General features: G+C 49.1%; 4 protein-coding genes across 11 annotated transcripts; 3 read left to right on the top strand and 1 right to left on the bottom strand.

Moving 5' to 3' along the window:
- The first annotated feature begins 11,335 nt into the window (after positions 1-11,335).
- KCNG1 (potassium voltage-gated channel modifier subfamily G member 1) lies at positions 11,336-20,247 on the top strand. 7 transcript variants are annotated; one of them, XM_039719427.1, is made up of 5 exons: positions 11,336-11,502; positions 12,010-13,652; positions 13,744-14,629; positions 15,857-16,661; positions 17,146-20,247. In XM_039719427.1, the coding sequence occupies exons 3-5, from the start codon at positions 14,454-14,456 to the stop codon at positions 17,914-17,916; spliced, it is 1,752 nt and encodes a 583-aa protein (XP_039575361.1). In that variant the 5' UTR covers positions 11,336-11,502; positions 12,010-13,652; positions 13,744-14,453; the 3' UTR covers positions 17,917-20,247. The 7 variants fall into 7 exon arrangements, with proteins under 7 accessions (XP_039575361.1, XP_039575366.1, XP_039575365.1 ...); XM_039719432.1 differs by lacking the exon at positions 12,010-13,652 and having other exon boundaries at positions 14,516-14,629; positions 15,860-16,661; XM_039719431.1 differs by lacking the exon at positions 12,010-13,652 and having other exon boundaries at positions 14,516-14,629.
- An 8,947-nt stretch (positions 20,248-29,194) lies between these two features.
- On the bottom strand, positions 29,195-31,156 carry MOCS3 (molybdenum cofactor synthesis 3). The gene has a single exon (XM_039719337.1). The coding sequence runs from the start codon at positions 31,065-31,067 to the stop codon at positions 29,601-29,603; it is 1,467 nt and encodes a 488-aa protein (XP_039575271.1). The 5' UTR covers positions 31,068-31,156; the 3' UTR covers positions 29,195-29,600.
- Positions 31,046-36,356, top strand: DPM1 (dolichyl-phosphate mannosyltransferase subunit 1, catalytic). Its single transcript, XM_039719339.1, has 9 exons — positions 31,046-31,224; positions 31,714-31,813; positions 32,477-32,510; positions 32,841-32,917; positions 33,031-33,056; positions 33,361-33,456; positions 33,948-34,016; positions 34,303-34,417; positions 35,897-36,356. Exons 1-9 carry the CDS (start codon positions 31,118-31,120, stop codon positions 35,999-36,001), a joined length of 729 nt encoding a protein of 242 aa, XP_039575273.1. The 5' UTR covers positions 31,046-31,117; the 3' UTR covers positions 36,002-36,356.
- Positions 36,357-50,479: 14,123 nt separating this feature from the next.
- Positions 50,480-60,357, top strand: LOC120507002 (activity dependent neuroprotector homeobox). 2 transcript variants are annotated; one of them, XM_039719164.1, is made up of 5 exons: positions 50,480-50,875; positions 53,274-53,580; positions 54,224-54,336; positions 55,216-55,308; positions 56,248-60,357. In XM_039719164.1, the coding sequence occupies exons 2-5, from the start codon at positions 53,289-53,291 to the stop codon at positions 59,371-59,373; spliced, it is 3,624 nt and encodes a 1,207-aa protein (XP_039575098.1). In that variant the 5' UTR covers positions 50,480-50,875; positions 53,274-53,288; the 3' UTR covers positions 59,374-60,357. The 2 variants fall into 2 exon arrangements, with proteins under 2 accessions (XP_039575098.1, XP_039575097.1); XM_039719163.1 differs by lacking the exon at positions 50,480-50,875 and adding an exon at positions 52,121-52,166.
- The last annotated feature ends 8,983 nt before the right edge of the window (positions 60,358-69,340 follow it).

Here is a 69,340-nt window from a genome sequence, read left to right as displayed (position 1 = left end):
CTTTATTTACTGCAAGGGATTTCAGGAGGGATGAGGAGTTGGTTAAAAGTGCAATAAACTGCTCAGGGCAGCACTCTGGGAAGCTGGGCTAGAGGAGAGCAGGAAGAACTCAGGTCCAGAGCTCTCACAGGGAGTGCAACACATCTGGATTTCAGGAGGGATGAGGAGTTGGTTAAAAGTGCAATAAACTGCTCAGGGCAGCACTCTGGGAAGCTGGGCTAGAGGAGAGCAGGAAGACTCAGCCCCAGAGCTCTCACAGGGAGCATCAGCAGCAGCTGGACTATCCAGGCAGCACTGAAAAAACGGGGAAGCTTTTCCTGCACAAAAAGCAGAAACAGCAAAACAGCAAGAATTAGCATTTGTGGTAGAATGCTGCAAGATTTTAGCATCACTGGAGGGTTCATGTCAAAGCCTGGGAGGAACAGAGCAGGTGGGAATGGCTGTGGGATGGACAGACAGCAGGGATGGCTGTGGGATGGACACCGGGAATGGCTGTGGGATGGACACCAGGAATGGCTGTGGGATGGACAAGGAAGGAATTCTGCTCCTCCAGAGAGGCTGGCCAGGCCCCAGCCCTGCAGGGACATTGGGCTGCAGCTCCCCACGCACACAAAGCCATTGCATCAGCTCTTGAGGAATAACTGTGGCTCACAGCAGGGCACAGAAGCATTTTCCAGGAATTGGAAAAGTTATCCATTGACTCAGAACAAAGTCATACCCTGAGTGCAGCAAATAATTATTGCTGCCCACAGTGCAGCATCGGGGAAGATTTTAACGAGTCATTATGTGGTGAATTTCAGAGGGAGCTAATTGGATGTCTCCAGGTCAGTGCCTGAGTACTGTTACTCACAGCGAGAGAGGAGCAGACCAGCAGTAATCTGTGTAATTAAAACGGAATGGTGTGTGCTCAGCCCCTCCCGAGAGAGCCAGCCCAGCCCCGGGAGCTGTGCCCTGCACCTCTGCCACTGCCCCTGCATCCAGGCCCAGGGCAGGCTGCCAGCATCCCCTGCAGCTCAGCCTGCCTCAGCCCTGCTGGCAGACAGCTGTGTCCCTGTGTCCCTGTTTGTGTTCCTGTTTGTGTCCCTGTCCCATCCCTGTCCCTGTCCTGTTCCTGTCCCTGTCCTGTCCCTGTCCCATCCCTGTCCCTCTCTCCTTATCCCAGTCCCATCCCTGTCCCTGTCCCAGTCCCATCTCTATCCCTGTCCCCATCCCTGTCCCTGTCCCTGTCCTGTCCCTGTCCCATCCCTGTCCCTCTCTCCTTATCCCAGTCCCATCCCTGTCCCTGTCCCAGTCCCATCTCTATCCCTGTCCCCATCCCTGTCCCTGTCCCTGTCCTGTCCCTGTCCCTGTCTGTGTCCCTGTCCCATCCCTGTCCCTGTCCCTGTCCCACCCAGCTCCCAGCACAGACCCCCCAGTGCACCCTGAGCTGGCCCAGCCAGGCCATGCAGTGGCCCAGGGCAGAGCAGGCTGGGCAGAGGGGAGGGGGATCCCTGCTGGGCCAGGGAACCTCTCAGGGTGCCAGGGCAGCTCTCCCCAGCCCTCCTCAGCACTGAGATTTACTAATTAACAGATCCCCATTAGCCAGAGCAGCCCCTCAGCTCCGGTGTCCAGGGAGCCACGGACACCCTGGAACCTTGCTCCTCTGTTTTTCTTGGCAGGTGAGCTTAACAACGTGCCAGGGATGAGAAATAACAGCCTGAGCTTCCCTTTGCTGGGGACAGCGAGCTTCAGTCTCACTGCCCCGTGGCTCAAAGGCAAGCAGCTCTGACAAGACCCTCTCCCTGCTGCTCGTCCTGCAGAGCTGGGCTGGCCCCTGCAATCCTCGCAGGATGCCACTGCAGCCTGAGTGATTTATTCCATTTCCTCTTGCTCTGTCGGGAGTGCTGCAGAGAGAGCTGGGCAATGCTAACGCTGCTCCAATTTTCCAAGGTACCAGCGGCTGGAAAACCATAAACCAGGAGGAATGAGACTGAAAAACAAACACAGACAGAACTCAGTACAAAACACCCCAAAGCACACCCATAAAAACAACTGCCCGAATTAATTATTAAAGTAATTTTGTACACTCTGCACTACAAATTGCAAAACTACCTGAGTGACTCCCAGATATCCCCAGTGAAAATCCCACCCTGCAGTAGCTCTGCATCTCCTGGCCACGGCTCTCTCCAGGAGGACAGCTCAGTCACCTTCCCAAAGGCAGGGGATGGGATCTGTCCCCACATGCTGTGCTGCTGCCCCAGTGCCCATTCCCCAATTAAACTGGTCCAGTTTCTCTTCCTGGCTGACAGAAAAAAGAGCAGCAGCCAAGAGCTCATTAATATCTTTCTGTCAGAGCACTGCTAAGCTAAGATTTGATCAGCAGAGCAATCAGACCTTGTTGTAGCTGTGACATGGCATTGCAGGGATTATTCAAAGACTGGAAATATGGAGATTTTCCTTAAATGTGTACAAAATCAAATGAATCTTTACCTTTTCTGTCCTAGAACGCCTGCAGATGCAGGGGAGCAGAGTGACCTCAGAGAGTGTTTGTTCCTGCAGAGGAACCATCCATTTGTGAGTTATTTCCACAGATTTGTCACGACAGTGCTGGTTTATCTATTTTATGAGAGAAACAACAAATGCTAACGTTGTTCTTCAGTTCCCAGCAGCCATGGGATCCACATTTCACAGTGCAGCCCCCCAGCTCCCCTCCTTGGCCAGAGTAGACACAGAAGTGGCAAAAAGCACAGATTCATTGGGCTCATGCTGGAAAATCACTCTCCTTTATTTGTTTTGTGGCAGCTTCAGGAGCCACAGCAGCAGAGCCCATCCCTGCTGCACGAGGACAAACAACCCACAGTGCTAATTAAACCTCAATTTGCTCTTAATCTGAGCCCAAAAAGAGCCAGATGAAAAGAGCTGTGATCCTCTGTGAACCTCCCCTCTGCCCACACGGTGCCAACAGAGCAGGACGAGCTCTGGATGCCACGAGACCAGCAGGGCAGGAGGGACAGAAGAGCTCAGAGCTGCCAGAGCTGCCAGGATGGAGCTGGGACCCCCGGCAGCTCCCACTGGCTCCAAGGCACCCCTGGCAGGGATTGCCATGGCAAAACAAGCCCAAAGCTGCCGTGCCCGAGTTCCAAAGGTCTGCAGCTGCACCTGCTGCCAGGAGGGCTCAGGCAAACAGGAAAAGCCAAAAAGTACTGCTCATTTTTAGAGAAATCCATCCAAAGTGCAGTGAACGTGAATGGCCAAGCCACAGTAAACTGCCACTGAAGAACCTGACCTTATTCTGTTGGCTTCTACAAGAATTATCCTCAGAGCAATATTTCATAAACTCAATAAGAAGGGAAAGGATCTTATTAAGCAGAAAGCTGCTCTACATTTGGTGGTGATTTTGCTGTAAGCCAGTCCTAGAGCTGAGCAGTAATTAGGTATAATAACTGCATTGTGCAAGTCTTGCTTCTTGTATGTGTGGTTCCATTCTGGATTATAAGAATCACACCTAGGTTTAACTTTGAATTTATTTATATTGATTTTATCACACACTAGGAAAGCTGAACCTCTCCATGAGATAACTTACCTGGTCTACTGCATTTTATTTTATCAACTGTTAATAGTTTCAGCAGTTATTGAATCACAATAAGGTGAAATTAATAGTCTGGATTTAGCAAAATAGATGTTTAGGTCCACCATACAGCCATATGGAAGATTTATTTATTATTTTAGAAAGAAAACAATATAATGGAGCCATATACTTCCCAAAAAAGAGAGTAATCCACTGGGAAATTTTAGAAGCAGGATCAAAAGCATTTCTTTCAGAGCTGCATACTAAAAATTAAAGAGTTCCTGTATTATTTGTGCCCCCAGGTTTATCTGAGACAAACACATTACAAGTTCATGTATGTGAGAGTTTCACAGATCTGCATCTCCTTCACAAAGGAAAAAATGAAGAGATAGAAGGAAACTCCATCAAGGTCCCTTCAGCAAAGCACAGAGCTGGGAATTCCTGTGTGTGCTGTGCCCAGCCCCAGCTCAGAGCTGGGAATTCCTGTGTGTGCTGTGCCCAGCCTCAGCCCAGGCACAGAGCTGGGAATTGCTGTGTGTGCTGTGCCCAGCCCCAGCTCAGAGCTGGGAATTGCTGTGTGTGCTGTGCCCAGCCCCAGCCCAGAGCTGGGAATTCCTGTGTGTGCTGTGCCCAGTCCGGGCACAGAGCTGGGAATTACTGTGTGTGCTGTGCCCAGCCCCAGCTCAGAGCTGGGAATTGCTGTGTGTGCTGTGCCCAGCCCCAGCCCAGAGCTGGGAATCGCTGTGCCAGCAGCCCCAGAGCCTGCCTGGGATGTGGGGCTGTGATTCCAGCACTGACTCTGCTCACACTCAGCTTTCCACACCTCCCACCGAGCGGAGCTCTCCCTGGGCCCATTCCACCACCACTCTCCCTTTCCAAAGGGAAGCTCTCCAGCAGTGAACACGTGCAGTTTTTGCTGTTGGAAATGTTCTGCTTTGCAGACACAACAAACAGAGGGAAAACCAGCCCAGGCTGAGCAGGAATTTCCCCGGTGCCCAGAGGAGCTCAGATCTCTCTGTCCCATCTCCCCACATCCCATCCACTGCCTTATTTGCAGAAATACTGAGATAAAATCATTTCCATTCTACTGCATCCCCCCAGCTTTTAGTAACAGCAATTACAGGAGTCATGCACAATGGCTTTCGCCTAATAAATTTTTTCCTTTGTACTGTCAAAATCATTTTAAAAGCTGCAACACAATATATATTTTTGTGTGAATCAAAAGTATTATGACTAAGATAATTATTTCCCATCCACTGAATATAGCACTGGTATTAAAAACTGACTGAGCTAGAAAAAGAGATGTAATGGAAGTTGATCTCCTCTTACATATATTTCTGAACAGAAATAAATGACTGAAAATTGTGTGCCAGGCGACATTTGGCAGTTTGAGTGATCTATCATCAGGGAAGCAGTAGATTTAGTTTGGATTTAAGGACCCTCTTGGCCCTGAAGTGCTCCAGAGCACAGGTTCTGTTCAGGTTCCAGCCTGAGCAGTAATGCAGCATTTAGGGGCATGATCCATTCTCACTCACAAAGCTGAACAACGCTGCTGCTTTAGCACATGCTTGGGAAGGCATTTCTCAGATCCTTGCAAGGCTCTTTCAGTTCAGTAATCTGAAAAAATAAAAAAACATTATGTGTTTTTGGAGGCCTGCCAGAGTCATGATAAATAATCCACTGGTCCTGATAGTTCCAATACAGCAGTTCCCTGAAACTCATTTCACCCAAGAACCTCCCTCTCCTGTAAACATTTTCCACTGCTCCTGTTGATACACAATATAAATTAGTTATTTAAACACACTCGAAGTCCTGCATTTTACCAAACATTTTGGAATATGAACATTTTTAAAGCTGGTTCCTGGTTCAGAGGCACAGTTAAATCCCATTCCTCGGCTGCAAAGGGGCAAGCATCACCTGCAGACAGAAATTCTCCTTTGCCAGGGGGTTAATCACACCCAGAGCGGGCAGGAGCCGTGCTGAGCACACCAACACCAGCATGCAGAGGTTCCTCTCCTCACTCACACAGTGCCAGGGCTCTCCAGGCTGGATCCAGCCTGGATTGGAGCAGGGGCTGCCCACCAAGCACCTGAGATGCCCGTGAGGAGGAAAAGCTGCACAGCTGAAACCACCCCGGAGGCTGCCGAGCACACCCACACCTCTCTGCTTCAAATTCAATTCACTTCTCCAAATTAAAGACTTTTCTGCCCAGTTGAACACCTGACTCCTGCCTGGTTTCCAGTTCATCTCCTGCTCGTTTCCCAGTTTCTTGGCAGGGTGGGAGGTGGTGCTGGTGCCACAGGCAGCCCCTCCTGCCCAGCCCCCTGCAGCAGCCCAGGGCCAGCACACAGCAGCCAGCCAGGGCAGGATCCAGAGCACTTCCCCTGGGTCTGCAGGGGAACATGGGGGAGGCTGGCAGCACGAGGCACTGGAGTAAAATCTCAAGGGTTTGTAAATTAATTTTAGTCGCACCGGGCACCTTGCAAGCACAAACACAACACCCCAGAGCTGTGCTTGGAGGAGGGATGTGTTACTCCTCGCTCCCCCGGTGCCACTAACACGACACAGACGTGCAGGAGCTCCTCAGGAGCTCTCCTGGATGGTTTGCAGCAAGGACGAACAGAAGCAGAACGGGAGAAGAGCCTGGTGCTGCCTGTGCACAAACACAAAACTCCCAGCGAGCTGTACAAGGAACAGGGCTAAAGGAAAGCTTCTCTGCCAACACAAACCCCTGAGGAGCTGTTAAAGGACTACAGGTGAGAGGAAGATATCCCAGTGCAATCCCCTCTCTGCTGCAGACCTGTGAGCTAACCCGGGTGGCTGCAGGTGGGATCCTGCTGACCAGAGTGAGCATCAGTGCCAGAGCTCTGTGAAATGGGAATTGAGCCCTGAGTCACCCACTGGGACAGACACAGTTCATCCATGGTGGGCACCCACATTTCCTCCAAAGCACCTCAGCTGGCAATAAAGGGACCACAAGGGGATTAAATTCGTGTTCACCTCAAGCAGGGCAGGTGAGGAAACCTTCAGCATTCCTTGGCAAAAGGCACCAAACCCAAACACTCCTGGACCTGCTCCCTGTGCTGCCCTGGGAGCTCTGAGAGCCACCTGGGACAGCAGCTCTGAGGCCTTTGGGCAATTCCCTGTGGCTGGCAGAGCCCTCCCTTCCCTGGGCACTGCAGGGGCACAGCAGGGGCTGGCAGGGAAGGTGCCCAAGCAGGATCATGGTCTGCAGGCACAGAGGGGTCTGCTGAGGGCTGGTTCCAGTGGCAGGGGGAATGCAGGCTGAGGGGAGCAGGAAATGTGCCTTGCTGAGTGCAGCCCCTGCTGCTGAGCCCTGTGTGAAAACCCCTTTGGTTTGGAATATGAACATTTTTAGAGCTGGTTCTTCTCATCTCTGAGCTGCAGGCCTGGTAAACTGCAGGTTTGGCTGGGTTATTTGTAACTCAACTCAGGGACAGGTCTGGGAGCTCTCTCCATAGGAAGGCGCACTCCGGAGGCACTGCACTGAGAGTAATGCAGCTGCTCATGAGAACAGGCAGGAGAAGCAAGCAGAAATGCCTGCACAGGCCATAAATCAGCAAGGAGATGTGTCACCATGCAGTGACAGGAGGATTGGGTCCACTTGCAGGAAATCTGCTCCCCTTGAGGGGCCAGAGCTGCCCCCAGTGCAGTGTCCTTGCTGCAGGGGATGGCAGCAGTGCTGCAAACAGCAATTACCTCCCACCCAAAACCATTCAGGCTGGCACAGCCCTCTTGGAAAAGCTTTTTTTGGCGCTGGAAGCCATCAGGAGCCCCCAAAGCCGTCTCTTCTCCAGGCTGCACAAGTCCAAGTGTCCCAGCAGAGCAGGTGCTCCCTGCACTGCCCATCCTGGGGGCCCTTTTTGATCACACTCCAGCCTGGGGATGCTTTCCTGCCCTGAGTGCCCAAAATGAATGCAGTTCTTCAGCAGAAAGGAATTTAGCCTCCTGATTTGTATGGGAGGTGAGAGGTAAAAGGTGCTGTGAAGTTGAAGTTCCCTGTTTGGCTGGCAGCACTGCTCTGAGTGTGGAATCCACCTGAGTGCAGAACGATGCTGGAATTATCTTAAAAAGCCAGGAAAACTGATAGAACTGGATTTCAATGTCAGCAATCAAAGGAACAGAAGGAAAAGCAGCCACAGGCTATAAAAGTAATGAAAGTGGGATTAAATTTTTTTCTCTGCAGCACTGCCAGTTCCTCAAGGAGCACGAAGTAGTTGATTGACTGTGGGAATACTTGGCCAGTCCTCCATGAATAGCTGATCACTGCAGAAAAACTGCTGGGACTCTCCTGGCCACCATCTCTGGTTCCCCCAGGAATTCTGGGCTCTTGAAGGATGTGGGGAGGCAGCCCTGAAGAGGGATAACCCCATTTGCCAGGGCAGGTCTAACACTGGCCACAGCCACTGAGCTCACAGCCACTCTCACTCTGATGTCCACAAAGCCCTTGGCCTGCCCTGAGCCAAGGCAGAGTGCACAGGAGGGGGTGCAGTGGGCACCCAGCAGGCTGCAGGGCTTTCACATCAACACTGACCACAACAAGGACCATTTGCAGTCACTACTGCTCAAAACTGGACCTGAGAACTGCTTACTTGCACTGGAGAGCTCCACTCCTGTCCGTGTCCAGGTGGAAATGGGATCCTGATCCAAACACAGGCAGGGATGATTTACTGCATGGCAGAAAAACTCTGCATTCATCACACGGGGTGGCGGTGAGTTGTCCTTTTGTGCCTCCTCCTTTAGGATTGCTGTGACCCCATGGGCAAACAGAACCCACGGAAATCAGGGCTGGCAAGTGCTGGAAATCAGGGCTGGAGGATGATAGAAATCAGGGCTGGAGGGTGCTGGAAATCAGGGCTGGAGGGTGGTGGAAATCAGGGCTCAAGGGTGCTGGAAATCAGGACTGAAGGGTGCTGGAAATCAGGACTGAAGGGTGCTGGAAATCAGGACTGAAGGGTGCTGGAAATCAGGGCTGGAGGGTGCTGGAAATCAGGGCTGGAGGGTGATGGAAATCAGGGCTGGAGGGTGATGGAAATCAGGGCTGGAGGGTGCTGGAAATCAGGACTGAAGGATGATGGAAATCAGGGATGGAGTGTGATGGAAATCAGGGCTGGAGGGTGCTGGAAATCAGGGCTGGAGGGTGATGGATATCAGGACTGAAGGGTGCTGAAGGAAATCTGCCCTGCCCCAGGCATGGTCACAGCCAGTCCTGAGAGCTCTTCACCCAATCTTTTCTTTGCATCTCCACTGAGCAGATTTACAACCTCCTGAGATTCCAGCTACTCTCCATCTACTCGCAGGGCAATAGTGTTGTCTGGTTTGTTTGGTTTTTTTCCCTGATATCTACAGCAATCTCCCTAATTGCACTTCAGCAAATTGCTTTTTGTCCCATCGTTTGTGGTCAGAGGACAAGTGTTTACTGTCATCTTTGCAAATGTGTTTATGCATTTGAAGACAGGTGCTGAGTCCTTACATTGTGTTTTCTTTTCCAGCTCAAATAATGAATTCCAGCCTTGCACACAGCTTACATTTCCAAGCCTCCTGCAGTTGTGGTTGCTGCTGTCTCTGCTCTGCCTCCATCTCTGTGTCAGGGTGAGTGCAACGCCTGAGCCTGGCCGGGGTGCTGAGCCGAGCGTGGCCAGCGCTGACTGAGCACAAATAACAAATAACAATATAACAAATAAATAACAAATAACAAATAAATAACAAATAACAAATAGCAAATAACAAATAACAAATATAACAAATATAACAAATATAACAAATATAACAAATATAACAAATATAACAAATATAACAAATATAACAAATACCAAATACATAACAAATAACAAATAATAAATAACAAATAATAAATAACAAATAGTAAATAACAAATAACGCCCCCTGATGTCCCCCAGCTGCTCCTCCTGCTCCAGGCACCAGGAGCTGCTCTGCAGCACTGCCTGGGCTACAAGACTCCAGTCTGAGTCTCCTCTGCAGCCTGTGTCCCCCAGGGTGCCCATTTCACATGTGGTATTCCTCATTTGTGGCACACACATCGTTTTCTCCCCTTCAGCTTCGCTGTGTGGAGTTCAGACTCTGCAGTACCTCGGGGTCATTCGGAATCTCAGCCTGGCACTCCTTGCTGGAATCACTGCACGTGTTCTAAAACGAACTCCATGCTGTCACCCAAGTTTTTACAGCAAACACTGACCAGAACTGTCCCCAAGTTACTCCCAGGGAGACCCTACTTCATATGTCCTTCCTCTTTGACAGCAAAGACTTTTAAATACAGGCTTTTGTGAGCAAGATTATTCCAGACTATTGTGCAAAAGCCAAAACTCTCATACCTGTCACTGTGGCCAGTAAAACCAATCACCTCCCTGCTACAGACAAAGGCTGAGCTGCTCAGGAACCGTTCCAAAGTCAAACAAAAATCCTGTGCAATAGCAGGGAAAGGCAGCCCAAGCTGCCAGCCGAGTACACAACTGCTGTTCAGCAGCTCGGCTGAGGAATATCAGCACGACTGTTCTGAGTGCCCACACAGTCCTGAACCACGGCCCCATCTACCTCAGGGGGAGAAAAGAGGTGTTCTGCTAAAATTACCATAGTATCGATTTTTCATTTGTATTACCATAGCGACAAAGGACTCGGCTTGCACTGAGAGCCCGCATGCTCCGGGTGAAGGGCACGATGCCCACGGGACAGACAGCCCTTGTCCCTTTGCTGTCCCCATCCCGCAGGGCGGTGCGGGACACCGCCTGCAGGGAATTCCCTCCAAGAACAGGGAAGGGAAATCAGAGCCCAGAGGAGTCGCGATCCCTGCACCCACGGGGGGACAGCCGCGCACGGGATGGGAGCGTTCGCTCCGGAGTCCGGGACGGAGCTCGGGCTGCCGGTGGCTCCTTAACCCCGGCCCCGACATTCAGCTCGCTGCTTCCAAACGGAGATCCATCCACAGCGAGTAACTTCCACGCAGATGTCAAACACATGTCATTAAAAGTAGAGCCAGCAATGTTCTCCGAGCGTGCGACAATGACCCGGTGCGCTGATTCTTGCTGCCTGCGCCCAAGGGCGCCCCGGGAGCAAAGCACGGGCTCGGCTCTCCCCGAGCCTCTGCGCCGATCGGGGAGACACTCGGCATGGTATTTGTGCTTTTACTCGTGATCCCGCTGCTCCGTGCAGCGAGCGCCCGGTGCGCGGCAGGGGCAGGGCTGGGGGAGCTGCGGGCAGCCCGGGGTGGGAGCTGTGCCCGGGGCAGGGCTGGGGCAGCCGGGGCAGCCCGGGATGGTCCCGTGAGCAGCGCAGGGCTGAGGGCAGCCCGGGATGGGTCCCGTGAGAGGGATTCGGGGCAGCCCGGGATGGATCCTATGCCCGGGGTAGGGCTCGGGGCAGCCGGGGATGGATCCTGTGCCCCGGGCAGCCCGGGATGGGAGCTGTGCCCGGGGCAGGGCTGGGGCAGCCCGGGATGGATCCCGTGCCCGGGTCAGGGTTCAGGGCAGCCCGGGATGGGAGCTGTGCCCGGGGCAGGGCTCGGGCAGCCCGGGATGGGAGCTGTGCCCGGGGCAGGGCTGCGGGCAGCCGGGGCAGCCCGGGATGGGTCCCGTGCGCGGGGCAGGGCTGCGGGCCGGGCTCTGCGCTCCTCCTCGGCTGCGGGAGCTCCTCCTCCTCCTCCTGCCGCCGCCGCTCTCGTCCGGCGCGGGCGGTGCGGGGCAGGGCTGCCGGGCGCTGTTCGCTGCCGGTGCCGGTGCCGCACCATGCGCGGGGCCGGGGCTCGGCCGGGAGCGGCCGGCACTCCCCGGCGGAGCCCGGCCGGGAGCGGCTCGGCGCGCTGCGCCCCGGCCCCGGCGCGGAGGAGGCTGACGGCGCTGCCCCCGCGCTCCCCGGCCGGCTCCGCGCCCCGCGGGATGGAGCATCGCCCCTGCCGCCCTGCCGCCCTGCCTAACCTCAAGGTCCTTTCTGGCTTTTATTTTTACATGATTAAGGGGTGTCTCTTGTGTTGGTGGGTTTGCTGACTTCTGCTCGTTGGTGACTGACAGGCACATGGAGTGAGCTGTTCTTGATGGGCAATGTCTTTCCAGTAGATTTTTTTTTTTTCATTGGAAAAGACTTGGGGAGGGGTTGAGGACAGGACCAGCATGAAAGAACTCTTCCATGACTGCGTATCTTAATTTCGGTAGCACAATATTTATCAATACAAGTAAATGTCAAATCCTTTACTTTTTAAAATTATGTTTAAGAGATTGCTATGAATGTGACTTGCTCAAATTTGTTGACATAAATATGTCTCACAGCAGGAGAGTAACTGCAGTTGTTAATCCTGATGTATTTCAGAACATTCTCCTGAGGATATAAGTTATCTGCAAAGTTATTTCACTTTTGATTATTATCAGTAGAATAAGGCTCAGCTTTATAAAACCAAAGAGTGAGTAACATATTTGACATAATTCTCTTTGTAGGTTGTCATAAGATGCCACAACTGTCCAGCTCAGGGAGAGCAAGACAGAGCGTGTTTTTTTCAGCTTGTCTGCTTTTCAGGAGAGTTTTATTTCATGGTATTCATTGACCTTTCTGAGTTTTACTTTGATTTGGCTGGAAGTGCAGTTTTGCAAGCAGAGTTGAAGTTTGAGGTCTGCTCTTAGGCTGTAAGGAGCTGCAGGAGTGTGGCAGGAGGTACCTGGCAGTGAGGCACAGCACAGAAATCCTGTGCCAGGAGAGAGCTGAGAGTGGCACTGCTTGGAAATGCTGTCTGCTTAACTAAGGAAAGAGGAGAGATCAATGCATTGTTCCTTATGGAATTCCTTCCAAAAATTCACTATATTCATATTCAAGCTGCACTGAAATCTGAAACTTTTTTTAATGGCTTTTTAAACTTATTTTACAAATGGTGAAAAGCAACAGAGATGAGTTGCTGGCACTCGAATTGATAGAAGAGACGAGGGGGGAGTTCTGCATCTTCTTTGCAGGCTTGTTATCATCCAGGCACAACTTTGAATTGTCTGTGCCGTGGAGCAGGAGCAGGACTCCTTGCAGGAGCTCTGATTACATCAGAGATGCACTGCAGAATTCAAAATACTGCAGCGGACACGGGGGGGAGAACAACACTTGCAGTGGAATTTTATCATGTTTCTCATGAGTTCTATTTCCTTCTCTCAGAAGGGCATCTTTAATAATTCTTTTCCCTTTGCCTCGGAGTCTGGCATCCTTCCTGAATTTCGGCTGCGAGTAAGGGCAGCACGGATTTCTAATTTGATTTCTTCACCAGACATAATGGATATCATCTTGTGCAGGACAGGTTTTTGAAAATATGTCCTCTCTTACTTGCCATGCACAATCCACCCCTTGGAGTCACCCTTGCCCTAGGCTGGTTATTCCTGCAGGTTCTAAAAGCCAGAGCAGTCCCAGGGTGGATAATGCAGGAGAGACAGTTCCTGCCCTGGTAAGTTCACAGAACACGAGAGCAATGGTGCTGAGAGAGAAGGGATGCCCAGGAGGAGAGCACGCTGTCAGCAGGGCAGGAAGCTGGGCTGGGCTTCAGTGAGTCCCAGGCACTCCAAGGGCAGAGAGCTGCTCAGACCCCAGGCCAGGAGGGCTTTTACCCTTGGGCCTGACTCAGCCAGAGCAGAGCAGAGCAGAGGATTTCACTGTTCCAAAGTTCACCTTGTTTAGTTGCTGTCAAGGCTGGTGTGTTTGTCTGACCTTACATTGCTGTGTGCTGTCTTCACTCCTGAAGGCATTTCCTACCAGCTGCCCCCAGTGTCATCAGGCTGCAATGGAGGAATAAAGCAGCTTGCTTGGGCTTTAAGCTCAATAGCAAGGAGCCCTTCCATTAATTAGATCTCTCTCATGCTAAAGCAATACTGACTATCATTCTGTCGAGGCACCCTCAGAAGGAAAAGAAGAAGCACACAGAGAAATGCATTGGTTTATTTTTTCTCCTTTCTCCCTTCCTTCAAGTCAGGCCACGTTTATTATTGTCCTTTATCTCCTCCTACTCTTCCCCTGTAGATATGATGCTGCGTGTATCTGAGGCAGAGAACATGAAAATAACCCATGTGGAGCACCAGATCCTACGTGGGATTTGTAGGCTTGCCAGCTCTGGGTATGGCAAAGCAAGGAGCAACCTTTTCTAAGAGCAGCCACCCAGTGTGGCTCACGGGGGATTCATTTGTCCAATTTGTTGTCTCACACAGGTCGAGGAGCTGGCAGTGAAGAAAGAAATCCCTTTCTCTTTGCTCTGCTCTTTCACAGTTGTTGCCTCAGGGTTTCAGCGTGTGTCTGACACACGCAGAACATTTACATTTCCCTCTCTCCATTTCTTCCCATTGTGTCAACTGTGGATGAGCTGGGAGATCAAACCAGTGACAGAGAAGAGCTGCCTCCTCATTTTTCCTGGCTGAGATTCAGAGGATAAGTTGTTGCTAACCAACATCATCTGGTATTACAGAAGGGAAAGTGGTTAACAGCTCCCACTTATCCATATCTTATATCAGTCATAATCTTCATTCTGTTTGGACCAGCCCTGCTTTAGACATGGCTGAGGCAGAAGGGAAAAGGCATTTTAAAATAAAACAGCAGTTGGTCTGGGAGCTGAAGCCCTACACAAACATCCATCAGGCAGCCCTGGTTTCCATATCAAACCACAGCTTGCACTCCAGTGGCATTTCTTCTGCTGATCCATGGCAGGGCTGGGACAAGATGAGCTTTAAGGTCCCTTCCAAGCCAAGCCATTCTGTGATTCTGGATGAGTGGGGAGTCAGGAAATAACTCTCCACCCAGTTTGTAAGTGTGCACAGAGCTGCTCTGTTCAGCCCAAACCCCCGGGAAGTTCAGGAGCAGGACTGAGAGAGTTTTTAATTGAAGCATTGTAAGTGCCCTTGCAGCAAGGAGAGCTCTTAAACTGATGTGCAGCTGTGCTTTGAGTCCTTTGCTGTTGTGTAATCAGGGGTTTTTCTTCTTGAATAGGTATGTACCACTCCTGGTGTGGTTTATAAACCCAGCTTCTGAAAAGGAGGGTTCTGTGGCTCAGCAAGTGGCCCCAGCAGGGGTTGTATCCCTGGGGTGCACATCCAAGGGGAGGTAAGTGCAGCCAGGACAAGAACAAAACTCCACTGAAGCCAATCAGCTGGAATATTTATTCCTTTCCTGTGAACCTCGGGCTAGAAACCCAAAATACTGGTGCATATTTAATGTCTCTATATTGTACAATCTCCTCAATAAATAAACACTCTTATCAAGTGACACTCAGGGACTCTGCACTAGCTGAGGCTGAGTGTGCAGATGAAAGGGCTTGGAGCAGTGCTGCACAGCTCCTGTGCACGAGCAGATTCCAGGCTGACTCCTAAAGTGCAGGGGCTGAGGGAGGCCAGGAGTTTGAACATTTCCAGCTCCTGTGTTTGATGCCCAGTTGAACTCTGTTCTCTTCACTCCCTGGACTTTACGCCAGTGTTGCATGAGCTGAATTTGAACAGGATTTTGCAAGCTGTCATTAGAAATGTTGGGTTCTCACAGTCAGAGGCAGAGGCAGCCTGGCTCGGTGCACTGCAAGGACAAAGCCCTCTTACTGCATGGAGGGTGTCAGTGATAAATTAACCCCAGGGTCTGTATGGAAATCCTGTGCTTCTTTGCAACCTTTTGTAAATGAGGCCATAAAAAGGGAGTTGCCATGTCATTAATTGTGTATAAACTCTATACAAATGTTTATGTGGTCACCAATACAAGTGAGCTTTTTCCCCCCAAATGGCTTCCAGATGGCCTTTTAGAAATTAGTTTTGTACTAACTGTTTTTTAGAAGTGTGTATTTACTGAATTACAACATAATTGACTTCTGATTGATTCTATATATTTTATGGGTGCTAAAATACTCAAAAGTTTTATGAGTAATACTTTAAAAGGTTATACAATTTAATTTTCTACAAAACACACTTGAATTCTTTGTCCTAATGTGATACTGTCATCATTTTTAGACCTCCACTCTGAACCAGAAACATCCTGCCATGTGGAGGAATTATTTCTGGTTTCCATGTTTATCTGCTGGGAACTGAGACCTCTGTATCTGAGAGAGGAGAGTCCTCCAGTGTGATAAATATGCCAGGCAGAGCTCCTGAACCGGGCACGGCCCCTGGCACGGGGTCAGTGCTGCCCAGCTGGACAAACCCAGCCTGCCCAGAAAGGTCTGACCACTGCTGTTTTCTTTCCAATTGCTCTCATCATCCATAAATGCTTTTGAGCTCCAACCAGTACACTTGTTCAAAACCTGAAAGCAGCCTGCCATTTCCTCACCCCCATGTCTGTTTTCTGTTCCAGAAGACACTTGCAGAAGCAGCGAAGGGATGCCAAGCTGTCTTCCAAGATGACTCTTATGCCTGGAGAAAATTCCGACTATGACTATAGTGCCCTGAGCTGTACTTCAGATGCTTCCTTCAACCACACGTTCTTTCCAGAATCTGAAAGCCTCAAGGGAGTGTTTTACCAAAGAGCCAGGCTAATCCACCCTCAGGAGGATCTCCTCAAAGGCTTCCACCCCGACGACCGCAAGCGCCACATAATCATCAACGTGGGGGGCATCAAGTACTTGCTCCCCTGGACCACGCTCGATGAGTTCCCCCTGACACGGCTGGGACAGCTCAAGTTCTGTACCAACTTCGACGACATTCTGAACATCTGTGACGATTACGATGTGACGTGCAACGAGTTCTTCTTCGACCGCAACCCGGGGGCGTTCAGGACAATCCTGACCTTCCTGCGGGTTGGCAAACTGCGGCTCCTGCGGGAGATGTGCGCGCTGTCCTTCCAAGAGGAGCTGCTCTACTGGGGCATTGAGGAAGACAACTTGGACTGGTGTTGTAAAAGGAGGTACCTGCAAAAAATGGAGGAGCTCACAGAGATTAATGAACGGGAGGATGACCTCCTAGAAAATGAAACAACAGGTGAAACAGTAGAGGAGACAAAAATTGGTTTGTGCATGAAAAAGTTGCAAGACATGGTGGAAAGGCCCCAGTCTGGCCTTCCTGGAAAGGTGTTTGCGTGTTTGTCTGTTTTGTTTGTAACTATTACAGCAGTGAACTTATCCATCAGCACCATGCCTGACCTGAGGGAGGAGGAGGAAAAGGTAAGTTGCCTTTCAGGATGCCAAGTGGTATGTGCTGGGAAGAGCAGAGCAAGTACAAGGTCTGAGGTTATTGACTTCAATGGGGATTTTGCAGCTGCCTTTAGAGGGGGGAAAAGATTGTGAAGAATATTTGAAATGTTACATGACCCTTCAGTTACTTCTAAGAGAATTAATCATATCCAGTTTCATGTCCAAAGAAAATTCTCTTAGCACTCTTCTGTATATCACCTTGTTAGACTTTGTATTTGCTATTTAGAAAGCTTGAAATTCCCGAGCGGTATCTTCTGTGGAATAAGCAGTGCCTTTCTAAGTTTTGCATTTAGCATGTTCCAAGCTGCCAACGTGTTTCCCCATAGCAACAGCTTCAATTCCTTTAATATTTTGGGTTTAAAAAAACCAACACAGAAGCCTCTCCTCCTGTCAGCGCACCAACTAAAACAGTTATTACCCAGAGCCGGTTACAAACTCCTCCTCTTTCCTGCAGGGTGAGTGTTCCCAGATGTGCTACAATATTTTCATTGTGGAGTCCGTGTGTGTGGCATGGTTCTCCCTGGAGTTCCTGCTCAGATTCATCCAGGCCAGGAGCAAGTTCGCGTTCCTGCGGAGGCCGCTGACGCTGATCGACATCATCGCCATCCTGCCCTACTACATCACCCTGCTGGTGGACACGGGCTCCGAGGGCTCCAAGAAGCCCAGCTCGGGCAACATCTACCTGGACAAGGTGGGGCTGGTGCTGCGGATCCTGCGGGCGCTGCGCATCCTGTACGTGATGCGGCTGGCGCGGCACTCGCTGGGGCTGCAGACGCTGGGGCTGACGGCGCGCCGCTGCACGCGCGAGTTCGGGCTGCTGCTGCTCTTCCTGTGCGTGGCCATCGCACTCTTCGCGCCCCTGCTCTACGTCATCGAGAACGAGATGGCCGACTCGCAGGAGTTCACCAGCATCCCCGCCTGCTACTGGTGGGCCGTCATCACCATGACCACCGTGGGCTACGGGGACATGGTGCCCAGGAGCATCCCCGGGCAGGTGGTGGCCCTGAGCAGCATCCTGAGCGGCATCCTCCTCATGGCCTTCCCGGTCACCTCCATCTTCCACACCTTCTCACGCTCCTACCTGGAGCTGAAGCAGGAGCAGGAGAGGATCATGTACAGGAGAGCACAGTTCTTACTGAAAGCCAAGTCTCAGATGAGCAATGAGTCGCAAGGCAGCGAGGTTTTGTTCACCACTCTCTCTTCCGAGACTAGGGACAATGAGTGAAATTTACCTTCCTGTTTCTCTTGCTGTCATTGTGTCGGATTCCACCTCTTAATTCGCTCGGGAAGCACCTTACCAAGGTAATCCTCATATTAAAACGAAGAGAAGGGGCTCTCACCAGGACCTGGTGTGGTTTAAGAAGTTGGTAATTATGCTGTTCCTTCCTCCCCCCCATATAATGTATAGGGCAGAACTTTCACTGAGATCATGCAGTGGGATTTAAGGAATTAAAACTTCTCTGGCAACAACAACAACAAAAAAGCAACATATAATTATGCACTTGACAGGCTGTATTGCCACTTGTAATACACATTTTTCCAACCGAATCACAATGTACATAATCATTAAACAGGCTACCATTTTTCTCGTTCCTCTTGTATATAAATAATGTAAATACATCAGAATTAATGGCTAAATTGTCTCCAGTAACACGCCTTAGAGCGTAATGGAAATAACCACAGATGTTTGTCCTATTGTGCTTTTAAAAAACACCAAGTAGGATTCGTCACTGAGCACAGAAGCAGCTCTTTCCTTGCGAGTCAGCCCTACCCACAGCAGAACAGAAGAATCGAGCTGTTCATAGCCTAACCCTGCTAAAGATGTAAATACTCAGAGCTCACCAGCTTCAAAATTGAATTGCTGTTACAGCATTGATCCGATGCCATCGAATGCAACATTCCAAGGAAGGAAGCCTTGGAGTTTTGTAGCACTTAATGCTGTTATCTAGAGGTGACTAGCTGCAAAGCCAGTGAAATATGCATGAGGAGATCCAGCCTCCCCACCATCTGCTCCAGCTTCGCTCTCCCTCAGCTCTGAAAGGGAACTGGGAGAGGGCACTTCAGGGACCCCAGCACTGCTGGGCAAACTGGGGCCACCCTGCCACGAGCTCTCGCCTCTGGGGCAGGAGCAGGAGCTCTGTGCCCGTGAGGGAAGCAGAAAATCAGATTTGAGTCATGGAGGGGCACACGGAGAGCTTTGTGCCTCCCTGTCCTCCACCAGGAGGGACCGGGCACAGGATTCTCTTCAGCTCTGCCATCGTTACCATCTGCTGGTAATGGGGAAGGTTTTAAACAGGAGAGGAAAAAGCAGTGAACAGCCTAAAGCACAACCAGGTACTGTTCATCTTGGTCCAGGCTCTGTCCCTGAGCACAAGAACACTTGGTTGTGGCACAGGTTTCTGTGCAGGCTCATGGCAGACCCCCTTTATTTTAGAGGGAATGACCCTGACTTGCAGAACAGCTCAGGAGAAAAACTCCAGGACTTCAAAAATAGTTAAATCCAACTTGTATGGATTTGTTACAATAAACTTGTTTGGTTTCAGGTGTGCTTAGAGGTAAAGAAAAGCTGATTTAAAGAGTTTCGCCTATTTTCCACTCTTTTCCAGTAAAATTACTTGCTAAGAACTAAGGGGAATTTAGAAGTCCCCATCACACTGACCAATGCTTCTTTGTCTTAATTTTCAGAAATACTATTTCTTATTGGCATTTCTAGAGCAGGTTGCAAGAAATGTCAGAATGCATAATGGTTTCTGGTTTAAATGAAGGCCAAGGACACAACATTGTCCTTCCAAAAAAAGTATATTCAGTTTCTCAGTCTGTGCACCTACAGCACACTGATTTTCTGTTCAAATTTCTTTAAAATACCATTTGAAGCTCTTCTGATACGCTTGTTCCTGAAGGAAAATTCCAAACTTTTAAAAATGCACTTTACAAATAATTAGGGCTCTAGCATTCTCCAGCCTGTGGTAGGGAAATGTGCCTATGGAACATTACTGCAGAGTGCTAAAATATCCAGTCTAAACTCTTGGCAATTAACTCTGTGCCAAAGCTGCAAATGAACCAGCTTTTCACTCTTGTTCTTCATCTTTAATTAGAGTTGGACAAAAAACAGGAACATCGTGACAAAAAATTCTTCTCCCCATTTTTTTTAAATCTCAAAACTGTTTGATCATCTGGAGCATTGGCTCCAGCACAAGTGCTATGCATCTTCTACCTTTGTGTCAGCGTTCGTTATAAAAAGAACTGGTAATTAGATTAGTCCTGTGAGCAACAGTTGCTTATCTAAGAATGTGTTTGACAGGCTGAGCCATAAATAAGGAGCTGTACGTGAATATAAGGAGAAATCAAAACTTACCAAATAAAACCTAAGCTCATTTCCATGTTCTGCTAGCTAATAAATGCTGTAGGGCCATCCATTTTCTCACTGTCTTTACATTAACATTCATTTATTTCATGTATCACTTAATTTTTTTTTATCCCACAACTAGAGCTTGATTCTAAAGCCCTTGTCCAATAAAAATAAAATAAAAACATCACCCTGGAGTTGGGTGTTGGCTGAGCAAAGCTGTGAAAGCATCTTGCCTGTTGCAGGTCCTGCAGGTTGGGGATGTGCCCAGCCTGTGTCGAGCTGTGCTGGCAGCAGGTGCCTGTGAGCAGCTCGGGGTGTGACTGAGTGGCTGTCACCTCCCTGGTGACACAGGGAGAGCTCTTGCTGCAGTCCTTGTGCCAAATAAATCCAGCTCAGAGGTCTCAGTGTGGACCCCACCTGCCGTGTTCCAGCTTTCCTGGGGTCTGTGCTCTCTGCACTCTGTTATCTGGGGTTTGGTCCATGGAGGTGATGGCCTGGCTCACCAGCTGGCTGTTTCCTGTGGCAGCTGAGGCTGTCACTCCTGTCTGGCCCTTTCCCAGCACAGCTCCAGCCCAGCACTGGAGCTCTGATGGAGCCCAAGGGCAGCGCCAGTCTGCAGCAGCAGCAGCAGGGCTGGCACTGCCCTGATCCCTGCTCTGATCCCTGCCCTGATCCCTGCCCTGATCCCTGCCCTGATCCCTGCCCCGATCCCTGCCCCGGGGGCTCTGGCCAGCTGCAATCCCACAGCTGCAGCTCTGCTCCTTGCATTCCTGGAGGGATGGGCTCTCCCTGCCTTCCCTGTGCTCCTGCAGGCACAGAGGGGTGGAGGGTGGCACGGGGAGTGGGGCTGGGGCACAGCTCTGAGCAGGGCCAGAAAGAACCAGCAAAGAAATTATCCCCCTGCAGGAAAATCCAGGTATGAGATTGTGTAGGGACACCTCTTCCTTGCATGTTGTTCCAAGAATCACAATCACAGAACTTTAAATCATTTTAACAAAGAATCTGTCAGATTCAGAAGAGAACAACAAGGATCCATAAGAACTGAGAAAGAAAAGTCCCTGTAGAAAGCAGAATTTCCAGGTAAGGTGGTACATTAAATCACTTTCTCCGAAACCTTTCCCTTTCCAGCCTCCTCCTGCCTCCAAACCAACACAAGCCCCTTGGTGGGTGCAGCCCAGGAATGAAGGCAGAGCAGTGGCTCCTCTAACAGCACTCCAAGAAGGTGACTGAAGCCATTCATGTTGTGCTCACATGCACCACAGCTCAAGGCCCTCAAAAATTCTCTCTAGGGAATATTTAGAGCTCATCTCCATTTGACCCTTTGCCATGCTCGCAGTGTAATTCATACCCCGGATCTCCACAGCCAGAGCCTTTAGCAATGTCTAATTAACAAGAAGCTCACGCAGGGCTGAGTCACGGATCCCACACCGTCAGAGGCACGTCTGGGAAGGAGCCCTGGTGTGCTCCACACATCCCTGCCTCGTGAGGGAAGAGCTCCACTGGGGCTCAGCCTGATGCAACAGCAACAATGTTTGCTGCAGAATTTCACATCCCTCTTCGGGGTTTGCAACGGCCTGAAAGCTGGAGTAGATAATTAGAGAGTGAATTGACTGTTTAATAATTAGAATTTAAATTAGAATAATTAGAAATGAAACAATAAAAGAAGGGTCAAATGTGACTTTGAAGACCACGACATCAATCCCTGCTCTCACCAGTCGGTGCCAGCAACCCTGCCCTGAGCAGCTGACTCTGGCTGGGGTGTCACAGATGTCACCATTTCCACAGTCATTGCTCACCATTTACTACCAGGAGTTGGCACAATGCTGCATGGCCCATTTTTTTCTGTGTCAATAGTTCTGTTGGCTGCCTCATGCAAGATTTGACAGTGGATTTAGTATCTATTTATCCAAAAGATGACAGTGGTACCAAATGAAGGGAGGAAAAGATCCCAGGTGCCATGAGCTGGGGGATCTGAGTGTCCCACACACAGAGAGTGCAGCCTACAGAATCCCAGAAGATCTGAAGGCATGCAACCAGAGTCATTCAGCTGGCAGCAGATGAATGTCACCCCTGTCAGCAAAAATGCACCTCAAAAGTTCTATTGCTACAGCAGAAATTGCAAACCACTGGATTCACCCACTCACATCTGTGGGATTTAACCACCCCATTCCAGCATCCCTCATGATCTCACCTTCCTGACACAGTGATGGCCACAGCCAAAGGAAGGTGAAGGAAGGTAGGTGGAAAATGTGTTCCCTGAATGGAAGCAGCTTGTGTGAGCCCTCAGGACAGGACTCCTTGTCTGGCTGGCAGTCACTCTGCCAAACCATACACCGCTAATAAAGGTACATTTCTACACCACCAATAAAGTCAAGGAGAATTCTGTGTACTGCCTCCTGGAAGTGTTCAGAGTTTGGCTATTCATTTTAACAATAAAACAAGTCCTCCCTCCTTTTTTGCTCATTGTTTTTCTTTGCCATTTCCCAGTGTCTCACATCTCTGAAATACTCCCCAGAAATCCCTAATGAGATGAGGAATGTTATTAGCCACGAGCCTGCCAGGAGCACGGTGAGGAAAGTGCAGGATCAGGATATCAGGGGATCTTCTGCCCTCTTCTGCAGGGCTTCTACTTTTCCTTTGCCTGCAGGAACTAATCCAGAAGCAAATGTCACTTGAACAGAAATTAAGTTCCGCCATAACTGGAACCACAGCAGGCCAATTAGGGTAATTAGAGCATATTTGCTACACTTTATAAATATTCATTCATTATCCCTGTAGCCCTTGTGACAGGAGCTGGAACCTTGTGCAGCACCAGAGGCAGGCAGGGCACAGAAACCTGTGTGACTCTGTCAGGCTGAGCTCTCAGCTCCTCCTTTGGCAGGGCCCCTCATTAATGACAGCAGCTTTGTAGCCATCCTTAATTATGGTCATAATTTAACTCCTACATTCAGTGTGGGTCCAGAAAAACTGAGCTGTAAACCACAGTAATTAGCTGGAGGGACTGACCTGGAATATAAGACATTCCCAGCCATCATCTGCAGATTGTGATTTTTTTAAAAAACTTTACAGTTCATTTGACAGCTCTCAGTCATGCAAGTGAAGTGGTCAGCAAGAGAATAATATTTATCTTTTTCATAAAGATAACAATATCATTTAATGGTGCCCACCTCAGGAACAAAGGAGGCACCAGCATAAATTTCTATAGTTAATTCTATAGAGAAATGAAGTTTTGACACAGAATTGCTGAATGATAAATTGAAGTGCTGCTCTCATTCTCATTAGTGATGCTCCTCATGTCACAGAGCAGCTGAGAGAAGTCATCTGTAACTTCCACAGTGCTGGCAGCTCCCAGGTCAGCCAAGGAAAAGATGACTCAGTTTCTTCACTCATAAAGAAAGGCACATTTTGGGAAATCGATAAATATTATCCTCATTATCCCAGCCCAACAGCACAATCGCAGGTGACTTTAATTTTGGAGAGGAATATTTCTGGGGACAACACCCATGAGCAAAGTTAAGGCTGCAAAGCATCTCATGGCAGAGCGAGGGGAGGCCTCCAGAAGCCCTGAAATTGCTTTGACAAAACTTTCCTTTGAGAGGGACCTGGGAAAGCCACAGGTGAATTTTGTCCCTGCTGCCTCCTCCTCTGCACCGACAGCAGGAGCTGCAGCACGCAGCTGCAGTGCTGCACCTGCACAGCACAGGAGAGCTCCAGAGGAATTCCCCCAGGAAAAGGGGCTCAGGCCCTGGCAGGGCTGCCCAGGGAGGGTTCGGGTGCCCGGCACGGGAGGTGTCACATGAAGGGCGGCAGTTTGCTCTCAGGGCTCTGGGCTGGGACAAGGTGGGCACTGGGAAGACTGGAGTGGATGATCCTTGGAGGGCTTTTCCAACCTCAGTGACTCTGGGATGCTGGGATGCTGGAATTCTGGGATTCTGGGATTCCGCGATGCTGGGATGATGGAGTGGATGATCCTTGGAGGGCTTTTCCAACCTCAGTGACTCTGGAATGCTGGGATGATGGGATACTGGAATTATGGGATGCTGGGATGCTGGGATGTTGGGATTCGGGGATGCTGGGATTCTGGAATGCTGGGATGCTGGGATACTGGAATTCTGGAATGTTGGGATTCTGGGATTCTGGAATGCTGGAATGCTGGGATGATGGGATTCTGGAATGCTGGGATTCTGGAATTCTGGAATGCTGGGATTCTAGGATGCTGGGATGAGGTACTGTTACATTTTTGCACATTCCTGACAGGCAAAGCCAAAGGACAAGTGTTCCCTGTAAATGCAGCTCTGGTTATTTGCTGTATTGGGTATAATTACATTTATCACTAGGAGAGGGACAGTGCCCCAAATGCCCACCTGGCCCCAGAGGTGGCTCCGTGCTGCTGCAAAAGTCAAGAATCGCTGAGAAGCAGCCCAAATCCGGGCTGAGAGTCGGTGTTTGGGGAACGGAAAGCACTTTCATCGGAGCAGGAACATTCCCGTCCGAGGATCCTACATTGCCATCTACGGGCGGCTCCCGGCAAATCCTGTCCTAGAGCACCCACCTAAATCCTGTCCTACAGCACCCACCTAAATCCTGTCCTAAAGCACCCACCTAAATCCTGTCCTAAAGCACCCACCTAAATCCTGTCCTAAAGCACCCACCTGCACCGGCCCGCTCTGAAAGGGTGCATAACATATTTGGGGAAGTTCTTTTTAAAATCCAAAGGAAAACATTCAATCCATTGCACGGCAGCCATGACCTCTCACTTCCAGAGAGGACTGCAAGGAAACGAGGATGAAGATACCACCACCATCACTTCTGGGAAGGCTGAAACTCCTGGAAATATCCGCTTGTAATATTGACAAATGATACTTTTCAAAAGGCTAATGCAACTTTATCTGACTAAAATTACGATTTTCCAGGTCACATGGGCAATGTAAACACCTCCATCACTCATACAAGAGCAGCCTGGTAAGGGTTTTATTTGTAAAAGAAATGACAGAGTCTAATTCAAGTGATTAAAAAAAAAAAAAAAAAAAAAAAGAGTCATCTAATTGAAGATGACAAGGCAGCTATAGAGTTTTAATGCGTTCCAGTCACTGTCACCTGCTACCTCCCACTACTCCAGTAGTAAAGTGAAACTGAGAGCAGTTTGAGAAGCGTGTTTGAAGTGACAACATGCAAGTCCTGGCAATGACACTTCAATAAATTCTGTCTAAAACATGGCTGTCCCTCATGTGGAATACACCTCTGGCTCTGCACATACGTATGTGTCCATATAAATACATATTAAAAAAGGGAAAGTTTAAACACTTGAATGGTTTTTGATAATTTCAAACCCTTACATAGTGAAGTTAGATGTGTGCTTCACAAAATGAGAACTTTTCAGCAGGGCCTGGAGCAGTATGACAAGGAGAATTGATTTAAACTAACAAGGGTAGATTCAGACTAATGATAAGGAAGATTTTTATTAATGTGAGGGTGGGCAGGCCCTGGCACAGGGCCCAGAGCAGCTGTGGCTGCCCCTGGATCCCTGGCAGTGCCCGGGCCAGGCTGGGCAGGGCTGGGAGCACCTGGGATGGTGGAAGGTGGGTTGGGATGGGATGAGCTTCAAGGCCCTTTCCCACCCAAACCATCCTGTGATTCCATGACTCCTTCCCCTGCTCCTGAGCAGGTAAATGCCCATTTGCCTAAGAGACTTCATTTCCCAGTCAACTTGCAGAGGAGCCATTTTCAATTTGGAGATAACTTTCCTCACCAGCAGGGATTGAGTCTCCTAGTAACCACAGGAACACCTTGTGAGCCAAACTACAGCTCCCTGTCCCAGCAGGGCCCGGGAGCATCCCTGTGCTGCTCCTGTGCCCAGCGAAGGGCAGGGCACCCAAAGGGACAGCCAGCACCCAGCTGAGGGTGCCAGGGAGCAGGACAGAGCCTGGGGCTGTCACAGCCCTGTCACAGCCTGCTGGCCATGCTGCAGCTGTAGCCTGACTGGATCCCAGTGGATGCCATCACTTTAATCACCCCTAATGAACACTAGGAATACTTCAATCCCTAATGCAGACTAGGAAAGCTTCAATCCCTAATGCAGACTAGGAATACTTCAATCCCTAATGCAGACTAGGAAAGCTTCAATCCCTAATGCAGACTAGGAATACTTCAATCCCTAATGCAGACTAGGAATACTTCAATCCCTAATGCAGACTAGGAATACTTTAATCCCTAATGAACACTAGGAATACTTCAATCCCTAATGCAGACTAGGAATACTTTAATCCCTAATGCAGACTAGGAATACTTTAATCCCTAATGCAGGCTAGGAATACTTTAATCATTAATGCAGACTAGGAATACTTCAATCCCTAATGCAGACCAGGAGTACTTTCTTCTCTGGCTGGAAAACTCGTACCACAGCAGGACTGGACTGAATTTGTATCAGCTTGCTTTTCTGCTAAGGTTCACCTGACAGCCATCATTTTGGAGGGCAGCTATTGTTTGTTCCTAGCAGGAGTATGGAATATCAGAATTGCAGGTATTTCACAATGCAAAGCACAAGAGGGCAAAGCAGCACCATCACACAGACACATTTCAGTCATCTCTGAATCAATCACATGGAATATATTGTGAAGACAAGATCAAACGAGCACAGTCAAGGCTAAAAGCCTGGAGAATGGGCAAACAGAGGTGATTTTCCTTTCCTGTGGTGAGAGCAGTGTTGCAGCTGCTTTGCTGCTGTCAGGGAAGCACAGAGGGTGCAGCTTTGTCAGTGCTCCCAGCAGAGCAGGTGCAATGCCCCACTGCCTTGTCCAGGTCCCACAGTCCATCCATTTGAGCTATTACAACTTTTAGCACATCTTTATTAAATTGGTTCCTTGGAACCTGCTCACTGGAGTAAGACTTCAACATGACACACACTGAGCAGAGACTGGGGGGACGTGATGTGCACCAGAGAAGTGCAGAATAATACTTGGTAAACTCTGCATTTCTTCTCTGTCTTTTGCCTTATTCTGCTTTTCTCTGCTTCTTTTCCTGCCCTGTACATATTTCCCCACCAAATGTTGAAGCTGCAGAGTGAGGTAGAGCAGCAGGGCTGCTCTATTTAACCAAGTAACACAAACCACAAAAGGTTAATGTCACAAACCAATTTGTGGGTGCATTTTCCTGTTTTTAACATAGCTCCAAATTTTGCTACCCTAATCCATGTTAATATTCATCTCCATTTTCTTTTATTTCCCTGGTCTTTTTTCAAAAGACCTGCACGATGATGGATTTGTACAAGGGACCTCAGCCCTTGCTAAGCTTGAATTGCATCTCTCAAGCCCGGGAGTGCTGTGGTTTATTAACTTGCAGTGCCACCTAGCACACAGCCCTCACATTATTCTTTCTGTACTTTCACAAAGGACAGCTCAGTGCTTTGGCATTAAAAAAAAAAGGGTAAACTTATGCTTGGAGTATTTTAAGGACCTAAAGCCAAGTTTTGTTTTGAACAGTGAAGTTTTTATTAGAAAATGCAACCCCATGACACTGAGGGCGAAGGCCAGGATCTTGTCCTGACCTCATCCCTGCTGATAACAGAGCCCAGCCTGCTCAGAGCTCCCTGGCCAAAGCAGCTTCTCTTCGTTCACAATGTCAACACGCCCCAACCTTCAACTGTGCTTTGGCAGCAATACAAATCAGAAAGTTTTAGTGCTTCTCTTAGAACTTCTAAGTAGAGTTTCTCCCAGGGAACAGAGAAATCAAACCACTACATGCTTGGAATTGAAGAATTAAAGCAAGTCAGAACAAAAGATAAACCAGCAATAATAGGAATGGTTTGGGCTCAGTTGTGATTTTATGATCCTTGATTGTTCAGGCTGTCTTCAAAGAGCCCAGCACTGCCAAGGACTGCATTGACAGGAGAACACACAGGCAAAACAATCCTGGAACAAGGGAGAAGACTGCACACACAATTGCTATACAATCTGATTTAGAATCAAAGAGTTTTTCCTTTCTCCCCAAATCCTTGGGCTCACCTTGCTTGGAATGACTGAAAGGAATGCCTTTGTGAGGGCAGAGGGATGTGTGACACAGCACCCACCATGGGCATTGCAGAATTACTGCTGCCTTTTACATTCCAGTCTCTTCTGGGCATCACAGCAAAGAGAAACCACAGTGAGGACAGAAAAATGTAAACCCAGGTCAGGCATTTCAAACAAGTCCCCCTGGTTTCTAATTCCTGAGAGATGAAACCCAGAATCCAGTCACAAAGCACAGTGACTGAGCTGTGCCTCCACTGCCCAGGACTCTTGGGCACACCACAAACACTGAGGTTTCCTTTAACTCCTGGCCTTTCATGTTTTCATTGTTCCCTAAAGTGCAGGATCTGACTCTCTTTGTACAAATCCACTGCTGCTCCTTCACGAGACTGCCACTGCTAGAACCATGGCACGTTATAATGCAGCTGGGAGGGTGGCTGCTCTCAAATTAATTTTACCAAAATACACCTTTCCAACTGCTAATTATAATGGCACTATTCTTTTTTTCCCCCAGTACAACGTGAAGATTAGTCATGACAGGTGTTTTTTCCTCCTCAGGACATAAAGAAATCCATACCTTAATTAATATAAGGAGATAATTGCTATGCTGAGGTGATGGGGCCTCAAGCAGCTCTGTTGAGAAGCTCTTTATTTCTCTTTCTTTTCATTCAGCTAAGTACAGACACTCCCCAGATGTGCAGAGCTCTTCATGCCAGCCAGCAAATCCAACAGGGGAGGTGCCACTGCCACAGCAATAGGGAGAAAACCCAGGGAGCAGGTCTTTGTCCTTGCAGGAGGGAGGAGAAACACCTCAGTTTTCCCTCTCTCACCTCCTCATTATCTCTCAGTCTCTGAAATCTTCTAAGCACTGATAAAAGAATTTTCTGCCTGTTTTACCAACTTTCAGGGGTCAAACTTGAGTCTTATTAACAGTTAACCTCAGTTTCTCTGTTCAAGCTGGGGAATCCACTGCGTTGCCATCCAGCAAAGGAGGATGGATGGCTCTGGAGGTTCTTAACACCCTGGTGCTGTTGCAGTCCATAAATACACACGGCTCCACACAGAACGGAAAGGTGCTGACCACCGTGGTCTCATTAGAGCCGTCCTGGCAATTCCCTGTGACAGATTAATAGTGCTACAGACCAGCTGGGGATGAACAGTAATTATTTTTTATTCATTTCATGCACTGTTTCAATTTGTTAAGCAGTTCAGAGACTGAGTAATAACACGATTCCTGTGATTTGTTGTTTTCCAGGTTACAGTTGCTAATTAGGATATTCTCAATCACCACGTGCACAGGTCAGTAGTTATGCCAAGTTTTTACTATTAAATTATAACCAAGGAACACATTTATTTCCACTTTCATGAACAGATTTACATTTTTATAAAAATAATCAGCTAGCTACAAAAATAAGGATTTTTCTTAGGAAAAGAAGGCAACATAAAAAAGCAATATGGTATTTCTGTCTGGTTTTCCCACGTGATATAGCCATTACATAGAGGAGATGGAAACCTACAGAACTTTGAAAATATGTGGTTTTTTCACAATTTAAAATTCTAGTACTGAGGAAACGTTGAGTCAATTTTCGTGGCCCAAGCCATGAGCCCCCCTTTAATATCCTTAGCTACCACAGGACCAAACTCTTCGGCAGGCAGCTCCTGCAGAATTTTTACAGCCTTCTGGGAATCATTTCCCAACTTGCAAACAACATACACAGGGACAGGGGTTTGGCCATCAGTCCTCTGCTTTTCCTCGCAGACCCTGTCCTGCAGGCGCCGCAGGGACTCGGGGTCCCGGTCCTGCAGCCGGCGGAGCGGGATGTGCAGGGCGTGCGGCAGGCGGCAGATCTCCGCCTCGGCGGGCGGCCGCACGTCCAGCAGCACGTGCGGCAGACGCGCCTCCAGCAGCTCCTTGTACTGCTGCACCGAGATCCTGTCCGCGCCGGGCAGCAGCCGCACGGCCCGGCACTTGTCGGTGGCCGAGGAGCCGCAGAACGCCTCGTAGTCCTGCAGGCAGGTGACGCTGGGGCTGTCCCCGCACGCGGCACAGTCCGCCTTCCGCGGCCGCAGCTTGATGTTGCGGAACCTGCCCTCCAGGGCGTCGAACATCAGCATGTAGCGGTTGAAGGAGGAGCCCATGCCCGAGGCGATCTTGAGCACCTCCAGCGCCTGCAGGCAGCCGATGACGCCGGTGACCACGCCGAGCACGCCGCCGTCCGCGCAGTTGGTGACGGCGTCGGGCGGCGGCGGCCGCGGGAACAGGCAGCGGTAGCAGGGCCCGCCGCCGTGGTTGTACACCACCAGCTGCCCCTCGAGGCGCAGGGCGCTGCCGGACACCAGCGGCTTGCCGGCCAGCACGCAGGCATCGCTGACCAGGTAGCGGGTGGGGACGTTGTCGGAGCAGTCGGCCACGATGTCGTACTGGCGCACGAGGCGCAGCGCGGAGCGCGGCCGCAGCGCGCCGCGGTACGGCACGTACTGCACGGCCGAGTTCAGCCGCCGCAGCGCCGCGGCCGCCGAGCGCGCCTTGGGCCGCCCGCGCCGCGCCTCGCCGTGCAGCACCTGCCGCTGCAGGTTGCTCGTCTCCACCACGTCGTGATCCACCAGCCCCAGGCGGCCCACGCCGGCCGCCGCCAGGTACTGCGCCAGCGGGCAGCCCAGCCCGCCGCAGCCCACCACGAGCACGGAGCTCCGCGCCAGGCGCAGCTGCCCCCGCACGCCCAGCTCGGGCAGCACCAGCTGCCGGCTGTACCGCAGGATCTCGGCCGCGCTCAGCGCCGAGCGCGCCGGCAGCGGCGGCAGCTCCGCGGGGAAGTTCAGGGCTCCCTCCTCCTCCTCCTCGTCCTCGTCGTCCTCGTCCTCCTCGTCGGCATCCCCCGAGTCCCCCCGCGCCAGCTCGGCCGCCAGCCGCTCCCGCAGCGCGCGGGCTCCGTCCTCATCCTCGGCATCCCCCGCGTCGCCCCGCGCCGGCTCGGCCGCGGCGGGCTGCCGCACCGCGCCCACTCCTTCCCAGTTNNCCGCCATGGCCGCCGCCCGCCCCGCCGCTTCCGGCGCGGCGCCGCGTCACTGCCGCCATGGCGGCGCGGGGCCCCGGCCGCGTCTCCGTGCTGCTGCCCACCTACAACGAGCGCGACAACCTGCCCCTCGTCGTGTGGCTGCTGGCGCGCACCCTCGGCGACAGGTACCGGGGCGCAGCCGGCGCGGAGCCGCGGGGGCCGGGGCTGGGAGCGGGAGCCAGCTCCGGGTGCGGGGTGGCAGCTGTGTGTGCGGGAATAACCGGCCATGGAGCGGCACGGTGCGGGGGCAGGGGCACCATCCGTGCCACACCGGTGTGCCTGACCCGCAGCGAGTCACTTGGGTGGGAATCCCTGCCAGGACATCGGGCCCAGCTCCATCCCCACCGTGTCCCCTGCCCCGAGCGCTGCGTGCCACCTCCGGCCCCTCCCGGGACAGCTCCGGCCCCTCCTGGGACACCTCTGGCCCCTCCCGGGACACCTCCATCCCTTCCCGGGACACCTCCATCCCCTCCCGGGACACCTCCGGCCCCTCCCGGGACACCTCCAGCCCCTCGCGGGACACCTCCAGCCCCTCCCGGGACAGCTCCAGGGATGGGCACCCCAAACCCCCCGGGCAGCCCCGCCTGCTCATTGGGAAATCATTCTCGTTTCAGTGGGATCGACTTTGAAATTATCATCATCGATGATGGAAGCCCGGATGGGACACAGGAGGTTGCTCAGCAACTGGAAAAAATATATGGATCAGATAAAATAGTGAGTTGTGTGTTCAGTAATATTTTTTCTTTATTTTTTTTGTATTGCAAGAGAGCTGGGATGGATTCCCTGGATTCTGCCCTTTCTTCACATCCTTAAACAAGTTGTTGTACATTGTACACCACTTTAGCCAAGTGTAAGCTCAGGATAGTCCATAATGCTGCATTCTGCCCAAAATGCAAGATCATGGGTTGTTTTAAAGCGTTCTCAATCCTTGGTGCGTTGCTGTGTGCTCCTGAGCAATGACTGCTGAGTCTTGCTGCACTTGGTGCAGGCCTGAGGGAAAGATGGGGTTTGGATAAGAACTAATTCCATTTTAATTGACTGCAGGAGTAAGGAAATTGGAAAGATGAAAGCTGGGCTGAGCTTATGATTTATTTTTAATCTGTCTCGTTGCATTCCTCAAGAACAGGAGTTTTGGTTTTTTTTAATCTATGTAATTTATTACTGCATAATCCTTGGTTTATACAAGATGCTGTCAGTTACTTAGTGGCAGTCAGATACTTTTCCAATCTGTTACTGCATAAATGCCAAGTTTTTTAATGTATTTCTGGACTAAGTTGCATATATGAAGATTGTTTTAAAGAAAAAATATATAGGAAGTTTTAGAGTATTTTTAAAAATTGTATGTCAAGTATCTCCTGTATTTTATATCTCCTGTAGCTTCTGAGACCCAGAGCAAGGAAGCTGGGCCTGGGTAAGTCCTTATTAACTCTGATTAGTAAGAGCAAATAAAAGAATCTGCTGTATACTTTGATTGACCCAGCGTGTAAAGGTCCTGAGGAAATCACAGTAAAGCCCCAAAGCAGAAACACATTTTCATCAAGTTGTTTGCAAACAAACAAGCTTCAGAAATGCACATGAAAATCCCAGTGTGTTTCTAAAACGTTTCCCAGCCCAGATGTGGCTCCTGAGTGCAGGTGGAGCTGTGTAAATGACATTTCAAGGTGTGGCCCGTCCTCAAGTGAAGTTTCTCTGTGCATTTCTGTGCTGAAAGAGTGATATCAGTTATTTCTGTTGCCACCAGGCACTGCTTACATCCATGGAATGAAGTATGCCACGGGGGATTTCATCGTTATTATGGATGCTGACCTCTCCCACCACGTAAGGCTGCGTTTCTTCTGCTCTGGCTACAGCCTGCTCTAAAATTCACTTCTCACTGGTTGCTGTTATTTTACCCCTGCCCTTTTTTCTGATCTGTCTTTCTTTCATTTCAGCCAAAATTTATTCCAGAGTTTATCAGGTAGGTGCTGATTATAGTATGAAAGTCGATCTTTATAAATTATTTATGAGGCAGCCTATGAAATTCTATGCCATAGTGGGTAAAAGATAATGATTTGATTCCCTGAGGTAGCTCTTTATAAGAGAACAATTATCAGATGTTTGAATAATGCTCATAGCCACCCTAACTATTGCTTTCCTCTCTTCTTATTTGTTCACAAGTTTGTAAAATACAGATTTGGTACTGAAAGAGTGATTGTTCTTACTTTGAAATTTGGAGTTTGAAACATTCCTCCAGTTTTTCTGATAAAACCAATTGTCTACAGAAAGCAGAAAGAAGGCAATTTTGATATTGTATCTGGAACAAGATATAAAGGAAACGGAGGAGTGTATGGCTGGGATTTGAAAAGAAAGCTGATCAGGTTAGTACTTTTCAGCTCTTCACACAGAAATCTGTTACTTGTAAATAATAATTCCAAGTACTCCATCCCTGCAGCTGAACTCTTAGCCCCAGAACTGCTGTGCCTGTGACACTGCAGAGTCCCACTGAGTGGCAGAAGCACCCAGCACTGGCCAGGCCTTTGGTTCAAATCCACCAAGAAGGACTGGAATGATCTGGGTGGGCTGGGAAAATGGGCTGGAAGTGGCCTCAGGCTGGGACAGACATCCAGTTCCACCATGCAGGGAACAAGCTGAGACTGGCAGGTGTGAGGACACCTGGAATGCTCCTGTCCCTCCCAGAGAACAGGCAGATGTTCATGTTGATTTATTTATCCTGCAAAGAATCTGGAGCACAAGCTGTGTTGCAGTCTGATCTGGAGCTGGAGTTGGATTGTTCCTGGTTTTCCATGGCTGGAGTAAGTGCCCATCTTTTTGTGCTAAACAACTCTGATATGGATGTTTTCTTTCACAGTCGTGGAGCCAATTTTCTGACTCAGGTCTTGCTGAGACCAGGGGCATCAGATCTAACAGGGAGTTTCAGGTAAGGTCTGGTTTGCAATTCCTAAAGTTTATTGGAAATTAAGAAACTGCTGGACAAGGAACTGCAGTAAGAACAGATGTTCTTTACTGTGGACTGGGAAATCTGTTTGGAAAGGGTGGAAGAAACAGAGGATTAGATTGCAAGAACTGCTGCTCCCACGACCTCGTTAGGGGTTTATAAATAGTAATGAGCCGAGTGATTGCAGTTCAGATTCCTACACTCTGTCTGGATTTCTCAATTCCAGAAACTGGGCTTCAGGCTTTATTTCCTTTGCAATTGTTTACAGGTTGTACAGGAAAGAAGTCTTGCAGCAGCTGATGGAGAAGTGTGTTTCCAAGGGATACGTGTTCCAGATGGAGATGATCGTGCGGGCTCGGCAGCTGGGATTCACCCTTGGAGAGGTACGGGCCAGGCTGGGCTGCCTGCACTCTGCTTCCCCCAGGGACACACATTGCTGACTCTGGGTCACTCCAAAAAGCAGCCAAGATGTTAAATTCATACCAAGAAATTACATGTGTAGAGTTCTGTTTTTCCAGCTGTGTCAGGTGAATGCCAGACCTGAAGTACAGTTATTTATTCCCCTCTTCCTGTTGCCATTCCTTCAGCAGCACACAATTTTACAAGGTTCTTCAAAGGAGGGAAAGAACTCAAAATACACCAGAAAGCTGCTCTGAGCATTTTCTTCCCTGCTTCCTATTGTACAGACACCTCTACTCAAGTCTTTACAAATGATTTCATTTTTCCAGCAGCCTGATTCTATTTCAGATTTGTTCTCTGTCAACTCTTGCCTTGTTATTTTCCAACTTTTCAGCTCTCACACTTTCTGCTTCTAACCTCCTTGAATGTGCTGTCTACAGTCAATGTGCCATTGACTTGTGCCATCCTGCCCTGCCACATACTCCTGCCCATTTCCTGCAGATCAGCTGTGTGGGGTTGCCAGGATTGTCACTGGGATCATCAAGGTGACTCTGCTAAGGCAGCAGAGTCACTGCTGAGTCTCTCTGCCTGCCTTTCTGGGCATCTTCTTCCCATCTTGTCCTTGGCTCTTCCCTGTCTTGGCCTGACCTGCTGGAATTGTGAGAGACCCTCTGGCACACGAGCAGGGGGCTGGGGATTCACGTGTTCCTCTTGCCAGATGATTTCTCATTGACACTGCCAGCAAAACACCAAGCCAATTTTTTAGTGCCTATTGCAATTGCAGTTCTTTATTTTAGTTCCTGAAGTATTTCAATTTTGCAGACAAACATTATGGAAATGGTTGGATATTCTAACACAGGGTTGGCAGAATGTCCTGTCACGTGTCCCTTGTGTGTGCTCAGAGGAGTGAAAGCAGAATGTTCCCAACATCTCATGAGCAGTGAGTTCATCTGGACAGTGTCACTTGGTGAAGGAGACCAAAATTCATGTGTTAAATGCCTGTAAATGCTGCAAATAATCCACAAGATGGCCAAAGACTGATAAAAACACGTCTTGTACAATAGGCACTGTCATGTTCTGGAGTCCTCTCCCAGCCAGGGTGAGGTTGAGCTCTTCTGTGCTGGGAGCAGATTTGTGCTTCCTGAGGCACTGACTCAAAGCTCTGAGTTTGGCTGACAAGGAAATGCTGCAGGCTTTGTGAGCTTTAGCTTGCTCTGCCTGGGTGGATCCACCAGCCATGAGTAATGGCTTTGGATCAGCTTGAAAGGTGATAAACCAAGAAATTCCACACTCCCCAGCTGTGGGGCACCACCAAAGGCCCTGCTGAGCCACAAAGGAGCCAGCCTGCTGCTTGCCTGCTCCCATGCCTGAACAAGCTCCAGCTCAAAGGCTCTTCTTTTGTTTCCAGAATTTCTCCTGGTTTTGGTTTAGAACCTCAAAACCAATTTTGCTTGTTTCAACAGGTTCCCATCTCGTTTGTGGACCGTGTCTATGGAGAATCCAAACTGGGAGGCAACGAAATTGTCTCCTTCCTAAAGGGGCTCTTGACCTTGTTTGCTACAACCTGAGAGTTCATCCTAAAGTAACTTTGCTAGACAAACATTTTCTGATGTCTGTGTAGATTTAAACATATAATGGCAAAGCTTGATCATTTGTGTGGTGGCCAGAAGACCTGCTATGACCTAACAATTAAACACCATCACCAATAAATCAAACATTCTGCAGCCCAGAATGCTCCTTCCGACACAAATGGACTGGATGTTAAACTAAAAATTAATAAAGGCGAATGCTTTTCTATTTTTGTAAGAATAATTGTCTTAATAAAGAACACAAAGCTAAATGATCTTTTGCATTTGGAAATGAATCATTATCAGCAGAAGCTAAGGATAATTTTGAAATAAAGACGAGCAAGGACAAAAAAAACCCTGGAATGTGTCCTGTCTTTGTCCTGTGGTTTGTAGATATTCATTTAACCAGATACTAATTAGTGTCCTTTCTTTCCCTCAGACATGCACACCCTGTCATGAAGCAGCTCCAAAGAACTGCTCATGGCTGGGGCAGTTTAAGAGAACTGTGAAACTGTTCCAGAGCAGGTTAAGAGTTCAGTGTTTTGTGCCTAGGCTGGGAAGAAGGAATATTCTTTGGATAGGAAGGGGAACCATCTATGTGGAATAATTTTGTGTTCTGTGTGTTTGTCCAGAAGCAGCTGAGTCCCTTTCCTTCCCTTCTTTAGAAACTAAACCTGTTTAGAGTCTGTGCAGTGGGACCCCAGCAGGTTTAGGGGAACAAGAGCTCATCCACTCAGGCTTTCCGCCTTAGTGGGATCTACAAACACACACATTCACCACACACCATGAAACCATTTGGCTTTTCCTAGCAAAGAAAAAGTTGTGATCTTGCTGTTCTCAAAATGTTAGTAACAGACTATGGTGGAACAGCACTTCTAGAATCTTTGAGGATCAGGTGCTTGCAACTCCATATAATGTCTTAAATATTCATGTACTAGGGATTTATATAGTGGCATTTTAATTCCCAGTTCCTTAATACCATTGCAATACTCTCCTTGTTTTGGCCACCACAAAACACTGACTTGACATTTACTGAGAATTTTTCATTTTATGTCCTTGGCTTTACAGTTCCACATAAATCAGCTTTTCTTAATTACATCCATATTCATTTCCCAGGAAGGCACAAATACTCTGCTAATGCACTTTCTCTATTATACTTTCTCAGGAATCTGTGTCTGCAAGCACTCAATCATCTGGCAGGAGCAGGATGCTAATTGCTTCCTGGCTCCATCAGTTCAGAGCAGGGCTGGAGCACGCTGAGTGCAGGGGGAGAAGGTAACTCACGGGTGGCACGGTGACATCCCTGTCCCTCAGCAGATTTAGGGGGTCAGGCACAGGGCCCAGCAGCTCACCCCTCTGAGCCAGGAGGGTGCTGAAGCTGGGACAGCCACTCAGACCCCACAGCCTGGCTTATTTGTGTTCTGGGATGTGAATCCAGAGTCAGCCCCAGATCCCTAGCTGCTCTCTTTGGTGGGGATTTGTCTGCTCTGAGCTTCAGGGGTTCAGCTTCACTTTTGCTTTCGTTTTTTGACAAAATCTGAGGCTTTAACCTCAGCCTGCAATGAAGATGAACCTCGCTGCCAGTGTAAACACTATAATCAAATAGATTTTCAGTGAACTGTGTAGAAACCCAACTGCAAGGCTCCACAACCTTCTGCATATCAACAGTAAGAAATAAAGATGACTAATCAATAATATTTATTTGAGGGTCTGTCAGGATCCCAAGTACAAGCCTGGACTGAAATCTTGGCAGAAATGAATTCAGTGACAGCTTGCCTGCTGAGTTCAGGGATGACTTCAGTGACATTTCAGAGGCTGGCATTCCAGAGCTGAGGCAAATGCTGATACCAGGATCAGCAGGAGCAGGGGCTGTGCAGGGGACAGCACTGCTTCTCAAACTCTTCCTTGGTTTAAAACGTGTTTAGTACCTCCCCTGTGCCATGCTGCAGGAGACATGGGCAAAGAGAGTCACTAGTGCCAAGCACAGCAACCCTGAGCATCATCTCCTCTGTGCCTGCCACATTTTACCCTCTCTCCCCAGGCATTGTGGCAATTAAAAACTTTCTTATAGACTGGTTGTTACTGTTCAGGGGGAAATATATTTGAACCAGAGAGAGAAAAACGAATTGCACCTTTTAATCCAAAACTAGATCTGAAAACTGAGCCATTGAGAGGGATTTCAACAAAGCAGAGAGCACAAAATGGGAAGTTGTCCCTGCAAGGTGGGGCACTGACTGTTCAACAGAAACTGGCAGCAGTGCTGGCAGGTGTCTGAGCAGCACAGGAGCTGGGTGGCTTAGGGGTCTTAAAGATCACTGTGAGACCAGTGGTCCTAATGCTGATTAACTTGTATTTATTATATAATTAATTATGCTGTGCGTAAAACCATCAATAGTTGTCTTAATTATTTTGTATTTGAATAAAACCCAAGCAGGACACTGCTCCTGAACTAGTACTAGGATGAATCTGGTGAATCTGGGCACACTTTTGACCTGAAGCAGCAGCACAACCCGTGTGCAATTAAACCTATTCAGCTTGGGCGTGCTAATTGTCTCCCCTCTGGTGTGAAGTGTTTCCTCTCTTACAATGCAGTGATTTCACTGATTTTTCCGGTGGCTGTATTGTGAGAAACAATACCCACTTCAGCAATACAAAAAGTAGATTAAGACTATTAGCATCAACTTCTGTTTCATTTTGTTCACTCTGTACACACAGGAGAAAAATGATGTCAAGACTACTTTTCTCCTTCTTCCCCACTGCTTGAATTTTAGCTTTACGGTCAATCTTTTCACACAAACTTTGTAAATTCTCATCTTTCTGCCCCAGCTCTCTGTTGACAGCTGTCCCACTGCAAACCACCACGAGACCCCTCCTGAGCTAAAGAGAACAAGATCTTGTCCATGACTCAGGACTGCTTTCACACCCCCTCTCATCCTTCCCGCATTCTCCCAGCCCTGTCACTGCAGGTTTTACCCGAGGCAGGCAGTGCCTCCCTTCTGCTCCAGCCTCTGCTGCCACATCTCCTTTCCCTGCTGTTCTCTCCCCTACCCTAAGAAGTCAAGACTACTTTTCTCCTTCTTCCCCACTGCTTGAATTTTAGCTTTATCGTCAATCTTTTCACACAAACTTTTCACACACTATTCTAAAATCCTCTGCCTGCACCACCCCTCTTGTGCACTGTGTTTCTGCCTCCTGACACTCTCCTTTCTATCTGGGTCCAATTTAATCCCCTCCCATGCCAAATTCCAGTTTTTAAACTCTTCTCAAATGGTTTTCCATACTGTAATCATGGACTGAGTACCAACATCATGGCTGGGAGAGTTCCCAGCTGGAAACTCCTCGATATTGCTGCTCTATCTCCATCCCAACCTTCTCTTCCCTTGCCTTCTGATAAGAATATACAGCAAGATACAAATTTACTCAGATACCTTCACTTGCTCCCAGCATTCAGGACAGGGAATGATGCCCAGCAGCCTGTTCAGTTCTCTGTCTGGATTCCAAGTCTCTGTGTTTGAGCTCTTGTGTCCCTTGCACAGATCCTCGTGTTGTGTTCACTCCCTTAAACAGCTCTCAGATATCATTTCTCTCTCCAGCTGCATTATCATGTCCCACTACACCCAGTTCCTCCAACCTTCAGGCACTTCTGCTCGCTCAGATCCAGCCCCTAGAGCAGGTCTGTGGCTGGTTGTATTGTGGGTTGCTGTATTTTGTATTAAGTGATGGCTAAAAAGTGGTCAGTGGCAAGGCACAAATAAAACAGTGTTGAAATAGGAAGGTGCTCAGGTCTGGGGCTGTGTATTTTAGGCAGGAGCAGACTGGCTCAAGCAGCCATGAAGTTAATTGAGACTTTGTGAATATGGTCCTGGCTTAGCAACGCTTTGAAATGTTTCCCAACATGCTTCAATAACATGCTTCAATAATTGTGCCATCAGAGAAAAAAACATCTACTCTTGGAAGGCAAAATTATGTTGTTATAGGAAAACCAAACCAGCTCTCTTTGCTTTCCTTCCTTGAGACAGATTCCACACGTGTCTCAGGGAACTCTCACAGTACCTCAGTTCTAGGGGCTCTTGAACACCAAAGCACCAGCTTTGGGTTTGAAGTTTTGTGTATTTCCTGGTTTTTAAATTTACATTTCCATGTAAAAAGATTTTGTGGCTTCCTGACTCTTATGACCACTGATGTGAAGGTGCCCTGGGAGCACCCAGTGAAACCCAGGTGTGACTTGCAGTGACATGCAGGGGATTTCTATGTCCCACTGAGCCAGAAAGTCCCAAAGCAGAGACACAAGAAAATGTCACTAAATTCTTCATGAACACGACTTCAGTGAATTGTGATAAACAGCATGTAGAGATTGTCAGGACACCAGTCACCTCAAAATGCAGGAGATCCTTAGGTTACAGAAATCTAAAGAATTGGTGACAACTTTTCTCTGCTTCTATACTTGAGGCAAGGAATCCAATTTCCTTTCTAGCATTGTGAGGTGAACTCCAGTGTGTCACTGAACCAGAAAGGGTGTGAACGCTGAGGATGGAGGGAATTACACTTTACTTCCTCCTCCAAGTGCTCGTGTCTTTCTGCAGTAACAAAAGCCATCCATCCCTTTCACTCCTAGAGGGCTTTTTAGAACTCATCCTTGCTTGTTGAAGAGATCTTGAGCAGTGTCATGATCCACAAGGAAGAATGGCATGTGGGGTCTTGTCCTGATGCAATGGTCCTGCTGCAAAATGGGGTGTGCAGTGGCTCTGCACGGGTGTGTGTGAGCACCCGTGCACAGGGCTCACAGGAAGATCACAGCCCTGCCTTTGGGCGCTGGCTTGTCCTCAGGGTGTTCCCCAAAACGTGCAGGCACAGGAGGGATGGATTCCTGTACAGGGCCAGCAGTTGGGCTCGATGTTCCTGGTGGGCGCCTTCCAGCTCAGCACATTCTGTGGTTCTGTGTTGAATTTGGATTTCAGAGCGTGGCAGTTGTGAATCACACAGCTGCTGTGTGGCCTCACAGAACTCCCTGAGCAGTGCCACTGTCCCAGCCGCTGGCAAAGGCTGTCCCAGCGCGGCTGCCACGCGGCCATGGCCTCACACGACGCCTCCTGCCCTCCCTGGCCCTGGGCCCGGCCAGGCTGCCACGGGCACAGCCCCGGAGCCAGCGGGGCTGGGAAGGACCCGATGGCCCAGCTGTGCCACCCCCTGCCCCAGCAGGGCCACCCGGGCACACGGCACAGGACCGAGTCCAGGCTGCTCTGGAATGACACCCCAGAGCCTGGCTGGGCTCTGCTCAGGGCTGGCACTGCCCAGGGCAGCAGCTCTGCCTCCTGTGAGGGGAACTGCGGGGCTCGGGCCCTGCCCGGGGCTCTGGGGCATGGCTGGGCCTGGGGCAGAGCCGGGCCTGCTCTGACCCCTGCACACAGGGACAGCCAGGGCTGAGGGCCCTCTCAGCCGGGCTCCTCTCCAGCCTGAGCAGCCCCAGCTCCCTCAGCCCTTCCCGGGCAGGGAGATGCTCCGGGCCCGGGAGCATCCTCGCGACCTGCCTCGGATGGACAGGGCAGGCGCGGGCGGGCCCGAGGCGGGCTGGAAGGGCGCTCGGGCCGGGCAGAGCAGGGCAGAGCACGGCGGGCGGTTCGCCCGGGGCACACCGGGGCGCGGCCCCCTCCCCTCCCGCCGGACAATGAGTCCCGTATGCTAATGAGGGTCTGGCGTCACTTCCGCTCTTTCTCGGCCGCCATCTTGGCCCGGGCAGGCTCTGGGCAGCGGGACCCGGCTGTATTGTCTGAGGGGCCCGGGCGCTGCCCCCGCCCGCGCCCCCGCCCGCCCCCTCCCTGCCTCCCTCCCTCCCTCCCCCGGGCATCCCGCGCCGTGCCCGCCGCCCTGCCCGCCGCACCGGGCGTGCGGAGCTGGCAGCGGCCCCTCCCCGCCCGCACACATGTTGAGGAGCCCCGGCGGCTGCGGGAACCGCGGCGCTGCTCCCTCCCCGCCGCCGGCCCCGGCCGCCTCCCTTCCCCACACGGACGTGTTCCGGCAGCCCGGGGGAGCGGCAGCGCTCGCTGCCGGCCGCGTCCGGCATCCCGGTGCGCGGCTGCACCGGGCCCCGCCGGCGGAGTTGGTGCTGGAGCGGCGCCGGGGATGCGATGAATGGGAGCAGCCGAGGGGTCCCTGCCCGCGGGAAAAGGCGGGAGCCGCCGCTGCCACCCCGAGCCGCCGCTGCGGGACGGAGCGCCGTCACCTCACCCATCCCCGCCGCGGGCTGCGGCTACCGACACCCGCTTCTCAGACAAAGGCGGGGGACACCGAGCCCGGCGCCTCGCAGCCGCACCGGACAGATACCCCCGCGCCACGCACCCCTTCCCCCGCCGGCCCGGCCCGGCGCTCCTGTCACCGCCCGGCCCCGCTCCTGTCACCGCCCGGCCCCGCTCCGCGCCCCGCGCGGGGCCAGCCTGCAGGGGCTCTGTCTGCCCCCAGAACTGCGCGCTGCCAGGTCTTTGGGTGTATTTAGGTGTCAAAGAGGTTTGCGTTTTTGTAGATAAATCCCCCTTTTTCTTAAGTTGTGTTTGTTTTTTTTCCCCTAGCTGTGTTTCTGTTTATTTTTGCCGCTGTTTCCCATTTTTGTTTGGAGGTGTGAGGTAACGGAGGCAGAGGAGTCCCGCCTGTCAGGGTAGCATGGACCGACCTTAGCTGGCTGCTGTGCAGCTCAGCCCTGTGTGCCCCAGCAGTGCTCCCTCCTGCAGGGTCTCCTCCTTGAAAAACTTTCACTTCAGGACTCTGCAAACTCATAATGACAAGTTGTCATCCTTCTAGGTCAGAAAGATGGATCAGTCTGCTTAAGAAACAGAAAAACCTTTTTTTCCTGCTTTTAATAACAAACCAAAGCTTGGTTCCTTTGCAGATGTGCAGTTGCAGATGTTGGGCAGTAATTTGATATCAGTAGATGGACATCTACCATAATATGTGCTGAAATCTTAAAAGAGACATCAGAAGAGAAACACCCTGTTTAGAGAATTGCACCAGATGCTGCTGATGGGCTGTAACATAATGGTTACCTTTTCTGAAGCAAATACTTCAGCTTCAGTGTAAATAGAGATGTCCTTTTTGACAGACAACCAATAACTTGTTCTCCAAACTGATACTAAGCTAGATGTTTCTGCACTGTTTTTGGTGGTGAGCTGCCTTGTGCTCAACTTAGCATTATTTCTTAGCTAGCATTCAAGAGTGACTTTTTGGTGTCCAGTAGACATGAGATGCTCCCAGGGGACATCTCTGAGATCATTGAAAACTGATACCGTTTTAGTGCCCCATTACTAAAGTCATGGTTTTTGTTTTGGATTGAAGCACTGGTCCATCAGACAGGTTTGTAGAAGGCATCTCTAGGTTACCACTATCTCTGCTTCAGGGTGTGTTGCCATGAAGAGCCTGCAGTTCACTTGTGTTAGGCTGTGAGAGACACATGCTGTTGGATGTGCAGGGGGAGGTGAGAGGTGGCTCCTTTGCCTGTAGGTGAGACAGACCTGGTGTCACAGCTGGGAATGAAAAGTCTTCACAGGAGAGGAAGACTGAAGAGGAACTTGCTGACTGCTTTGGAAAGTTCATGCCCTGCAGTGCTGAGCATCAGCTGCACAAACACAGCCCCCAGGAAGGTGTGTGTGCTCCCAGGCTGGGAGGAGGAGGGTGATGGGTTTTCTGGTGTGTAGGGCAGAAGTTGCCAGTGGTCAGAAGTGCTCCCTGCACTGACACAGTGCTCCCTGTCACTGCCACAGTGAGTGGGTTAAGTGTAAACTCAGTGGTTGGTGCTGCCCAGAGTGCCTGTGCTGTTCTGAGCTCTGAGCTGTAGGGAAAGGCAGGACACGGCTGCTGGGGCAGTGGGTTGTGCTCTCACACACTGCAGGGTGAAGAATGGCTCATTATCCCCAGCTCAGCTTTGCCCCTCTGCAAAAACATAAATACTGAAAGTAAACATTGAAGTTTACAGTAGAATTCCTGGAATACAGAAACTTCTCAGAATCTTATCAGTAGTCATAAGTGATACGGTGCAAATGTATATTTTATAGCTTGTTATTAAGATGGCAGCTGATTTGATTGATGCAAAGAAAGAAATTGAAACAAGTGATTTTGTGGAAGCAAAGATGCTCCTGGGTTAGTGTGTTTGTTTTGAGCTAGCTGCAAGTCACATTTAGCAGCTTCAGAGGAAATGTGTTGGGGTGGTTTTTGTGGGGTTGTATTTTCAGAAAGGGAAAGTCATCTTTCCTCCACTACTTGAGATGTTTAAGGGAGACAAAATTCTGTTGGGAATGAACAAAGCAGTGTGAGATCTGAGGAGGACCAGTTTAAAGACTGTGGGAGAGGTGCCAGGAGAGGCAGGGACCAGCTCTGGGGCTGCAGCTGCTCAGTGTTGATTCTCAGGGGCCATTGGAGCTGCTCTACCTGCATGGGCAAAACTGACAAATTCTTAAAAGTCATTAGTGCAGCTGAATTTGTATATTAATAATGCTACATTTAGTGGGATTATTTTCTTTAAGATGCATGCACCATGCTTGTTTAAAAAGGCAACAGCTGACTGTGCTGGCCTGTATCTAAACAAGCATCACTCGATTTTTTTTGTTATATTGAGTTAAGAGCTACTCTGTGCCCAGATTTATATACATATAAATACCTTTATATATATATGTATATATATATGGTATGGTTCCTATGAGCACAATTGTAACAGGATAATTTTTACTGTGGCGATAGTTCTGCTCATATAAATAAATCTGTTTCTGGTGGTGTTTCTTGATAGTGTAAGAGATGGAATGACAATGAAAGGTGCTGCTCTGAGTCTCTGCATTGGGAAAAAGAAGAACTCTTGTTGATGTTAATTTAGTTCTACTAAAAAGAAATCCTATAGCTTCGTTCTGTGTGGGAGGTTTATTTTGCCTCACCTGACACATTTGGGAAGAATGCCCTTGCTCTCCTAGGCAGGATGGCCAAATTGGCCTGTGCCTTCTGAGCTTCCAGGAAGAACTGAAGTCTGGTTTGAAAATCAGGTGGGTGTTCCAGATTTGAATAAAGGCATTTCGAGAGGGTGTAAGTCCTGTTTCCTACCTGAGGGCCATGTGCCTCCGGGCAAGAACTGCATCGTTCAGAGCTTCTCTGCAGCTCTGGTGTCAGGAGGCAAACAGGAGCTTGGATTTAGTGTCTCTGATTTCTCTGTAGTGCTCTTGAATGTGAATGAGGGTTGGTGGTTTGGAGTAAGAATGGAGTAAATACCATTTTTTCTGCAGTGAGTCACTTTCAGTTACCGCCATTTATATCCTTACTGTTTTCTTTTTTTAAGGTGGCATTAAAGATTTATTTAGATGAAAACTAACAGTGGCTGTTGAGTCCAAGGCCTGTGTAGTTGACCTTGTGGACACATCACACCTGCAGATGTATGCAGATTACTTGGCAAAAATCTTTCATTTAATATCTACTTCTCAAGTAGTATCTAAAACAATTTATGAGAAACAAAAATAAAGCAACTGTGTGAGCAGCTGTTCCCTGAGGGAGCCCTCCCACTCCTCCAGTCCTGCAGGTGGAGGAAGGGGCCTGCTCTCAGGCCTGCCTTCACTTTTGGCTGGTTCTTCCCTGCCCCAGCTCCTCTCCCTGGTCTCAGCCAATGCTGTCTTTCACCCTGTTCTCTGTGCATTGATTTCTGACGGGACTCTGCACCTCTCAGCTTGTGCTCGTGCTGCAGCTGGGCCAAGGAAGCTGTTGGTGATGCAGCTTTGTAGCAGCAACAGCAAGGGGACAAAATGGCTCTGGAAGTCTAAGTGGGCAAGTGCTTTTCTCACCTAAACGGTCAAACTCAAGTTTGTGATCTTCTTTTTTGCTGTGTTTCCCCATTGCTGTTGCTATGAAGCCCTTTGCCTGTCGAAGGCTCCTGAGGCAGATGGAAGCCAGCAGTGGCTGAGGTGGCCTAACCTGGAATGTAGGCAGGGACTGGAGCCCTTGGGAGCTGTGCTTAGGCAGAAAGGGAGAGGTAAGAAATGTGCAGTGTAAGCCTGATCTGAAGCTCTTGTTTACAGCCCTTCCCTGTTGTAATGGCAGCGTTGGTGCCTCGCGTGTGCGAAGTGTAAGGCAAGGGAAAACAAGCAGCACCAGCCTCCTTCAGTGCCTATTTTTACCCTTGGAAAACTCAGATGCAGCCAGTTGGCGAGATCCCTCCAGTATCTGCTGGATCTGCTGTCTGAGACAGCGTGGATTGCCGGGCCTTTGGATGAGCTGGGGAAAGTATTGCTGTGCTGGTTTGTGTGCTGAGGGCACAGCAGGGCTGCTCTGTGCTCTGGGTGTGAATACCTGAGTGCCTCTGTGTGTGCCTGTGTGTGTGTGTCTGTGCCTGTGTGTGTATCTGTGTGTGTGTTATCTGTGTGTATCTGTGTGTGTCTGTGCCTGTGTGTGTTATCTGTGTGTGTGTGTATGTGCCTGTGTATGTTATCTGTGTGTATCTGTGTGTGTCTGTGCCTGTGTGTGTATCTGTGCCTGTGTATGTTATCTGTGTGTGTGTATCTGTGTGTATCTGTGTCTGTGTGTGTGGGAGCTGCCAGGGCAGGGCTGGAGCTGCTTCCTGCAGCCCCGGGGCTTGGCCAGGGCCCAGCACCGCTGTTTGGGTGAGGGAAGGAGCTGCTCTGCCCCAAACCACTACTCTGGCTGCATCAGGCTCTGCTCTGGCTGTGGACACTGTGCTGATGTCAGGAAACATGACACAGAGGGCAGGGGACCATTTTCACTTGCAGTCTGATCTGGCTGCAGTTTCCCAGTCAGTGTAATCCAATCATAAATTACGTGTGTATTGATTATTTGCTTTGTTCTTGCACATTTTACAGCAACTACTGTGCTGCTTTGTTTAATTACACAAACGTTTTTGTGAGCTTTGGATTGAAAAATTAAAGATGATTCTTCATTTAATTTAAATGGTAACTGCTCATTCATTAATCATGCTTCTATTTCCAAAATTATTTTTATTCTGGGATTGTTCTTGCTTAGCTACAATCTAGGTGAGGATTATTTTGGAATTGTAGAGCATATTCATGCAGCCATTTTTCCTGATCACTGAGGTGTGGATATCATGGTGTAAGCAAATAATATCCTTTGTGCTTCAATGATCTCCAGTCTGGATTTCAAATTTCTGCAAGATGTGCAGGCTTTATTGCATTTCACACCAAAATCTTTTAGAAATAGCCCTGAACAAGCCTGGCTCTCACACTGAGGATGTGTATTGAATATTGATTTAACTGCCCATGTTGTGTGCATATAAACATTTATCTGTGAAGGTCTGAACAGTCACAAAAGATATTCTCTAAGATGGCAGGAGGTGTGCAAGCCTAATTCTGGAGCTATGAGTGTCTCTAATTCAGGATTTCTTGTGCCCTAGAGAATGAACACAATTTCAAAGTGCTTTTCAGAATGCAACAGAGGTTGCCAGGGTGGATGTGGCCTTTATCATGTGTGTTGAAAAGATCCCTCAGAAAACATTCAACTACAGCTACCAGCATTCTTTAACACACCTCAGCCTACATCTCAAAATCAGAAAATCTACCAGGAGCTCCCAGCAGAGCCTAGGGAAGCAGATTGTTCACCAGAACACAAACAAGGAGTTGTGGTCCCCTGAGCAATCAAAATGTGACCATTTTGTATTTCACATTGGGCCATAGAGATGCCACGGTGCCCAGGAGTGCTGCTGAACCGAAGTTGATGAGGAAACAGTTAATTCCTGCTCCGTTTTGCAGTGAGTGTCCACACCCACCAGATGGAGCTTCGGGCTCCAGTGGAAAATTCCAGAAATTGAGCAAGAATGAGAAGTGTGTGAATGACTTAGGAGATCCCTGTCTGCAGGACTGCAGAAGGTGGATTTTCAGCCTTTAAATAAAGAATGAATGGAGACTGAGGCATATCAGCCTTACTGATTCCCTTCAGTACAGCTGCCTTCCATAGTTCTTCCTTGGATGGGAAGTTGGGAGTTCTTAATGCAAGAGTCAAGCTGAGGCTAGGCAGCAAGCCCAAACAAAAAGGTGTAAACCAGAGTTTCATAAACCTTCGCTGAAAATTGCCTATAACCACTGAAACAGGATGTTAAACGTTTTTAGTCTCAGAATTTCCTCCCAAGGATGAGGTGGGGTTTTCTTCAGAACCAGATTTTGGCTGGACTCCTCTCCTGAGGCCATGTTTGTATAGGATGCCCTGAAAAGTGGTGTGAAGTGGTCCTTTTGTTTTGACACACAACTTGAAACTGGTTTTGGAAGTTGCTGATGTAATCTCTGAAGTGGTTTTTAATATTTTTAAATCCTTGGCTTTTTGACAAAGGGGCTGTTAGCAGACTGCCTGTGAGGGAGAGCTGGAGTGTGTCCTGTGCACAGCGTGCTCAGGTCTTACAGTGCTTTGTCCAGGTAGCAGCTTGCAGCTGGGGATTTCCATCAGCTCCATAACCCCAGCTTTAAAGCTGTGGTTCTCACAGGGTGTCATTTGGGGTTTGTGTTGGTTCCTCTTTCGTGTGGGTACAGACCCGAGCAGGAGGCTGGGCTCACCCAGAGCAGGTGCTGGCTCTGCACCCCAAACCCCTGCTGAGCTGAGCTGTGGGCAGCAGCATGCCCAGCCTGCTGTGGGCAGCAGCTTGCTGCTGCAGGTGCCCAGGGGCCAGGCTGAGGAGCTGCTCCCTGCTGCAAATGTCGCTGTTACAAAACAGGCTCCCTCGGGATTACGGCGGATTGCAGAGGAGCCCTCCTTGTCTGGCCTTTCAGATGTGCTGCTGAACTGCAAATCTCATTACCTTCACAGGAGTGTGGGTGCACAGCCCTCCCAAAACTAGGCCAGAAATGCTTAAATAAGGAGGAAAGGGAAGAGTCCCAGGGAAGAAAGTGAAAATGCTCAGTGTCAGCCAGTGAGAGGAGTGTTGGAAGAGACTCTTCCATCACTCTCTCTGTACGAGGAGCAGAGTTAATTGCAACTCTTACTTTCAAGGGAGCTCTCAGTAGTTTCTGATCTCCCAAATTCTCTCTTCTATCATACTTCTATTCTTTATTTCTGATGCTTTTTTTTTTCCTGATATTTCTGTTCCACCTGCTCACTCTTCCCTGAGATAACCCTTGTGGCTCCCATCTATCACTGTTCCTTGCTCAGCTGTCCTGGAATTGTCAGGTCCCAGGGACAGGCCATCACTGTCCTGATGTGAATATAGAATATTCTACACCATCACACCACAGAGCATCATTTAACCTGCATACACAGAGAGGCAGCTTTTCTGTTGCTGTGGGAACCACAGGTTCATTTTCTTGCATATTTTCCCTGTATTTTAGGAGATTTCACTCTGTGTTGCACTACGAGCCTTCTCTGCAAATCTGTTTCATGGCTGGCTTTTAGAGCATGCTCTGAAAGGCAGTTTGCTGGGCAAATTGTTAAAAGTTACCTTGTTTCAAAAGCAGCTGGAGTAGGGAAATAAAACACACAGTATCAAGAAACCGAGTCTTGTTTCATCTTGCCCCGGAACCCAGAGCTGCTGCCAGCTCTGATGTGTGATTCTGTCTTGGGCTGTTAGGTATAAACCAGTCACTTCTTCAGCTTGAAACACTGGCTAAAACCAAAGGAATATGGATGACATGACAAAAGAAGCATGCCAGATGCTTGGGGATCCTTGTCAGCAGCACAGGGAAATGATCCTCGGTGTTTGGGAGACCCAGCATGGGATGAAGTGCTTCCCTGGGCTCAGCATCATCAGGCTGATGCAGTAATTGCCACTGATCTGCTCTCGAGCCTAATGGGTCCTCACCCAGAAGTGTGTTTGCTGCAGGAGGACTCCCGAGTTCATTTGGGCTTGCTAGACACACAGGGACACAAAGTCTGCCTTCTGGCCAGAAAATGGTCCAGTGTGGAACAAAATAACCCATCTTGTGTGGCTGAGGGTATGGGTGATGCTCTTGTTAAATAAAGCACATGCAATATTCCAATATTCAGGTGTGCTGCCATGTGGAGTATTTTAAGAATGTTGTCTTTTTTCATTTCTTAAAATGTTGTAGTGTCTTGTCTTGGCAGTGTACTTGCCAAAGAAAAGCACTTCTGTACTTCAGGCTGTTATGTCTGAGTAATCAAGAGATTAAAATCTAACAATATATATTGCCTTATTCCCTGGCAGAGTAATTATTAATGACTCAACAAGTTTTGCTTTTATAAACGTTAGATTTGGTAGTTTCAGATTGATATTTACCTGTTGTGTTTCCAGTATGTGCAAGACTGACTTTCTGTCCGTGGCTGATGTAGCTGAAGAGGGATCAGTCTTCCAACAAAGTGTGATCATTTACATGCCATTTCCCCATCCTCTGCCAGGTTTAATCTGAGTGCTTGCCAGAGGAATGTGTGTCCCCAGGGCTGTGGCTGAATGCCACATCACCTGTTTGAGGTCTTATTGTCATGTAAGGTGGGACCTGTTTGTACTGAACCTCCCGGAGGTGTCCCAGGATGGTGGCAGTGTCCCCCAGGGGCAGCTGGGCTGTGCTGCTCGTGGGGGTGAGCCAGGGCACTGCACAGGGGGATGCAGTGTGAGGAGGGGCATTCCAGCCTCTGCACTGCTGGGTTTGTGAGCTGAAAGCTGAGCGCTGCAGAGTCCCCCAGCAGTTCTTGCTGGAGCACAAACCTGCTCGGACTTGCTGCAGCCCAGGCACCATCAGTGTGACACTGCCCTTATCACACTCTTATCTCTTGTCTCTGCTCTCTCTTGTGTCCAGCAGGATATGAGCCGTCCTGTGTGCCCGGGCTGTGGGCTCCCCCAGGGGCTGTGACAGCCCTGAGGGGCCCTTCTGCAAGGAGAGCTGGCTCTGGAGGCTGTGCTTGAAGCTTGTCCAATGAGTCTGAGACGCCCAAGCACCATTCATTTTGGAGGTAAATGCCTCATAAAGTACTGCAGACATGGGGAGGAGTAAAGATTTTCATTTGGCAAACTATGGGCAAAAAGTAATTGAAAGGATAGTTTGACTGTTCACTTCTGAAGTTTGGACATTTTGAACGTAAAGGAACACTAACTTGGACTCTAGAAAAATTGAGAGCTTGGGGGGTTTGGGTTCAATCACTCTGGCAGCTTCACTGCAGATTAATTGGTTTCCTGGTTTCAGATTCTCTCTCTTCTGTTGGTTTAAAACCATCAGAGGTGAAAGTGAAAGCTGGTTTAGACTGCAAGAGAGATTCTGGAATGCTAAACAAACTGGGGGAAACACTCTGACTTGGCATAGGGAAGTTTAGAGATCTACAATTTAAGTTGGATGTCCCTTTAAGTCATTCCTTGGACTGTGACATTACTTATTTGAATCTCAAGTGAAATGTTTAATTTTGGAAATTCAGCTGAAATGCTCTTTGTTTAGGTCTTTTCTATCATTTGTCTATAAACTGATCAAAGTGAGCTGTATAAAGGGAGGGGAGAATCCTGTCAAAAGATAAAACCAAGGGGGGAGAGCCCCCAACAGCAAACTAAACAGAAACAAAGGAAAGAAAATATAACAATGACAGATTGAAATGTTGGTACTTGCTTTGGTGGGGGAGGGAAAATCATTTGCATGGTGTGTTTGGTGTTCTTGTTATTGAAATTGAACCGGGGTACTGATAAAATTGTAATGATAATGTACATTTACAAAGTTAATGAGTTAAGTTTGCTCTAGTAAACAGCAGTAATGTCCTGGCAGCCAGCCCACAGAACTGAAGCTGTGCTACAGATTTGCAGTGTCTGGGTTGCACTGAGGATGCTGATCCTGGGTTCCCGTTGCTTTTTGATTTTAATGCCAACTGTTACTGAGAAATATTTAATACCCAAACCCAGGCTGTCTGGTAGAGAGCTACCCTTTAATGAAATAATTTTTAGCATAATCTGAATTTTATGTACTAATGTGTTACCACACTGCATGAATTTTTTTTGATTATGGTTTTTGACTCTGCTGCAGCCCTTCCCTTTTAGCATTATTATGGATATTAAGAAATTTGGGGTTGAGTTATTGGAATGAAAGCCATGGGATCATGATACACACCTAACAAAGGCAATAGAGCAGAGTAGAGGGTTAAAGTGTGTGGGGTGGGGTGTATTGTAGGGGAAAGGAACAGCTTTTAGAATAAGGGTTTGAAACATTGCTTTTTCTGTAGGAAAAAGATGGAGTATTGCATGCTGGGAACAAGTGCTTTCCATAAGGTAGCTAAATTTTAAAAGTACATTTGTTTCATTTTGTTTTAGGCTTTGCTTAAGTATTGTAATCTAGTAATTTTGTCCTTTCTGCAGTTTTCATTTTGATTAGACCTCTGCAAATCTTTCTTCAAAACTTAACAAAAACCCAACCAAACAACTCAAACCTGGCCTACAACTGCAGTTTGCCATTTCTGAAACATTGCTCAGTGTGTACAGAAAAATATTTAAAGGTTATCAATAATGGTATAAATTCTTCCATGATTTCAAAATTGCAGCTACTAACACTTTTACATTTGAAAATGTGAATGTGTTGGGTGACTACAGAGAAATGACCAAAAGTAAAAAAGTTTGTTAAATGTAGTCTCCATTGGCACCCCTTTAGAAACAAAAGCCCCAAGCCTCCAAACACCAACCCCAAGAAGCCCCACCCCTCAGGAATGCTGTCAGCAGAAACTCCAAGTAAATAGTCTCGTTTTTTTCCTTTTGTTCCTGTGAATAGCAAGACATAACACACTTGGAGGAAGTCTGGGTAGATGAGTCAGGACTTATTTCATTAACTGCAGTTAAATGTTTTGGCCAGGTTTCCCCAGGAAACAAAGCTTACACAATTTTTCAGATTGTGGCTTGTCTCCTAATCCCCCCTCCCTCCTCCCAGCCAAGAGAGCCATTTTCACCCGAATTCCGTGGAGATGGAGGTCTGGAAAGGAAAACGAGCACCTTGGAGTGGGATTAGATGTATCTCTCCAGGAAGAGAGGGGACTGGTGTGAAGGTCCCCAGGCTCCCTTCACACCTCTGTCCACCACAGCCTGTCCTCAGCAGGAGCAGCAAAGCCAAGGGGCTGCCAGAGGCTCTGGGGAGGAGCAGCTGCAGGGAGGGGACAGAAATGCCACTGCCACTGCCCAGCCAGGGCTCCCGGGGTCACAGCCCTGTGCTGCTGAGGTGGCCCCTGGAGCTGGCCCGGCCTGGCCTGACCCAGCTGGGAGAGAGCCCAGGCTCAGGAGGGAAGAGGAGGAGCAGGCATTGCCTGAGTGAAGTGTGGGGCTCCGGGTGAGCTGGTGTGCCTGACTGGGGATGTACAGAGTGCTTTATCCATGGATACGATGTTATTGCAGGTACAGCAGCAGCTCATGATGCCCCGTAAAGCTTTTCTTTCCCAGAAAGAAAAGCAGGCTCGTGCCAGGGAAAGGGATATGTTAAAAAAGAGGAGGAGGCGACAAGACTATCTCAAAAGAAGCGTGGAGCCGCAGAAAAATACAGAAACAATAAAATGGCACAGGGATGATGAGAAGAGGAGAGAAAATGAGCAAGTTAAGGACAAGGATATCAAGAAGCGGTGGAGACAGGATGAGCGAGAACGACGAAAGAATGTGGACGCTATGAATTGGCACAGGGAAGAGGAGAAGTGGGAAAATGAGCGAGGTAAGGACCCAGAAGGCCAAGAACCAGCAAAGAAAGGAGAGGGGGAAGGAGCTCGGAGAGGATGGACCTTGTGAAACAGCAGAGGATGATGAGGGGGAGAGGGGAACCAGAGTAAGAGCAGTTGTGTTTTATAAGCATGCACAGAAATAGCAGCAAATAGAATCTTTTAGTTGAAAATTGATTAAAAATCTGCTTTAATGAACTAGACTTCTTACACTGCTGATTGTTTTAGTAAGACAAGATTGAGCTGAGTCATGATGGGACAGAGCAGGCTGGGGTTGCTCCTTGCTTATACAATGTCTGTTTTGCACACTTGTTCACACCTCATGCTTTGTTCAACAGGGTAGTTGGTAATTCTGGTTGTCAGGTCACCAAAAAGTTCAGGTTTTCTCAGTTTTCATAATAGGAATAAATGAGAACATTAGGAAGGGAAGGGTCAACCTTGTGTGCTCATAAGAGAAGGTAAAACTGATGCTATATTTCATTCTTTTTAATCATGTACAAGAGGAGTATAATTGCATCCAGGGAATGGGGCAGCTCTGGGGGGGAATGAGGCAGACAGTGACTGATAATGAAAAGTGCAGCATTATCAGACAAAACACATTTGACTTAAACATTTTCTCTTACTCTTCTTTTCCAATAGAAACTATGTTCCAACTTCCTGTCAACAACCTCGGCAGTTTAAGGAAGGCCCGGAAAACTGTGAAAAAAATACTTAGTGACATTGGTTTGGAATACTGTAAAGAACATATAGAAGTAAGTATGGCACCTCCAAGGGTTAGAGCTGAAATGTGCAGAGCTGGGGGGACAGGGAGCTATTTGTGTATGTTGTGATTTTTTTTAGACCTGTTTAAGTTCCACACAAAGCAGGAGTTAATTAGAAACTTGAGATATGATCTACCTGTAAACACTTGTAGAAACATCAGTGGCTACTGAAATCCAGGCATGCTGCAACAACCAGGACTGGTGTGGGATGTTGGGGCAGAAATGGGTCTGAGGTTTTCAGGAGGTGTTTGTGCTGCAGCAGGTGCTGAAGTTACAGAATCACCTCTGTGCTGCTCTTCTGGACAAACTCCATCACTGAGACCTTGCCTGGTCTTTCAGTGTCTCTTTAAAAGAGCATTTAAATGAGATGTGTAAGAAAAAAATGCCAGTCCTTCCTGCTTGCAGAATTTGCAGAGCAAGTCTCATGTTTAAGGGGAGAATTCTGAACTGGGACAGTGTTACTTGCACTGTTCATTCAGTGGAATTGTTATTTTTGAGTCCTTTTGTGCTGCTGACCTCATGCCAAAGGTGAAATCCCAAAGAAATGCTTCATAAAATAATTTTTTTAATAAGGAGTCTTGGACATCACACATGTCCAACTTTAAAAGCTTCCTGTGTGAAATTATTTAAAAGCCAAACAAAACCAATCAAACAAAATAAACACCACACCACCACCCCCAGAAAAAGCAGCCAAAATACCCCAAACCCACACATCAGTTTGGGAACACTTTTCCCCCAGTGCCCTGAGTGATGCTCTCTGCCTGGGCCAGCAGCACCTGGGAGGGTGCAGAGGGTGCTCAGGGATTGCTTGAGGGAGCCCTTGGGCCTTGCTTCTGACTCTGTCCTCTCCTCCCATCTTCCCTTCTGCAGGATTTTAAGCAGTTTGAACCTAATGACTTTTATTTGAAAAACACTACATGGGAGGATGTGGGACTGTGGGACCCATCGCTCACAAAAAACCAGGTTGGTAAGAGTTTGACACTGAGCTGGAGATGGGTCATGCTGAAGGGCAGTTCCCAGACATGCCAAGAGCTTTTCCTGCAGTTTCCTCGCTGATTTTCAGGTGTTGGCAGCTCAAGGGACAGCAAAAGCTATGTGCTTTTTTCCTTACTTTTGTTAAGCTGTTCCTGCTGTGTGTCTCAGGAGCCTGGGTGGCCAGTGCTGCACCTTAGGAGCCCATTCCCACCTGAACCCAAGCCTAGCACAATTTCACCAGCCCTCTGGCCAAAGGATCAACAACTTTATACAATTGGCAAGGAGTCTTTTACCTTTCCTTCAGTGTTTTATTCCTGATTTCCATCCCTTCCAAAGCTGTTTCACTGGACACTGCTGCTTGGTGCAGGTCACCATCAGTGCAGCTCTGGGTCCCACAGACTGTGTCCCACGTCTGCTTTGGGCATTTCTGGTTCTGCACAGCAGCTCAGTGACACTGGAAGTCCTGCTGTGGTGATGCTTCTGAGCCAGAAATAAAGGAATTTTGAGTTGGGCCAGCACTGGAGGGAGGAAAGGATGCTGTTGGTTCAAGCCAGTGGTGTGGGCTGCAGGACAGAGTCACCCCAGCCTCAGACAGTCCTGCTTGAGCTCACAGGGACCTTTTCTTGCAGCTCAGCTGCAGGGAGGAGCCTTTTTGTGACCAATAGGGAAAGACACTTCTGACTCAGCCTCACCTGCCAAGGTCATGGTTAAACCCTTGAGGGACCCCTGGGCACTCACCACATCGTGTGAGTGTTCATGTGATCAGCTTTTGAGGGGCTGATCTGCAGGCCAGAAATGGGAGAGAAGTGAACTGAAGGTTTGAGACAGTTGCAGGGGGCTCCTGAGTGTTGTGTAGAGAGACCATGGGTGTTACTTTGCTGAGAAGTGCAGTTGAATATTTAGTGTGTGCTCTGTTCTCTGTTCAAGGACTACCGGACAAAGCCCTTTTGCTGCAGTGCGTGTCCCTTCTCCTCGAAGTTCTTTTCAGCCTACAAAAGCCACTTCCGGAACGTTCACAGCGAAGACTTTGAGAACAGGATCCTGCTCAACTGCCCCTACTGTACCTTCAACGCCGACAAAAAGACTTTGGAAACGCACATTAAAATATTCCATGCTCCCAACGCCAATACACCGAGTGGAGGCATCAGCACTTTCAAAGATAAAAACAAACACGAGAGCCTTAAACCCAAGCAGGCTGACAGTGTGGAACAAGCTGTTTATTACTGTAAGAAGTGCACTTACCGTGACCCGCTCTACGAAATCGTTCGAAAGCACATTTACAGGGAACATTTTCAGCACGTTGCTGCTCCTTACGTAGCCAAGGGAGGCGAAAAGTCCCTCAATGGTGCAGTTGCGTTGAGCTCCAGTGCCCGAGAGGAGGGGGGGATCCACTGCAAACGATGCCTTTTCATGCCGAAATCCTACGAAGCTTTAGTCCAGCACGTGATCGAAGACCACGAGCGGATCGGATACCAGGTCACGGCAATGATAGGTCACACCAACGTAGTGGTTCCCAGGTCCAAACCTTTGATGCTCATAGCTCCCAAACCCCAGGATAAAAAGCCTATGGGACTCCCTCAGAGGATGGGCGCCCTCTCTGCTGGCAGTGTCCGCTCGCTCTCGTCCCAGCAGATGATGAACAGACTCACTATACCAAAGCCCACGTTAAATTCTGCAGGAGTCAATATGATGTCAAATGTTCACCTACAGCAGAACAATTACGGGGTTAAATCGGTACCCCCCAGTTACGTTGGTCAGCCAGGGGGGAGGCTCAGCCTCAGTGGCAATGCGCCTGTTTCTCTTTCCCAACAATCACAAAGCATGAAACAGTTCTCAGCGAGTGGCAATGGAAGGCCTTACACTCTGGGCGGGGAGCAGAGGTCCCAGGCCTCAGCCAGGTACTCGCTGTCTGCCAACTCCTCCTCGCTGTCGTCAGCACAGCTCAAACAGACGTCGCTGTCACAGTCCCAGGCAGCATCCAGAGCTCTGGGTCAGTCTGGCTCCAAATCCCCCGTGGCTGCTACAGGTCCTTCTGCTGTCAACACCTCATCCACGCAGAAGTGGAAAATCTGTACAATCTGCAACGAGCTGTTCCCCGAAAACGTGTACAGTGTCCACTTTGAGAAGGAGCACAAGGCCGAGAAGGTGCCTGCGGTGGCCAACTACATCATGAAAATCCACAACTTCACGAGCAAATGTCTCTACTGTAACCGCTACCTGCCCACGGACACGCTGCTCAACCACATGCTGATCCACGGGCTGTCCTGCCCCTACTGCCGCTCCACCTTCAACGACGTGGAGAAGATGGCTGCCCACATGCGCATGGTGCACGTGGACGAGGAGATGGGGCCTAAGACGGACTCCACCCTGACCTTTGATTTGACATTGCAGCAGGGCAGCCACACGAACATACACCTCCTCGTCACCACCTACAACCTGCGGGACGCTCCTGCCGAGTCCGTCGCTTACCACGCTCAGAACACCCCCCCTGTCCCGCCAAAACCGCAGCCCAAAATCCAGGAGAAATCCGACGTACCCGTCAAAAGTTCTCCACAAGCAGCAGTGCCCTACAAAAAAGATGTGGGGAAAACTCTGTGTCCTCTGTGCTTTTCAATCCTAAAAGGCCCCATCTCTGACGCGCTGGCACATCACCTGCGGGAGAGGCACCAGGTGATTCAGACGGTTCACCCCGTGGAGAAGAAGCTGACCTACAAGTGCATCCACTGCCTGGGCGTGTACACGAGCAACATGACGGCCTCCACCATCACCCTGCACCTGGTGCACTGCAGGGGCGTGGGCAAGACCCAGAACGGGCAGGACAAAGGGACCTCGTCCCGCCTGGGCCAGTCCCCGGCGGCCGCGCCGCTGAAACGCGCCTACGAGCACATGGAGTTCCCCCTGATGAAGAAGAGGAAGATGGACGACGATGACTCCCCCTCTGCCTTTGAGGAGAAACCTGAAGAACCTGTAGTTCTAGCACTGGACCCCAAGGGTCACGAAGATGATTCATACGAAGCCAGGAAAACATTTCTTACAAAGTATTTCAATAAGCAGCCCTACCCCACTCGGAGAGAGATCGAAAAGCTGGCGGCCAGTTTGTGGCTCTGGAAATCTGACATCGCGTCTCACTTCAGCAACAAAAGGAAGAAATGTGTTAGGGATTGTGAAAAATACAAACCTGGGGTGCTGCTGGGCTTCAACATGAAAGAGCTGAACAAAGTCAAACACGAGATGGATTTTGATGCTGAATGGCTGTTTGAAAACCACGATGAGAAGAATTCCAGAGTCAATGTCAGTAAGACTGTTGATAAAAAAATCAACTTAGAAAAAGACAATGACAGTTCTTCAGACAGCTACGAAAACCTAGAGGAGGAATACAGCGAGAGCCGCAGTCCCTTTGGCCAGCACGTCTCTGACGTGGGTGGGAAACCCCCGTCTGACAGCACAGTGCAGAACCCCCAGGACAGCTTAGCCAAGGAAATCGTGGAGGAAAACACGTTACAGTCTCCAGAGAAGGCTGAGCAAAAACAAGAGGAAAGCTCTAAATACGAAGAGATGATTGCTGCTGAAGAGCCAACCAAACTGGTAGGTGACGTTTCAGATAGTGAAGGGGATCAGGATGACCAGGACGATGCAGTGGAATGGAAGGATGGAGCTTCCCAGTCTGAGAGCGGGCCTGGCTCCCAGCAGGTTTCAGATTTTGAAGATAACGCCTTGGAGGTAAAACCAGAAGTGTGGACAGATGAATCTTCCCAAAGCGAAGATGCTGGGAGCAGTAAGCCCACTGTGGAGGCCAAGGGGGGCGCATCTGAAAGCGATGAAGAGCAGTCAAAGTGGAAGAATCGTTCCTATGGAAAAGTAGAAGGGTTTTGGTCCAAGGACCAGTCGCAATGGAAGAACGCCTCCGAGCTGGAGGAGAGCCTGGCCAGCGAGCAGATGGAGTGGCAGAGCAGCACAATGGACAGCGAGGACGGCGAGGGCTTCGGGGCCGTGGGGGCCGAGCCCATGCACGGCAGCCTGCCCGGGGTGGAGCTCAGCAGCCAGCAGGCGTGAGCAGCTCTGCCCTGCCTGGCACTGCCCTGCCTGGCACTGCCCTGCCTGGCACTGCCCGGGCACGGCTGCCCTGGCAGCTGCTCCTGCCCGGGGTCGTGTACAGACCTGCTGGCCGAGGGGCTGGCACTTCCTGCTGGGATGAGCACAGTAACTTAATGTGAAAATGGTTACGCTGGTGGCTCCAGAATGCACACAGAGAAAAGCAGAGGATTATTTTATCTGCATTTCCAGCCCTCCTTTCACCCTGTCCATGTTGAGTTGTGTCTTTCCAAGAGCCCCTCTCCGGCAGCGCCGTGCCAGCGACCCGGTGCCCTGTATAGCAGACTCTGGGGAATGGAGTTTCCATGTATCATTCTGAATAGTTGAAATGTATATTTGTACAGTCTTTTAGACCTATTCAAGTGAAGCTTATGGAACTGTTCTTGTGTACCCATCATAGATCTGTTTCTCTTTTTTAGTGTTGCCCTGCTGTGTAATAAATGCTGTATCTAGTTTCCCTAGCAAAGCTTGAGACTGCTCTAGTATGAATTTTGACAGACTTAGTTTTTGCACATAACCTTGTACAATCTCCAACCAGAGGCCAGCAACATAAAAATATATCTGGGCTCTGTTGTATTATAGAATTTTCTTGTTCTGAATATCCTTGACATGACAACTGATGACAAACATATTTCAGAGCCATTTTCTGAAATCTTTTAAGCTAAAAAAGAAAAATCACATGCAAGAAACAAGTTTGCAGCTACTAATTTTGACACCTTTTAGATCTGTATAAAAGTGTATTGTGTTGAAGCAGCACACTGAGACAAAGTGCTGGGTTTGGATATTTAGTTTTATCTTTAGTTAACACCAACAAGGTGTTGTATTCATTTATACCATCTAATATATGACACACTGTTGTAGTATGTATAATTTTGTGATCTTTATTTCCCTTTGTATTCTTCATTTAAGCATCTAAATAAATTGCTGTATTGTGCTTAATGTAAATATTTGCTTTATTACATGCAAGTGCTCCATTCCTGGTTGGTAAATCCCACCTCTCTATATCCATTCCTCCTTTTGTGCCTCTGTTTTTCCAAGTGCTCCCCGGCCCTGCTGGGGCCTCTCTGTTTAGTACTTACTGAATGCTTATCTCCTTCAAGGTTGTTGAGAATCTGCAGAGTGACTTGGGCTGAAATGTGTTGTTCCTGTTCAGTGCTGTTATAAATAGCTTTGTACTGGTTTGCTTGTTGTGCATCCTGGCCAAAGGAGGTCTGTGAGATTTGGTTTTGCCTGGAGGATCCTGCCCTGAGCTGGGCCTGGGGGCCAGGAGGGCAGTGCTTGGAATGCTGCCCCTTGCCAGGGGAGGAGCACAGCCTGGGCCAGCCTGGAAGGCAGAGGAAATGGAACAGAAAAGCTGGAACTGAGTCTGTTCAAAGCTGGGCTCGGTTTGGCCAGGCCAGGCCTGCAGCGTGGCCCCTGGGCAGGGGATTCACTGAGGGGACTCTGCTGGGGTGAGAAAAACTTCCTCAGTGCAGTGAGCAAGTGCAGCAGCCTTTATCTGTTCAGCAGTGACACAAACAATTTGGTATCCTTTTATCAGTGTGCATCACATTTGTCTCAGTACCTGGTAAGGCAATCTTGATATTAGCAAACTCTGTAGTTAAAAATGAGATTTCAGTGTTCTGAACTCCTGGGTGTAGTCAGTGAAGAGTAAGAACTGAAATATGAACTCTTTAGGAGTGTTTAATTTGCCAGAAAGTTCCAGGAAATGCCATTTTATGCAGTGATTGAATTAAAGGTCTTGTACACAACCATTCTCTCACCAGGATGTCAAGAAGGATGGAGGGTGGTTATTTAAAGGCTTGGCATAAACTTTCTGGTTACTCTTCAAATCTGGATTGAGGCTGTTCATGGGTTCCTCTCCAGATTTGAGGCTAACCACACTTTTGAGGAAGTCAGAAAGGGGAAGAAAAGAGCCCAGTAACGCTGGAAGGATTAACCCGAGGTGTGTAAGGAGGCTGTGGTAGCAGGAGCTGCCTGGGCTGGGCTTTGTCTGCGCTTCACGGCCCCTCTGCAGCCCCGGGAGCAGCAGCTCAGGGGTCAGCACGAGGAGTCTGCTCTCAGCTTTGCTCTCAGCCCTGGCCTGAGGAGCCCGTGGACAGCCTCAGAGAGCGGCAGCAGGGTCAGAAATCTGTGCTTCCCCTTGGAGCTGCCAGCCAGAGCCCTGAGCTGTAACAGGGTCAGGATGTGCTGAAGGATGAACCCTTCACAATAAACTCAGGGGAGCTGAATTTTGTGTCCAGCCGCGGTGCCGAGGCTCGGGCTGGCAGCAGAGCTGGGAGCTGTGCCCTGTCGCCTGCAGGCTGGGGACAGCGGGGACACGCGGGGTGCTGGGCAGCCCCTGCCCCGCTGTGCTGGGGCCGCAGGGCCAGGCGGAGCTGAGGGCCCGAGCCCTGCACGGCTCTGGCCTGGCTTTCCCTGCTGCTCCCTCCTGGCCTGGGCTGAGCAGGGATTCCCGCAGGGACACACGGCAGCTTTGGGGACTCGGCTCTGCCCGGGAATCACCCAAAGCCGCCCTTCCCTCAGCACCTTCCTGCGGGCTGTGGCTGAATCCTCCCCTCCTCTGCTGCTGCTCCATCAGCCCTTCCCTCAGCACCTTCCTGCGGGCTGTGGCTGAATCCTCCTCTGCTGCTGCTCCATCAATCCATCCATTTCTGGTGCCAGCTGTGAGTGCGGGTTCACTGCACCAGCTCTGACCCCCACTGAAATCAGCTCCGCTGCCATCTGCTGCTGCTGTCCGTCTGTCCTGCAGTGACAGGTCCCTGAGAGCAGCTCACCAGTCAGTACTTGCACCTGTCACACGTATTTTCATGGCAAACCTGAATATTCACCCACTGTTTTAACAGGAAAATTCTGTCATTCTTGCCACTAAAGAAATTAGCAGGTTTCAAATGCTCACAGTTATAGGAAAGTTTGCCATTGTGTGGAACATATTTCACACCCAGCTGTGGTGGGAAACAAATTAATTTCCATTTTAGTCAGAACCAAAAGATTTCAGGAATATGTCGTGTGCTTTGTCTCTCCAGTTTTGTTAATAAAGAAGCTGATATTTGCATAAGCAGGTTGGTATAACTAGGAGTGTTTTGTTCCTTTTATAACTGATTTGTCTCCCTGTAACCCCAGCTCATTTGTGATGACCCATTACAAGAACCTGCATTGCAGGGGCAGAGGCAGCCACTCGCTCTTGTCTCTATTGCTTTATATTTTAATTTGACTTTATCTTTCATCATCAGTCCCACTAATAAATATGAAAAGGTTGTGTTCATTTATTTCTGCATCAGAAGAGCTCTGTCTCCATGGTTACAGCCATGCAGCTTTACTTTCACCATAAGCTTGGCGCTCTTTTCCCTTCACAGACTGCAGTGGGTTCTCCATCTTGAGCTTTTCCACATGCATTTTTAAAACAAGGATTTTGTTCCATTTCTCCAAATTGTATTGATGCAAAGCCAATCACCTGAAAGATGCATCCCCTCCTCTCTTCCTGTTCAAAGACCTGAGGGGGTTTAGTGTTCCTGGGCCTGTTGTGAAGTAAAAACCTTAAAAATGCTACAGGTGCAGGGATGGGCTGTGCTGCTGGTGCTCCTGGCTAGATCACACCTACACTGCAAATGGCACGTCCAAAGGCCCAGAACAGCTGCACAGAAAGTTTATTTCTATCATTCAGGTTGTATCACACAACAGCTTGTAAAACTGCTCCTGGTGCAGAGTGTGCTGGAGGCTTCAGCCAGCTGGTGTTCATGGCATTTAAAAATTCTGCCATTGACTTCAAATTCTGCAAAATCAGAGTGTTTGTGGAGCTGGCAGTGTTGGCACAGGACTGGCAGGTTTGCACTAGAGCACTCTTCAACCCCCTGATCATTTCAAATATTAAACATGACAAAGTGAGATTTTGGACGTTGTCTTCACTGATTTTGGATGCTCAACCAAGTACAGACTCCTGGGATCAGATCTTGGAATAAATCTGCCCTCTCCACAGAGCTGCAGCAGGGTCAGAAATCTGTGCTTCCCCTTGGAGCTGCCAGCCAGAGCCCTGAGCTGTAACAGGGTCAGGATGTGCTGAAGGATGAACCCTTCAGAATAAACTCGGGCACCTTTCCTGGAAACCTCTTGGCTATCAAGAATGACTCACTTTGATTTTTGGTACCAGTTCCAGGAGAAAGCCTTGAGCTGGGGAGGCTCTGCAGGTCAGAGGTGTGGCAGGGGATGGCTCTGAAACAGAAACGGGGCAGAAATTCAGCCTCTTGCTCAAGAACAGGAAATTATACTGGAGAGAATTGTCTGCTGAAAGAGACAAGGGGGTGGAATCATCATCTCAGAACTGAAGTTGCTCTCCAATAATAATAACTGACTTTGTAAGCAGTGCTGAAAATGTGAAGTTGTTTACTCTCACACCTGGTTCTACAGACTTTGAAATCAGCTGGGTTAATATTGAACAGATAAAAATAGAGTAGAACACGGGGGAAATTAGTTTTAAAGCACATAGAAATGCAAATGAATTAGTACCACTTGAAAATACTGACTACAGAAGAAATATAGAGAGGGATTTGAGTTTGCTTCTGGGGTTTTTAAGAATTCAAATAATTGATTAATCCCGAATTGAGGAGATAAAGTAATTTCTTTCTGCAGTGCAGCAATCCAAACCTCTAGCTAAAATCCCAGTCTCAATGGAAAAGGAGCTGTCCTTCCCCTGAGGCTGATGCTCTCCAGGCTCTAAACTTCACCTATTTCCAGAGGCCAGTTTGCTATTTAGATTAAATCCCCCCATGCGTTTGTGTGCAATTCTCCTCCCTGTGTTTCATCGCCTCCTTCCCATGGGCACAGCTTTCACTGCAGCACAAACCCAAGTTTTCCTTCTCTCAGCCTTCAGAAGCCCTGGTGAGCCAAGCTGAGGAATCGGAACTGGCCGTGGAAGTGCTGCAAGCCATGACCTGCACCTGTGAAACAGAAAGGGCAAAAAGCCCGCAGCAAAGCAGCTGGGAGAAATCCAGCTGCAATAATTCATTTATTACAGGTGGGACATGAACACTGTCACTGCCTTCCCCGAAATAAAAGTAGAGAGAAGCAAAAGTTACAGACCACCCCAGTTTTCCAAGTAAAATACTCCGTCCCTCATTTCTAGGGCAGCACTGCCAGCGGTCACCCCGGGAGCTGAAATTGGGCTGTGAATGACATAATTAAGCCTAACGAGCTGGGTGCCAATCTGTTTGCAGAGAGCTCTGGCCAGCCTCACTGTGGGCACAGCCTCTGGCTTTCCCACAGCTCCTGAAACCGCTGTCCGCTCTGCTTTGTAACCAGGTCCTTGAGAGAGTGAGAGCACTTACTGTCCAGAATTCCTCCAAGAAGATGATGCCACAGTTGCAATGAGATTTTTATTTTTTTTTAGATCCCTGTGATAGTAAATCTGGTGCTTTGATGTCTAGCCCCTCACTCTTTCTGTAACATTGCAGCTATTTTGACTCACACCCTCCCCTCTGACCTGCAGGCACCATGTTCTCTGTACCCCCTTGCCATGGGGCATTTTTGGGGGTAACTTCCCATTAACCCCTTCCAAACCCACTCCTCCTTTGGCTCCCAAGCTCAGGGAGGATCCCTTGTTAGCAGCCGGAGTTAAAGGAACCACTTCACTCTTACTGAGGTTCAGCTGCTGAATCACCGGGAATTGAGAGGCAAAGCTCCCAGTCCACGCAAGGTTTTCCAAAGAGGGCCCAAGGAAAGCTTTTCCACAGCGGGACAGATGTCCCCAGGGCAGGAGGAGTGTGTGCTGTGCACAGCTCCCAGCCTGAGATGAAATAATCCCTTTGTGGTCAGGCTGCTGGGAAACTCAAAGCAGAAGCGAGGTGGTTGCCTGCTAAGTAGGAGGGGCGTGTGGGGAAGAGGGAGAAAATGTCTTGAAACTCCAAAGGCTCTTGAAATGATCAAAAGAGAAAGGTTTAAGTAGGAGCAAAGAGCTTTTTGCCTCCAGATCACTCGATTCCTCTGTGTCCCCAGATCATAAAGGCCAGATCATGCTGCTGCTGGAAGCAGATCTCTCTTGATCTGCCCCGGTATTCTATTAACTTAAAGATCTAACAATGAGGGAATAAACGGAGAAAATAAAGATTAAAGGAATTACAGAGGAATTTAGCATTTGGAAGGCAGTGTAGCATGTTCAGATGAGGACTGATCAAATAATAGTAAAGAAAGGATTAAAACATTTACAAGAGCTTTTGAAAAATCAAGCACACACCACTCTGCACTTGCAGGCAAATAAAAGCACTGGCATGTAGAATCATGCCTGGAAGATTAAAACTTCTGCTGGCAGCTTTAGAGACTTCAGTCAGCTGGGTTTAACAGACAGCCACGTTATCCAGGGAGACAAAGAGTGTGACACGCCGTGGAAGGCACTAAAAGCACCCTGGAGAAATGCAGCTGGAAGCCCCCAGGCCCCAGCTGGCACAGCAGACACAAGGAGCAGAAAGAAAATGACCCATTTCAGGGCAGAGTGGTCACTGACTGCAGCAAAGCTGGGTCTAAAGCCCGCCCTGATCACGTCCAGGGTACAACACTTCCAGGTGCAAATTCTCTTCAGGACAGGAGTAGATTCTGTCCTAAGGCAAACACAGCAATGTCAGAGCACTCCAGCTTTCAGAGCAGAAGCCCTGGCGCCCAGTTTTTGCTTTCCTCCCACACTACATATCCTGCACCCAGCATTCCCTGGATTCCATTCTCCATACGGAGCACCTTGACCATCACAGACAGGTAAAGGAACCAAGGTACGGCTCTGTAAGCCCAAAATGACTGAATGAGGAGCACCAGCTGCAGGATTTTCTTCCTGGAGAAACACAAAAGTCCTTTCTTTCCTGTTGTTATAAACATTCCTGTGCAAGCACTTCGGAGCAGAGTCAATTCCATGCAAGCTCCAGAAAGCATCACATAGATCTTGTTGACTGAAACTGGTCATTAATGACAACCTTTCACTTACAACATGTAATTTCCTCAAGGCAAGGATAAATCAGGCTTCCCTTGTGAAGTACAATACCATGACAATACAAAAAACCTGCCAAAGATTTATTTGTATTTCACAAATAAGAATGAGGTACATGAAGTCAAGAGAATTTAGAAAAAAACACAGGAGGAAAAAACCAACAACCATGTCCCACTTTTCCACCCTCAGTCTCCTCAGATCTGTTCAACAGCTGCAATAGTGATCTGCACAAATCAATAATCTTGCAGAAGCCTTGGGAGCTCATTCACTGGCTGCTTGGTGAGAGACAGGAGACAGGGATGCACACAGCAGTGTGGGATGCAGCAGGGAGGGACAGCTCCAGAACTCACCTCAGGATGTGCTCAGTGAGGGACAGCTCCAGAACTCACCCCAGGATGTGCTCAGTGAGCAGGGACAGGTCCAGAACTCACCTGAGGATGTGCTCAGTGAGCAGGGACAGCTCCAGATCTCACCTGAGGATGTGCTCAGTGAGCAGGGACAGCTCCAGAACTCACCCCAGGATGTGCTCTGAGTGCAGCTCTGTTGCACACCAGCTGATGGATTCAGCTCCTCACTAACAGAATCATTTCCCCAGGAATGTTGCCAGGAGGAGCAAGTCCTTTCCAAGAGAAGGTCTGGATGTGTTTTGTGCCATTTGTGGCTGCTGTGACAGTCTGTGTCTGCGAGGCTTCCTCGGGCAGCCAGCCCTGGCTGTGCCATGCCCACACTCCCAACTGCCTCGTGCTCAGCTTCAGGAAAGCCAGGAGGGAACTGGTGGGAAACAAGGAATGAGACAAACCAAGAGAAATAAAAACCAACATTCTGAGCATCCCAACCTCCAGGAGCAGCACAGGCAGACCTTCACAGCACCTTTCTAGCACAAATAATCTCATTTTATCAGCAAGGTAACTCCATGCATTCCTTGCCCTGGCTTTTACTGCCAGCTCTGCTCTCGGGTTCCAGGTCCTGTCCAGTGGGACAATCCAAGGAAGTGCCCAGGACAGGCAGATCTGAGAGGGACTATTACAGCTGGTAAAACAAAAAAAAAAAAAAAAAAAAAAGAAGCCAACAAACACTGACAGAACCTTTGGGAGCAGATGATGCATTTGGGGATGCTAAAGCTGCTGGTTCACAGCACTGTGAGGCTGCTGTCAATCAGCTAAAATGCCAGGGCAATCAGAGCAGGGTCCTGATGGCTGGAAAAAAGCCAAGTGTCCTGTTCAGCTTCCAGGAGGCTGAGGAGGAAGCACTACAGGGTGTTCAGCCTAACCTCAGTCCCAAAAAAACATGGAGCAAAACCTTTTGGAACCCAGCACTGCAAAGGAAAAGGGATGATGAGAAAGGGTCAGCACAGCTCTGCTGAGGGTGAGCAGTGGTCAGTGACCCCAGCTCCCAGCTGGCAGCTCTGTGGGCAGGGCTGGTGCCCTCAGAGAGCAGCAGCTGCCCTGATCAGCAGCCCCTGGCAGGGGACAGGTGGCACAGCGGGCACGGGGAGCAGCACAGCCAGGCTGGACACACCAGCCATGGGCAGAGAGAAGGAATGGGGATGGAGAGCACCTTGGACACTCCAGCAGCACCTGCAAGTGTGCCAAACTGCAAGTGTCAGATTTAGCCTGGCAAAATACTCGATATTCTCATGCTCATTGGGAAGGCATTCAGACAAACAGAGACTGACCCACCCACAAGTCACAGGAGATGGAAAATCACACTCATTTTCCAAGAGTAATACAGCAGGAAATAAAGATCGGTGAGGGCTGCCTTGTGTGTGAGCTCTAGTGAGCAGCTGGGATGCTGCTCTGTGGTGGTACAGCAGAAATTTGCCCACAAATACAAGAATAGCCAGCATGGCTTCACTGCCCAGCAAAGCTGAGGAACTCGTTTCCAGCTGGGACCGACAGCTGATGCTCAGAGCACAAAAACAGGGCAAGTGTGGAACATTCCTGCCTGAAATACTCCCCTAACCTACAGGAATTTGCAGCATAAGGTTCCTAGGAATAGAAAGATAGCTTTGCTAAACAACTTTGATGAATTTTAACATTTATAAATCTTCTTCTCAGTTGCAACTGCAACAGTGAGTTCCAAACCTCAGTGATACATCACATGTCAAAAACCCTCCCTTAGTTCACTTGGAGACCATTTCTTGATAATTTCTACTTACTGTCTCGTGCAATTTCAGATCTCATAAACTCTACTGGATTCCTGTTGAGTGTGGAAAAGAGAAGACTGAAATATGCTTAGCTGTTTCCCAAAGGGATGTCCAGATGCCTTTTCCAGTCCTGCTGCAACAGGATCAGGACTTCAGTCAAAGATGAAACCGCAGATGCAGAGAGGGACAGAAGATGGTTTTGATTTTCTGTCTTCATACTTTTCTTCTTCTCAGTTGCAACTGCAACAGTGAGTTCCAAACCTCAGTGATACATCACATGTCAAAAACCCTCCCTTAGTTCACTTGGAGACCATTTCTTGATAATTTCTACTTACTGTCTCGTGCAATTTCAGATCTCATAAACTCTACTGGATTCCTGTTGAGTGTGGAAAAGAGAAGACTGAAATCTGCTTAGCTGGTTCCCAACTCCTGCTCCAGATGCCTTTTCCAGTCCTGCTGCAACAGGATCAGGACTTCAGTCAAAGATGAAACCGCAGATGCAGAGAGGGACAGAAGATGGTTTTCATTTTCTGTCTTCATACTTTTCCTAGTATTCCTAACTTTCAATTCTTTTCCTGCCTGTAACTGACCTGTGAGCTGAAGGTTTTCCTGGGGCCATCTGGATTACTTCATGATCTCTCTTTAATGAAAAATGCTGGTTCACAGACCAACACCACTCACATGAGGCTTCCTCTCATCAGCCCCAACTGCATCACAATTTATCAGCACCTTGTCTTGGCCAGAGTTTTCCTCTCAGTCTCTCAATGTTGCAAGGTCTGTCTGCAGCTCTCCGCTGTTGCCATTCCCTTTTGTGATCT

Source organism: Passer montanus, unplaced genomic scaffold (assembly GCF_014805655.1).
Source record: "Passer montanus isolate IOZ18808 unplaced genomic scaffold, ASM1480565v1 scaffold41, whole genome shotgun sequence".
NCBI lineage: Eukaryota > Metazoa > Chordata > Aves > Passeriformes > Passeridae > Passer > Passer montanus.
Note: the sequence above shows the minus strand (reverse complement) of the source record. Positions and strands in the feature narration are given on the sequence as shown.

Coding starts and splice junctions, on each gene's coding strand:
- KCNG1 (XM_039719427.1), top strand. CDS start 14,454: ATGTGCAGCTGTGCTTTGAGTCCTTTGCTGTTGTGTAATCAGGGGTTT. Junction 14,630..15,856: donor GGGTGCACATCCAAGGGGAG/GTAAGTGCAGCC, acceptor TTTCTGTTCCAG/AAGACACTTGCAGAAGCAGC. Junction 16,662..17,145: donor TGAGGGAGGAGGAGGAAAAG/GTAAGTTGCCTT, acceptor TCTTTCCTGCAG/GGTGAGTGTTCCCAGATGTG.
- DPM1 (XM_039719339.1), top strand. CDS start 31,118: ATGGCGGCGCGGGGCCCCGGCCGCGTCTCCGTGCTGCTGCCCACCTAC. Junction 32,918..33,030: donor ATGCTGACCTCTCCCACCAC/GTAAGGCTGCGT, acceptor CTTTCATTTCAG/CCAAAATTTATTCCAGAGTT. Junction 33,057..33,360: donor TTTATTCCAGAGTTTATCAG/GTAGGTGCTGAT, acceptor AATTGTCTACAG/AAAGCAGAAAGAAGGCAATT.
- LOC120507002 (XM_039719163.1), top strand. CDS start 52,128: ATGGAGTATTGCATGCTGGGAACAAGTGCTTTCCATAAG. Junction 52,167..53,273: donor GAACAAGTGCTTTCCATAAG/GTAGCTAAATTT, acceptor ATGTTATTGCAG/GTACAGCAGCAGCTCATGAT. Junction 55,309..56,247: donor CATCGCTCACAAAAAACCAG/GTTGGTAAGAGT, acceptor TCTCTGTTCAAG/GACTACCGGACAAAGCCCTT.